Below are 70154 nucleotides of genomic sequence, written 5' to 3' on the forward strand. Positions count from 1 at the left end.
AGGCGCCGCTGGTTTACGGTGCTGATTAGCGTGGGAGTACGGCGAGGAGAACGCACGAGGAGGAGAAGGTCGAGCCGGTGCGATCGACTACTTCCTCTACATCGACGCGCGCTACTTCGCGAGAGTTCCTTCGACTTCTCAGCGTCTTCTTCCGCTGCACAGCGCGTCGAGTGGTAACGATCTATGATCTAATACTTGCATGGTTCCTGGTTTACGCGATACAAAATTTTGATTTATGCTATCGTAGCCTAAGCGTATCCCAACATACTGGCTACTATTCCACATACATCAAAGAATCAGGTATCTACAGACATGTGAAAAATATGAGTAATCCAGATTGCAACAAAACGAATAGTGCATTCAGAATTCACTACAGCCTCGGTTTACTCTCAAGAAAATTCTAGCAAAATGTGCTTTCAGATTTCTCTTTACAGCTAGCATGTCAGCATTCTCATCGTCTTCTACATAGCAGGGTTGCTAGTTTGCTACAAGCGTAGTATAATACTGTGTACTAACAGTGGCTAAATGCTACTATGGCGTGTTTAGATCTAAAGGTGTAAAGTTTTGGCGTGTCACGTCGGGTATTATATAGGGTGTCATATGGTGTGTTCAGCACTAATAAGTAAACTAATTACAAAATCCATTAGTAAACCGCGAGAAAAATTTATTAAGCCTAATTAATCCGTCATTAGCAAATGTTCACTGTAGCACCACATTGTTAAATCATGGAGCAATTAAACTTAAAAGATTCGTCTCACAAATTAGTCGTAATATGTGCAATTAGTTATTTTTTTAGCATATATTTAATACTTCATGCAGGTGTTCAAACGTTCGATATGACATGGTGAAAAATTTTAAAGTGGGATCTAAACAGGGCCTATCTCTTTAATAGTTTCCTACTTTCCTGGCCATCTCGGAGGTAGCGAATCGAAGTTGAAACCCCACTCACTGATGCGGAGAGGTTGGCGACGGCGCCGAGGGCCTCCTCCTCCATCGCCTCAACGTCCATCTCCTCCTCCACATTGTCATCCTCCCAATCCCCCTCCTCATCCCCATCATCATAATACTCCTCCATCTCCCCATCCTCCCCGTCTCCCTCTTCCCCACCAGGCGCGGGGCGCAGGCGGAGGGGAGGATACGAGGAAGGGGCAAAGGTGGCGCCATGGCAGCAGAGAACGGAAGGAGGCGGCGATGGGTCGGGGTCCTGGAGGGGAGGAGAGACATGCAGCAGCGAGGAGGCGGCTTGTAAATTAGCACCACTCTGTTACAATTTAGCAAATATTTTAGAAACTGGAAGGGGTGTTGGAGTGTTAGTTTTCTTTGAGAAAGCTCCTGTATTTGGGATTATTGAGAACTATCCTTCCACAAACTAGTGGATAGAGGGGCACCTACAAAACGGGTGCCTGATTTTTAAAAAAAAAAATCGGGCGTCGTTCTACCAAGTAGATTGAAAATGTTACAATCGTTTAAAAAGCTGAAACACAACCAAATCACTAATGAAACATTTTGCTATAACGTATAAAACAACGGTTTTTGAAGTTGTTTCACCATATATAAAAATAATGTTTCAGCAAATAGCGAAAGGATGTTTCAATTCACTGCAACATTTGATCTATACATAGTGAAACAACACGAGTATACTTGCTGAAACATTGTTGGTGGAACAAAAAATGAAATAGATTCCCTTAATAGAGCGTTTCTGTAATATGTGGGTGATTTGTTGCAACGGCGTGTGTGGTGGGGCGCGTGGTGGGAATGGCGCGGAGGCGCGGCGCCTGATTTTTTCGGTGCCCATCGAGCGCCTGACACGGGGCATTTCCGGGATTTGAGGCACAATGCTCATTTTCATGTAAATCCTTTTCCCCGAGTAGTGATTGGTACATAATTTAATTTTGTGGCAACATATAAATAAATATTGTTTTCTTATAAAGAACAGCACGATAGCCATTTCTTCCTTCTTCATTTTGAAATACACGCTCATGAGAGACCATATTGTTTCTTTTTACATCGTCTCAATGTACAAAATAGAACTGGAAAAAAATGCTACATCTCGTTTCATTGTGTTTTTACCGTCAGTTATTGTATCATTATTGATTATATATTTTGTTTCTCCAATACATACATGAGCTCAATATTTTTTTCCTCGGTGCAGTGAGGTACTCCTACATGTTAAAGAGGAGAACTATGGTGCCACAGTAAGACCCTGTTTGGATACATGCATGGAGTATTAAACGTAGGTAAAAAAAACCAATTACACAGATTGTGTGTAAATTGCGAGACGAATCTTTTAAGCCTAATTGCATCATGATTTGACAATGTGGTGCTACAGTAAACATTTGCTAAAGATAGATTAATTAGGTTTAATAAATTCATCTCGCAGTTTTCTAGTGGAATCTATAATTTGTTTTGTTATTAGACTACGTTTAATACTTATCCGATGTGACAGTCAAACCCAAAAAATTTCCCCAACTAAACAAGGCCTAAATGAAAAGAGTCAAATCGACCAACTATCTAAATTATTGATGTCATGTGAACATGGCTCTGTTTTTCTCTATTTTAGTTTGGTGTTATTGAGGACAAACTATCTAAGCTATTAAAATGTTGGCACAATCAATTGAAATATGACGGATTCTCTTAATCTAGCTACTTGAGATGCGCTCATAGCGCAGTGGCAGGATTGCTGGCATGCACCCCATCCGCCCAGGTTTGATTCTCCTCGAGCACGCTCACCTAAAATATTTGTCACTTTCTTCTTAAAGCCATCGACACCAAGCCCTTACTTGTTCCAACTTCTTAATCTAGCTACCTACAACTTCTTATATGAAATCTCTTAACAAATCCTCTGCACATGTTCTTTATCTACTAGCTAGTCTAATCCAGGTAACTATAGGCAATGTTTTGCATCACCTTAACATCATATGACCTATTGACCTTATCTAGGTTTGAAATGAAAAGTCCATTTATTATGTTTTACTTTGGTGCCATCTTATTGTTATCAGTAAGCTTGATTATTGCTTTAGAAAAATGCTTGTGCGTTGCAACGGGAAGTTTATTTTAATCTTACTATTATTATACAGTTTGGTTAAGGTGAAATTTACTGTAAAATTCGCTTGGATATATATTTTTCTAAAAAATCATGAGTTGCAATTAGGAGTCCGATCATCTCAAGTTAGCATGCGAGTTTTTTTAAAAAGATTTCTTATATGACTCCTTCTGTATTTCCAAAACGAACAAACTTAAAACCCGACTCAAATACATATATGTATTTTCAAAAGCGAACGAACTTAAAAACCGAAAAACCGACTCATACACAGATGACGTACCAAATTACTGAAAAAAAACATCTTCAATTTTTATAATAGTAGAGATAGAGATTTGCATGGTGTTTTTCCTTCAATGCAGCCCATATTTAATTAATTGAATTTGTATCTTTATTGTTATGTGCATTTGTTGTATCACACGTATTATAGTAACTTTAGGACAATAGAAATAAATAAATTTGTAATTTGATACCAATTTTGAATGATGTTCGGTATTGCGGTATTACCGCAAGATATTATTTATTCTTACTGACAATCTTATAACACAAAAATTTGACCAATTTACCGAATGATGTTCAGTATTGCGGTATTGCCACAAGATATTATTTATTCTGACTGACAATCTTATAACACAAAAATTTGACCAATCTACTGAGGAACTTGCAAGCATTTCCTGCTACCGAAAAAGCATTTATGTTAAAAAAAAAACAATGCTGAGGAAGACCTCTATTTCTTGAATGTGTAATACAGGCAGCTGGAAATTGTACCAGACTATGCATATTGCCGTAAACTTGTTTCTATCTTATTATAAACATGTACAATCAATGTGGAATTTGTGGCACAAATTTCTAAGGAGGCAATGTACCTTTGACAGAGTCGCACGAGGATATCTTCATTGCTTAAAAAATTATATAAGATATTCTCTGCATGGGTGAAAAATGAACACTCTAAAATGGTTCTTATGCTAACTGATGTGAATACTTCTTTGTGTGGAATTATAAATAACAACAATATGTATCAAATTGTATCTGTGTATTACCACTACTATCTTATAGTTTCAAAGATTTATAATGCCAGGGCTCATTTGGTTTGGTGCCCTACCAAATCAGTTTTGGCACTACCAATGTGGTAGAGTTGGGGTGTAGAAGTTATATTGATTTAGGTAAATATTGGCATCAATCTAAATATTCAGAAGGTACTATTTAAATACTACTATCTTTTTGCAATACCTTTTATTCCAAAAATATATATGATTATTCTCAAACTAAACATGGAGTTTGTAAAATAGAACATCTCTAACCTCAAAATCCATGCATTTTTAACAAAACTAGTCGCCAACCCATGCATTGCACGTGCTATATTAATATTTTAAAAATCTTAATCATATTCTAGAATATTGGTTATTTATTTTCAAAAATATCTCATAAAGGCAATTAGTGGATTTCATATTAGCGGATTTGCGTGGAGATAGACTTTAAAAGAATCTTTTTATTCAGACAGAACTCTTACATTTTATTTCTATATATATAAAATGTATAAATTATATTTTTAAACGTAGAATTATATTTTTTAATTGACAGATAGATTAATAAAAACCAAGTAATATAATTTTCCTACTGAAAATAATTTTTGAATTTCGATAATAATAATAATATATACAAAATCTTACTCCACACCAATGCTCGCTTTTAGCATCCAATGCCTTCACTGCAAGATACTCTAGAAACTCAAAATGTCAATAATTACACAATTGCTATAGAAATCACACCCAAATTTAATTTCCATTATATATTTTGTTTATTAATAATTCTAAACATTAAAATATCTTGATTTTAATTTTTCTATTATATAATTTTAAACTGTAGAATCGATGATCAATGCAAAGTGCTGGAGTATCAAATGTGTTCTTTATGCTTTTCTATAACCTTGTTCTAGTTTTTTATTTTCTAATTCAATAGATCTCAAAATAGAAAAATCATAGATAATGTGGACTCACAGTTAACAAATACAAAATTGAACTCGCCTTGGAGTCCAAATTTTTTTTATTTAATAAATCTGAAAATTAGAATTGAAAATATGAGATTGTCCCTCCTCGCAGGGGTCTGAAATTTAGTATTTCATTTATTTATTGATGTAAATTTAACAATTACAAAGCTGCGATGTGTCTTGACTGTTCATTTATATATGTCACTCCTAATTTGATGATACCACCTAGATAGATAACTTCGGTTTAATTTGTTCAGTATTCTTCAATTAATGTGAGGATACAGTGAGCAATTAGCATAGGCATCGACTTGCATGCAAACGCCCACAATCATGATATAGAAATCTAATGTGATTACATATATATACGTGGGATAAGAGAATAAATAATAATTTGATCAACAATTAATGAATTGTATTTGTGCAGATGATATTTGACCGGTGTATTGAAAAACTATAAAATAGTAGATCTGCCCTGGAAAAAATGATCGGAGAGATTAGGAAAACATACAGATGGCCAGGTTGACGATGCATGCCTTTTCTTCCGCCGTTTAAAGGTCCAAACGCACTTCCTATCCTCTATTCACAATGAGATTGATTCTCCCGCCGATTCATCATAATATAATTGAGTGGTACTACTTCTCAACTTCCATCCTTTTTTTCTGTTTGCTGGTTGGTGAACATGCATGCGTGACATGCAAACTCAACATGTACAGTAGACCGTGTAGATGCAATTCGAATTGGTGGCTGGAGCGAGCGACTCCCGGCTGCGCTGAAGTTTCCGATCGTGTTAATATAATGGACAACAGCGAGGCAAAAGTCACTCGCGTTCTACTCTTGGCCTTCCGTTACCATATGCTAATATTAATGAAAACTATGGGTCTATTTTAGTTTAAAAGCTTTTACGAAAAATATTTCTTTCTTAAATCCTAAAAAAAATAGCATTTACGAAATTGTATATAGCATGAATAAACACTATCGGCATGATGCCGGTATACATAACACTTGATTGGAGTTTCAATTATAGATGCTCAATTATTTAATAATTTTAATGTTTCCAATTAATATATATCAAGTTGTACTATTCGGTTTGGAGTCTGAATTATGGATTTTGCAAGATTTAAAAAATTTAAAATTCTGAGACAAAATACCGAGGTGTATCCAATTTGGAGTCCAGTTGTAGCTTTTTTATGATTATATTAGTAATTATTAAAGAACATGGAGTTGCACTGGATTTAGAGTTTAGAAATGGTTACACCGTGCTAATTATGCAACTATTGATTCTTAATTGTAGAATTAAAGTTATACTTTTTTAAGTCAAGAGTCGTACACATTTTTATATACTAATTTGAATTCAAAATGTAATTATTAATTAAGTTTTGGAAAAATTAAAAGTAAAAATATCTCAATAAATCTCGGGTTAATATGGTGGGCTTAGAATACTTGCTTGTTCTAAAGTTCATTTAGGTTGCATCAGCCATGAATCAGTCCATCTGTCCATGGTCTAGCTCAGACTACAGAGAGGAAACAATTTGATATATAAAATATGTATAAATTATATCAGCTATTCTAGATGAATCAACGGGGTTGCACTGCCGCCGCCGTTGAGTAGGACCATAGGAATTATCTTAAACTAATTAGTTTAAAATATGTACAAAACCAAAATATCAGTTCCATCTTTTTATGATATATAAAAATGACCATCTTATTCAATAGTATTTTTGTGTTATTTAAAATACATATCCTATTTCAAAATTATTTAGATAAGAACGACCATCTTATTAATATTATTTTGTCAAATTATATTTTAAATACATGTCCGGTTTTTATATGTCTACCCCACAACTAATGAATGATGGATAATATTAGTTTATTTTCTTCAGTGAGGCCGGTATCTATAGCACTACTACGAATCCGTAAATAATATATAGGCTGATGAGGGAAGGAAAGCATTTTGTGATAGGGCGTCTTCTATTCACATTTAATTAATTTATAAGCATTTTCTCTAATACAGCAGACTAATTTAGCTCATCTAATGCAACGACCTAATTGAAACTAATGAGCAAATTAAATCAAGCCGTGCAAGCATGCTGGGAATAGCATAACATATATAAACATAAAGATGTGGAGATAGAAATATTGATCATTTGTATAAAAATCAAAAATATGTAGAAAAGCTCGTTTACCTGTACTGATTAGTACGTACATGTTGTGTATGTATACACATATATGCTGGATTGCCCTCTGGATGGGATGAATCATGATGCAGATGCGCCAGCTAGTTACTTGATCGCTGATTGCATCAGAGTTCCCCGCATAATCAAGGATGAAGAGGATACTTTTCTTTACGGACGATTTTCGCATGATAGGGCTCGCGGCTAGGCGTCCATCTAATATTGGATATTGTTGATAAATCTCGATGATGATATTTGCGCGTCAACGAAGAGAATTTAGGGATGCTGCTTGTATTTGAAACTAACTCACGCTTATTTAGGGACGTACGTACAACATATCTCAAACTAACTCTAGTTATTTACAGTACATTAAATCAATTAATGTATCTACGGTCATAAAGACACGATTTATTTAATCGACGGTCAGATCTTTTTATTTAAGGTGAGAGATCGTAGAAAGTGTCCAATTAGTATAGGTATAGATAGATAGATAGATTACTACTTTCTTTTCCAAATGTTTCCAATCAATTTCTGGCTACTTTCTACTAGGCGGCTAGGAGAAAGCATATACCGATGGAACTACCAAGTACTAAGAGCGAGGCTAATAGTATAGCCCGCTGCTGGCTAATAGCCCATAGCTAAAGCCAACTACTAGTACAATAGATTGTCCATTAGCTGGCTGCATCTCATAATCAAATAATTAATTATAACATACACATATCAATGTATGTGATCAGGAGTGAACTGTATCCTTGTAGCTATTTGTGTTGTGAGATGAACTTTGTTCATCATTTCACAGATCATACCAACCAAGTTATCTGTTGTATAAAAATTACTACATACTTCCTCCGTTTCACAATGTAAGTCATTCTAACATTTCCCATATTCATATTGATTTTAATGAATCTAGACATATATATCTATCTAGATTCATTAACATAAATATGAATGTGGGAAATGCTAGAATGACTTACAATGTGAAACGGAGGGAGTACAAAGCACTAGTGTTTCGTGGGCAAGAAGAGCTCACAATGAAGGAGTATATTTCCTGGCTGGATTTTTGTTGAACGGTGTGGCGTGAGAGTTTTTCACCGGGCAAGTTTTTCGCTAACGCACGGACGACAATTACGCACGGACGATGGAGATGGATTCGCGCACGTTGGGGGGGGGGGGGAAGGGGATCGCGCGCCACACGGGATCGGGCTGAGGATGTGTGGGCCCCACAAACCGCGTTGTTTAGCGCTAGGGTCGACTGCTCGCGAGCGATACGGCGTGGAGAGAAGCGCTAGCGCCCGGCGACAATTTAGTCGCTTGCTTCATTCTCTCTCATCCTTTCTCTCTCATCCACATAGAAAAATGATGATGTGGCACTGTTTTGGAGCCCGCTGAATCAGCCTATTGTACCTACTCTAACGAACATCAGTTTCTTCTTCGGAAAAGAAAGGAAAAATAAAAAACACGGGTCGGTTTTGCTTATCCGGGTCCCCCTTATCCACATCAGCGTCTCCTCCACCAATCGCCATTTGCCGCGCCTTATCCACCTCACCAAAACCCACCCTTCTTCCCCCATTTCCACCTCCACCTCCCACACCACCTCACGTCATCCTCCTCCTCCTCCTCCCATCTATGGCGGCGGCGCTCGCGTCCCCCACCTGCTGCTGCTGCCGCCGCCCCTCGCTGCGTCCTTCCGCGGGTCGCCGCGGCCGTCGCCCCGTCGCCCGCTGCGCGCTCCCCTCCTCCGAGGTGAGCGAAGCTTCTTGCGATTCTTTCCTTTTAGTTGCGCGAGCGGGATGGCTTGGGTGCCTGCATTGGTGGGAGCCGGATGGATGGGTTTGGGGTGGATTTCTGATGCGCGGCCAATGTGGGTTAATCGGTGTGGTTGGTGGGAATCGAATTAGAATTCTCCTACCTGCGTTGTACTATATACGAGTATTGCGGTAGCTCTGTGGTAGAGGGGGGCTTGTTTACTTTACTACCAGGGGTACAAGTATTCAGATGTTACTGCACACAAGATTAATACCCTAATGGCCTGAGACCAATGTACTGTGGTTCTTGCATGTGTGGAGAATATATAACCTTTAGTATTATATTTTCCTCTATGTAAAGGTCTGCATGTGCGTTTTTCTTAATTTTGCAAGTATAAAATTGGGTGAAAACAGTATTATAGACATGATGTGTAGTAAAACTGTTAGATGATGCAGAGTTATATAGATGCAAATTTGGAAAGTGAATTGCCGTGTGTCCAAACTCCAAAGGATTGAAGTGCGAAACAATGAATTTTATTAAGTAAGTACGGTATTTTTCTTTCATAATTGCAGCTAAACCTTTTTCGTTTGCGAAAGATTAGATTTAGTTGGCATACTTTCCTATGCTTGTTCTTGGTTGTAGCAAATACGGAACCATCCAGGCATCCAGTAAGATTGGTAATTCTGTTTCCGTAAGCTATTCTTACTGACTGCTGTTGTCTTGCATGTTTCATGTGTGACGTAAGCTTAGGAAGGTAAAAAAATTGTAGATGGTATGCAGCTTGTGCTATTATACGAATGAAAATATTTTCTCCTTTGCATTTATAATCATGTGTAAAAGTTGGCTATGTTCCTTCCGTTCAAATAGTTGCATTTATTTTCTGTTCTGCCCTTGTAAAACAACAATTTCCTTCATTGTCGGTACGGATAAACTTTCATGCTGTGGTACCTCTAGTCAGATGGTTGGTTCTCTTTTACTTTGTTAATTTATTCTAATTTTTTAATTCGATTATTGCAGAAAAGGAATTCATTTAGCTGGAAAGAATGTGCAATTTCTGTAGCATTATCGGCTGGATTAATCACTGGCGCACCAACGTTAGGATGGTCAGCACATGCTTCTCCTCTTGAACCAGTGATCCCAGATGTTTCAGTTTTGATCTCTGGACCTCCCATTAAAGATCCTGGTGCTTTATTGAGATATGCTTTGCCAATAGATAATAAAGCTGTTCGTGAAGTTCAAAAACCACTAGAGGATATTACTGACAGTCTTAAGATTGCTGGTGTTAGAGCCTTGGATTCAGTTGAAAGAGTAAGTCATCCTTTTGAGCTGCTGATTAGAAATGGTCTACATTTTATCTAGAGGACAATGCATTCAATAACTGAAAGCAGCCACCTTTTATTTCAACTCTCTTGAATTTACTTACTCACTTGAACTACTGGAAATTTATAATTTTTTCTTCAAATTTTAGAATGTAAGACAAGCATCGAGGGCACTGAGTAATGGGAGGAACCTAATTCTTGGCGGTCTTGCTGAATCCAAAAGAGCAAATGGGGAAGAATTATTGGATAAATTGGCTGTTGGACTTGATGAGCTTCAACGGATTGTTGAGGACAGAAACAGGGATGCAGTAGCTCCAAAGCAGAAAGAACTTCTCCAGTATGTTGGAACGTGAGTGAACATAACTCCTCAAAACAATTATATGTAATTGTTTGTCTTTCCATTGCTAATGTATGGAGTACTAGATGTTCTGACCACCTATATTTAGGAGGCTGATAGATACGACAATCCTATTTTCTGACTTGTTTTAAGAGAAAAAACAAACTAGATGTTTTCCCACCTGCCATTCTGGGGATCAAACCCGGGTGGTGCATTTCAGCCCCACACCTTCACTACTGGGGACATTGACAAATTGTTATGGTTTGCTGAACAAAAGTTCTTGCGAAGTGATAACTCTTTAGTGCTACAGAACTGAATTATGTCAGCCACTAAATATAATAATTGTGATCACTCTTACGGAAGGGCTCTTCTCGTACCTTCACCACTGAGGACATTGACAAAATGTTCTGGTTTGCTGAACAAAAGTTCTTGCAAAGTGATAACTCTTTAGTGCTAGAGAATTGAATTATGTTAGCCACTAAATAAAATAACTGTGAGCACTCTTGTGGAAGGGCTCTTCTCATTTATACCTTGTCATTGACTCTGCAGCTGAGATCTTCCTGGGACATTGCATTTCTGCAGTGTAGAAGAAGATATGGTCGATGGATTCCCCTATGAAGTACCAGAAGAATACAGCAGCATGCCTCTTCTCAAAGGAAGGGCTACCGTGGACATGAAGGTTAAGATTAAGGACAATCCTAATTTAGAGGATTGCGTATTTCGGATTGTTCTGGATGGATACAATGCTCCTGTGACTGCTGGGAACTTCTTAGATCTGGTGGAACGGAAGTTCTATGATGGCATGGAAATTCAAAGATGTAAGTTTGCTTGTGTGATACATTCCATAGATATGGTCCAACATTGTTTATATCAATCACCATTTTTAATTGCATTTTGAAAAACATGTAGTAGATAATCTTGATAGTAACTAGCAAGCTCGTTTTACTGACTAAACCATGGCATTACCCATTTTTTCAATGAAAAAGCCTCTCTAGATCTTCTCTGTTATTTAGGATTGAGGAGTCAGAACCTTAATTATCTAGTGAGCTTTTTTTAACTATTATTGGTTCTTTTGCAGCTGATGGTTTTGTTGTTCAAACTGGCGATCCTGAGGGACCAGCTGAGGGATTTATTGATCCCAGTACTGGTAAAGTTCGTACAATACCTCTTGAGTTAATGGTCGATGGTGACAAAGCGCCTGTATATGGTGAAACACTTGAAGTAAGTAGGCAAAGTTCTTTCTTTCTTTCTTTGTTTCTTTCTTTCTTTTTTGTCAGTTTCAGAATCTACTGGAAATTTTGGCAACTTTATATCTATGAGCTTGTTCTTACAGTACACATGATCATGCATTTCAGGAACTTGGCCGCTACAAGGCTCAAACAAAGCTTCCTTTTAATGCATTTGGAACCATGGCAATGGCTAGAGATGTAAGTATCATGATACTGCTTCAGTGTAATGTATCAAGCATCTGCAGATATGGGCATATTCTTCAACATTTTCTAACATAAAACGTTTGAATATCATGGCAGGAATTTGATGACAATTCTGCTTCTAGCCAAATCTTTTGGTTGCTAAAAGAGAGTGAGCTAACACCAAGCAATGCCAATATACTGGATGGGCGGTACGCGGTATTTGGATATGTGACCGAGAACGAGGACTACTTGGCAGACCTCAAGGTTGGGGATGTCATTGAATCGATTCAAGTTGTCTCAGGCTTAGACAACCTCGCCAACCCAAGTTATAAGATTGTAGGATAAAATGTTTATTTTTTTCAGGAGTTCCTTGATAGGCAATTATTTTACCATATTGAAATCGGTGTAAAGTGCTATAATCTCTAACCCTCATCTCATGACCTTCTATATTTTGTGCTTAGAGTTTTGCAATATGCGGGATTCAATATTACTTGAAAGTAAAGATGTTCAGCATTTGTCTCTTGCCATATGACCTAACACTGTATCAACCGTTTTGTCTGAAAACTAGCATGGCGTTTGTGTGTTTAAGGATCTGCTACTATGAGTTTATGACTTGCAAGAGGGGAAAGTAAACATATGTTGCTTATTTTCACACTGCATTCTGACTTATTTTAGGACTTCTCAGAATGTCTCAAACTTTTTCTTCAAACTTCCAACTTTTCCATCACATCAAAACTTTCCTACACATATAAACTTCCAACTTTTCCGTCACATCGTTTCAATTTCAACCAAACTTTCAATTTTAACGTGAACTAAACACACCCTTAATAATTCTGAAGATTTTTTCATTCTATAGCGCTTTTACGAGAGTAGACATGGAGATATAACAGTTTGTAAGGTGTTTTCATACGTGTTGCTCTAAAATAGTGGTGTTTCCTATGCAATAAGTTGGAGTTGACAATATGTAATCCTAATGTTATAGTAAGGCCACTCTTATAGTTGCATTTATTTATTTATGTTTATTTTATAAAGGGAGGGTGCGAACGAAAAATAATTTGTAAATAGAACTTTTATATACATGTTCTTAGCGATTTACAAGCAAAGACTGAAAAATAAACTGCGATAAAAAAAACCTCAAAATCAACTCTAAATTTAAGGTTGAAAATTCAAATTTTGACTTATAAGCATAAGCAAAACGATGAGATTGTGAATTTGCCAGGAGTATCTACAATGTTTTGGTTCTACTTCAAGATAATACCCACGAGGGTTCAGAAACTTACCGTTTGGTTTATGTAGGTGCAAACCAAAATGATCTAAATATGAACTTGGAACACCTACAAATGCTTTAGAAACTTATTTATTAGTAATTTTTATGTGCATGTGTACCTATATTCAGGATAAAACCATGCTTGTAAAAAGGCCTACTGGTACCAAACCACCTCTCTCTCTCTCTCTCCAACCTTTTCTTTCTTGTAGAGCTGTGAGGCATGAGCCATGAGCGCCGCCATCACCATCCACGCCTCTCGCCGCCATGCTCGCCGCCAGCGATGACCTAGGCGACAAGGATGACGACTTCTGGACAGGGACGGCGCCGCCTCTACGACTTTTCCCATCAGCTATAGCTGCTGGAGCAGAAGTCGTCCTTGACTGCGACCGTTCCGCCATCACCTGGGCCCGTGCCTCCTCACGCTGCAATGCAGTGGCGTCGGGGTAGGGAGGGAGGCGACGCGGGAGCTCGCCGCCGCTGGGCGTGAAGGGAAAATTTGTCACAAATCTTAGTCACAATTTAAAACCTGACTCAAATTTATCACATATCTTAGTCAAAAATTCAATCACATTTTTTATAAAAAATACACGAAACTAATCAAGCAAAAATTATGAAAAAATAGTCATGAGCGAGGGCATAAAAGCCATTTTTCTCTGGAATTAACACCGATATATTGCATTAACGGAATAGGTCAGGTCTAATCTTTGTATTTTTTTGAAAGGAGAGCCAAATGAGCAAACTTAAGAAAGTATGCTAAATTGGTAGTTAGAACTTAAAATAGTTGTCCCTTTTTAAAAACAACTTACATATAGAATTTTTTTAAGCAAAAATATACCATTTAGTAGTTTGAAAAATATGCACGTGGAAAACGATAGAGTTGAATTGGGAACTTCAATAAAAGAACTCAACCTAATAAGACCCCTTAAGTAAGATGGATACGCCAATAGCAAAATCTTGGGGTACCACTCAAATCTCCTCTAGCATGAGCTTTATTAGCCGTCTAGGCCGACTCTAACTTGCAGTTTCTTCTAGAATCAAAAGCTCCCATAAACAATTTAGTTTTTTTCATCTAAATTATGAGAAGTTGTAGTTGTATAATTTAGAAAATAAACTAAAAGCCAAAAGCTGAAAAACCCATCTTCTCTATATCCTTCTCATAATTTTAGCTTCAAAAAAAAAAAACTGAAAAAGTGTTTGACGCGCGTTCGCGAGTTAGGCTTTCTCGTGTTTCAGCCGGGCCGTAGTCTATTCTGTCCAATAAAAAAGCCCATAGCAGCAAGCAGCCCAACGTAATTAGTTAGCCCCTCTCTCTGACTCCTTCCTCCTTCCTCCCTTACCCACCGTTCCCCTCGACTTCCCCGTCTCCTCCGTGACCTCGTCGGAGCACCGCCGGCCGATCCCCCCCGCCTCCGCCACGCGAGCAGGCGGCGCCCCCGCGCCCCGCTGCCTCCGCCTCCTCACCCTCGCCGGTGAGCAGAGCAACCCCCCCTCCTCCTCTTTCTCATGCCTCTCTTCTAGATCTGGAAAGCTTCTCTCCTCTCCTTGCCGGTAACCCTAGCGCTAACATTTGGTTTGTTTTTTCCGACGATTTTTTTTTTTGGGGGAGGGGTTTCAGGTGAACGGCGCATGCGCCCCCGACGTTAGGTGTTGCGCCTGGAGACGCGGAGATGGATCCGATGGATATCGTGGGGAAGTCCAAGGAGGACGTCTCCCTCCCCAAATGTGAGCTCCCTTTGACTCTGATTATGCGTTATTATTGTTGTTTTGCGCGTGGTGCTTTTGCTTCGTGCCTGAATTTTTGTTGTGCAATTGTGCTCGTCTGCGACCAGGCCATGGTTAATCCGCGAATTATCTGTTTAGGGCAATTCAATTTAATTTCGTCCTTTTTATTTGTTTTAGAGTCGATACTCCCTTCAGGCAGGCGACTTGTTGAGACTTGAGACAAGAATTTAGGGGTTTTTTTTGGGGTATGTGATGTTATTTACATGCTCTTACAGAGGGAGGGAGGGGGGGGGGGGTGTTCTGCTGTGCTAATCCATTATTAGGGAGATTGAGTTCATTTTTGGTGGATATATTCTGTATGCCTTTATTGATGGTTGTGTGAATTTGTGGTAGTTGTGGACTTGAAGATTGCGCTGATTATTTTAGGAGTTTTCTTGTTTGGTGCATAGTGAGATTGTATGTGATCGGTCCGTGTTTCAGATATTATCGATGATAGCAGACATGGAATACAACGTTAACTTTCATAGAAAAATCTAAATTGTAAGGTTTCTTAGGAGTATGTTGCTTGAAGTTGGCACTACATTTGTCGGGTTCTGGTAATCTGATTTGGTGTTGTAAATATGGTACTACTTTTTGTGTACATTGATTTGATGCTTCAAGTTGACGATTTGTTTCTTTTGTGGTTATAGCACATCCCTTGTGTAGTTGGTTCCATTAGATAGAAAATTAATGCATTTCGATTATAAACCTTGGGATAAATGGGCTTTGATGCTTACTATGAAGTCCAGCAGTGTTTACTACTTTGATGTTTACAGCACAGCACAGCTGTTTTAGCGAATTATAATTGTGATCCATAAATATTTCTCTGGGCCTGATGTAGTTATTTACTCATATAAGCATTTCTAGCTATGAATTTGGACAGCTGTGGATCGATATTCATAGCCAAAAGTTGCTATATTTTGGGGCGGAGGTAGTAGCATTTTTCTGTAATAAATTGTAGCTGATTTAAGTTAACCGTTTTCTGTTACATTTCAGCAACAATGTTTAAGATTATAAAGGAGATGTTGCCCCCTGATGTTCGAGTGGCAAGAGATGCACAAGATCTTCTTGTGGAATGCTGTGTAGGTAAGAGAAGTTCGTACTATTTTTAATCAAGAATATGAGCTGTGTATTTTTAATCTTACAAAGTTGTCCGTTTTAAAAACACAGTGTGGTGGACCATCGTGATGTTATTATCTGTAAAATTTAGTCAATATGTCTGGATTTATTTAAGATTCTAAGTTTTCTATGTTCAATCATTAATGTAATAGAGAATTAAGGGGGTCAACATATGCAAAATCTATTGTGGCCCTAAAAAAAATGGGAGGGTCGATATCTGATTTGTGTATAGTATGTTAATCCCATACCGTATTTTCCTGTCTGGAGCATAAAATCCGTACTCTCACCAAATTTATTCATGTTATAACCCCTCCATGTTGTGAGTTCCTTAAACAGTAAAATAAGTTATTCCACAAACAGTTTGGATAATTTTACTGGATATCTCTTGCAATCTTTGTTATTTCAACCTAAGAGATATTGGTTGTAAAAAATAGCTGAAATTTCTCCCTTTATGGATCTAATCGCAGTATGCATATTTTTCATATATCAGAGTTCATCAACCTCCTATCTTCTGAATCCAATGAAGTTTGCAGCCGAGAGGACAAGAAAACCATTGCTCCTGAGCATGTTCTTAGAGCTCTGCAGGTTTGCCTTTCATTTCCTGAATATTAACATTATTTTTTATCACTTATGATGCTGTCCTCTCTGTTTTATCATGGTTATAGTTTTGTAGTATGTTGTCAATATTTTGTCCTTATGATTATGGACCTTATCTATGTTGTTTCAGTATACTGCAAAATAAAGTTAAAAATAATAGAATGCCTGGAACAGTGTAAAAGGGGAATATATGAATGTTTCTTTTTTGAAAATGAAGGATTTGAGTATCTTAGAGCTATTTTTCTGAGTGCAAATTGGTTATGACTATTGACTATAGTCTGAAACTAAATTGCTGAATTTGTCTTTTGGCAGTTCAGATATCTATATGCCATGGAGTGCTAACACAGCTAAAACTGATCTGCACATGTGCGTTCATTTGTTAACACAATTTTAGGGGCTGAAAGTAGAGTTGGGCTTGGACTACCCAATTGGGTGTGGTCTTGCACTCATACTCCATTTTGGGCTCTGGTGGATTTTTTTTTCAGTTAGATCATGGATATGCAGGCCCAAGGGAAACATTCAATAGTAAAATACTTCTTGGGCAGGAGTTTAGCCTCAACATTTGATGTCCAATGTTAAAACGCACCATGAAGTTCAGAAGTTGTTGACAGCCACATTCACTAGGCGATAACCACATGATGGAATTTTTTATGGCGGATGTTGTTGCCTCATTGCATTGCAATGCTAAGCAGTGGCTTCATAGGACCTCAACGTTCTCCTTGCTCCCTTGCCCTCCTTCATGGCAGTGTCTTTCCCTCCTTCATGGCAGTGTTTTGCTTTCTTCCTGGGAGATGTACTTTTGCTTCTACACGATTCAAACATCAAGTCTTGAAAAGCTTGACTATTTTTTAAAAAAATGAAAAAAACGTATAGAACCAGCTGAGAACCTTGTTTTAACCAAACACTCAGGCTCCAGGTTCCGGAACCCTGCAGTGTAAACCTACTTCTGGCTGGTCTACCTTTGAAATAATTGTTTTCCAACTAGTAGTTGGTACTGACCAATATGTGAAATCCCCAGACTTATATCAGTTTTTTTTTTTTTTCATATTGGCAGGATCTTGGCTTTAGGGAGTACATTGAAGAGGTTCAAGCAGCCTACGAACACCATAAGCATGATACCCTGGTTTGTACTGTGTTTTACCCACAGAGATATGCATAGTATTCTATCATCTATGCAGAATACATTGACACTATTTTTCATTGAGCAGGATTCTCCAAAAGCAAGCAAATTCACTGGTGTGGAGATGACAGAGGAACAAGCTGTAGCTGAGCAACAGAGGATGTTTGCTGAGGCCCGAGCAAGGATGAACAATGGTGCTGCCAAACCGAAGGAGCCAGAACCTGAAGCGCAGCAGCAAACACAACAGCTACCACAGCCTCAGCTGCACCCTCAACCACAGCAACCCCTGCAGCCTCAACTTCAGCTCCATCCACAACCACAACAACAGCCCTCACAGCTGCTTCCTCAGCAACAGCTGCTGCATCCTCAATCGCAGCAAACTCCGCAGCCTCAACTTCAGGTCCACCCTCAACCACAGCAGCCCCCACAGCTGCAACCGCAACCTCAGCTCCACCAGCAACCACAGCTGCCCCCACAATTGCAGCCGCAATCTCAGCTCCCCCCACAACCGCAGCAGCCCCCACAGCTGCAGCCTCAACTTCAGCTCCATCCTCAACCACAACAACAGCCCCCACAGCTGCAGCCGCAACCTCAGCTCCATCAGCAACCGCAGCTGCAGCCGCAGCCGCCGGCAGAGCTGCAATCACAGTCACAACCGCAAACAGAACATGGCTTGGACAGTTCATGATTCAGATTCCATGTTGTGTAGCCTCAGTATAAGGAAAAGTTGGTGTACTTCCGCTGGCATTTACTAGGACTCTGTGTGTCCCTTGATAGCTTTAGGTTTCCATGCTTCATGTACAATGTAAATCCAGTGTGATTTCAGTTACCATGTTGCTAATAATCTGAAGCTCTCTCTAGTCACTGATGTTATTACTGTACCAAACACCCTTTCTCTGACTGTATGACTGTAGTAGTATCATGGCATGTATGATGCCTTGTCAAAAGGGACTCCATTAGCTGTGTAACTTGACTTTTGCCGATGGCGATGGTGATTTCAGTGACTTGTTAATTGCAAGGTGCCATTTGTCTCACTGAATTGACTGTACACCTTTCTTGATATTTCGGTGAGCCCTAAGCTATTCTGGCAATACTATTGCTGCATCTGTTTTTGTGGGCAATACACTGTAGTCTAACACACAAGTTTCAGGAAGACTCTTGTGTTTTAACAGTTTAACGTAAATTCTGAATTAGCCAAGGCAGTGAAGCAGCCCACTACTTCCATAACCTTTGATTATTACTGCGAAATTCAAGTTCAATATCATAGGTAATCACATTTGTCGTGCGAAACCAAGTCTCGCATTACAGAACAACTGCCAAATCTCAATATACGATTTCAGGGTCCGATCCGATCCCAGATCTCATTGGGCCTCAATCCCTCGACGCTGGCCATCCAATCTCCCCTTCCACCTTCCTTGAGCTCGCTGGAATTGGAAGAATCTGGTGCCGTCCCCGCCACCTCCGGTCTCTCCTTCCTCTCCCACGCCACTGCCGCGCTTGGCCGGACCGGGCACTGTGCGTAACCGACGGGACAAGCAGCCCAGCCCATTGTGTCCCCTCCCGTCCGCTGGTTGCCAGCCCCGCGGGCGTCTCCTCCCCCCCCCCCCCCCCCCCCCCCCCCCCCCCCCCGCGCCGCCCCCGGCGCACCTCCACACTGCCGCAAAACTCCGCCGCGCCACTCTCGCCTTGTCGCGCCGAGCAACATCCGGTCCCACCATCCCTAATCGGCACGCACACAGATACACAGTAATCCCCCTCTCTAACCACTCAATGACATGTAGGCCAAAATTGATTAAGAAAACGAGATTAAGATGTGTCGCTGATTTCTCTTTTTTATTAATTTAACAGCTCGATGTAAGGCTGCATTAAAATGGATACAAATACCTAAAAAGAGACAAATATGAGATACTCCTATATGACTAAGATCTGTGTTCAATAGTGTGAGAAGGCAAGAAAAAAATCTCATGTTTTTCGTATGCATGCTACTGAAGCATCTAGGCCCCGGTGTTAATTTAGTAATTAATGAGAAGCACTAATTGTGGACTAACCGTTGTCTTTGAGCTATATATTTCAAGTTAGGTTCACATCATGTGTGCGCATGGATGATTATCGATGGATTAAAATTGACGGCGCAAAGCAAAAGGAAGAGAAAACGGTAAACTAGTGTTTTCATTTTAAATTGATCGAGGCGTTGGGCGATCAAAATTGTGCTAGTTTATTTATAGCTTTGCCATACAATTAAGAGGGGTAATGACCTAGCAAAGAGATGATTTTAATTGCCACATTAGGTCATTTATGTTTAGACTTGTGCTCACATTTTACATTACAATTCTTGCTATACACTGTTTGCACTGAGTTCGGCGTGACAAGGGCCGGTCTGACCGCGGCCTAAGTGCCGGTCTGACCGGCCAGGGCAGCCGGTCTGACCACAGGGTCTCGGCCGGTCTGACCGCCGCCTCAAGGCCGGTCTGATCGGCCGGCCATATGGCCGGGATGGTGTTGTCTCGGTGTGCCGATCCCGAGCCGCCGGAGCCGTATTCGGTCAGACCGAGCTGGTGGCGGTCTGACCGAGCTGAGGCCGGTCTGACCGGCCACCCCATGTCGGTCTGACCGGCCAGGGTAGTGGGGCCCAATGACAGCCCTACAACGGCTAGTTTTGGTTGGTGGGAGTATAAATACTCCCCCTCCAGCAGCAAGGGGACTCTCTCGGCACCCAATTCAATTGCATACACCCCTTGCACCTCTCTCACACCTTTGAGCTTAGTGTTCATCCATTGTAGTGGTTGAGGTTGTTCTAGCCAAGAGTCAAGTGCATTGCTTCCATTTGTAGAGCTAGTGTGACACTTGATTGATCATCTCCACGCCGGGTCATTGCTTGTTACTCTTGGAGGTTGCCGCCTCCTAGACGGCTTGTGGAGAAGTTGCCCGGTGACCTCTCCGAGAAGATTGTGGAGGAGGCCCGGCGCCGGTTGTGAGTGGTTTGGAGTTCACCACCTTCGGAGTGAAGGAAGAACTACCCCGAGTGATCGAGGCTTGGGTAGTCCTCTCCGTGGGCCGGCTCCCGCCTTGCCCACCCCTTGACGAAGGGGGCGTGCGGTGGCTTTGTGGTTGAGCGGTGGAGTTGGGCTCGCCTCAACAAGGAGTAGGAAACCAGCGAGTTTCCGAACCTCGGTGAAAAATCTCTTGTCTCCTTGTCTCATTTGATTGTCGCATTTATATTTGTGCAATTTACATTCCTAGAGACATTCTTGAGATCATATCACCCTAGGATTGCAAAACATTGACGTAGGAGTGTGATTTACTTTTCTAGAGAATTAATTGAGCCTCTATCACCCTAGGTTTACAAAACATAACTTAGTTGCTTAGTTAGACTTAACCCTCACTGAGCCTACCAACTTAGGTTAGTTTTGATTAGGTGTCATTTAGTTTTAAATTGCCTATTCACTCCCCCTCTAGTCGACATCTCGGTCTTACAGCTACCCAAACAGATAAAATAATATGTTTGTTTATAAAAAAATTATTAAAATTTACTCTAGAAATCATATTAATCTGTTTTTCACTTCAAAATAATTAATGCTCATTAATTATACAATAAAGACTTGCCTCATTTTGCATATCATATTATTCTTCTCTTTTCTCCTTCACTCAAACACACCAAGGATAATTATTTTGGAACAAATTTTAAACCCAAATCGGAATGCAAAGTGGGCCCGTAGAGTGTGTATGAAATTAATTTTCTTATCTATGGTTCCTACAGGAAAAAAAAGATAAACAGTGTGTTTTTTGCAAATAAAATTCTTTTATAGGAAAGTTTCTTTTTAAAATTCATATTGATCCATTTTAGGTTTAAATTAATTAATACTCCTCGATAATCATATAGTAATGACTTACTAGGTATCTTATCATTGCCATTCTTCTCTTTACTCGTAGACCCTAAGAAGTTATTTTGGGATAAATTTTAAACCCAAAAGGACGGTTATTTGGGGACAGAGGGAGTAAATTAGAATGTGTAGTGGCTCTTAGGGTGTCTATGTAATTAATTTTCTCATCAAAGATTTCTAGGGTAAAAAAAGGAGAGAAATATTAATTAAGAAAATAAAAGGACTGAAATAGAAGAGGTGGAAAGCTGAAATACAAAATCTACCATGGATACAATAAGGCTACTGTGAATTATGAAACATATGTTCTATATGTAGCTTTATCTTACGTGCCAATTTTTTTATTAGGCCACTCATAAAAGTTGCTTCGATTGGAATATACGAGCTATAAAGAGAGCATGCCAAAAAACATGTTTATTTTTCCGAATAGTTGGCTCTTGCCTTCCCAAAAAATTAATAATTATATAAAAAACTTGCTAAATAGTACTTGTTGTTCCATTATGTATCAAAGCCGTATCTTTTTTGAGATATTATTTTGAGCCGGTTCTTGCCTACTCAAAGAATCATTGATTATATCAAAGAATACTGCACCTGAAACGTTTACATAATTGGCCTATTAAAACATTTTACGGGCTAGCACATTAATATTTTCTACTTGCTAGCTCGTAATGCGGCAAAGCCGTGTCTATTTTGATATGTTATTTTCAGCTTAGAATTTTTTTGCTAGTTTCTATTTATATAAGAGTAATATGTTCGTCGGGAGAAAAAACATATCCACAATTGTTTCCAAATAGAAGTATCACAAATACCAACAATTATCGTCACTTGGTTCATTTTCTATTCCATCTCATATAAATATAAGAAACTAATTCTAAATAACTCTACAATATTTATATATCCCAAACAAAATATATAAATATTCACAAGCTATTGTTAAGTTGGTGCGCCAAAGGCGCCCACATTTTCTAGTAGCTACATGAAAACTGAGAAAGCAGTGTGCCTCCACATACCACATCGATTATTTTATTAAATTAATGAAGAAACCAATCCACACACAAAGACATGATCGAACGCTGCTATATATACGACTCCAGCTGTTGAGATTATAGGTATATAATGATTTAATCTATTCCATAAATAAATCATGACATTACAGATGAAAACTAGCGTGAACGCATCATTAGATCTACACATGTAAACTACACAGTATAATATGAACAGATCAAATATGCGCAACATCTTGAACACGTACCGAGGTGACGGAAAGACCGGCTGCTTGGTCGAAACTTTTCGCAGGCGTCTACGAAGGCACGAAACACGCAAGCGAAGAGGAAGGCGAGCCGTCGCGAACGAACAGGGAGCAGTCGCGCGAAGCACTTCCCAAAAACCTTATTGCCGCCTTCTCCCGGTGCAGGATGTCGAAGGCAGAGGTTCCGAAGACCTGCTCTCCCGATCGCCGGTGCACGCCGGCGAGCGAGATGGAGTAGTCTACGAGCGACGGCGCAGTACAGAGTAGGAGGCAAACCCTAGATTGATTTCGCGTGTGTTGCGTGAAGACGGCGGGTCGGTTTATATAGAGAAGGGTCGCTTGATCAGGGCGCCCGCACGATCTCTACTGCGCGTAACCGAACCGGATAAGTCGCGCGTAACTTATCCGGACTCCACGCCGTTCACCGGATTTTTCGGAACGTTTCCAAAACAAAAACGAATCCGAATTTGCAGCAAAACAAAACTGCAAAAGGAGGCTGCATCTGCGCAAGGGTGAGAAGCCAATTTTTCGGACCATTCGACGCGTACGTCGTGCACGCGCGCCGGCCCGGCGAGGCGAGGCGAGCGAGCGCGCGCGTGTGTTTCCCCTCTTCTCTCCACCACACATGCTTCAAGTGGCTAGGAGGGCATCCTCCCTTTTAAGGAGGTCCCCCTCTCCTAGAATAAGCAAGGTGGTACTAAACTCCACATGCATGCCATCCCATGAGGTAGGCTTTTGTGATTTTCCAAAGAATTAATCTTCGAGTGGGCTAAGGCCCATTCATTAATTCCAACAATCCCCCACCAAATCTCAAAATCCCACTGAGATTTGCCTTTTCCAATGTACTGTTTATATACCAGCGGTTCGATGGAGACCGATTAAGGTTGAACATCCACCTAGAACTCCAAGCTACACTTACTCACAACTTGAACAATGGACTACGCCTTGAATTGCAAGTCTTGTGCAAGCAAGTTTCACTCAAAGTCTTATCTGGTACTAGACCATCTGTAGACAACCCCTCGGGTGGAGCATATAAGTCATACTCCTAGGTCTTTAGTAAGCTTCCTAGAAGATTCACCCAAAATCTTCATAGACTGCGACCAACAGTCAAGCTCACAAAGGTGAGTTCTTTCAAGAATGCTCTGCAGGATAACATCTTCACTAATTAAAGCCAACAGAACTCATTAAGGCATAGCCAACCTGCCTTGCAGCTCACGAGAGTACATGCATCTTCACTTGGAGAGGGTATATATTGGTACTCTCCTCTAGTTTACTAATGATTTGTTCTTCCCAGGATCTAATTCACGGGATCTCCGATCACATAGACTGGGTTACCACCATAGTATAACTCACATAAGTCTCAAACCCATCTCCTACGATGCATTGTCTATCATATTTCGTGATAGTCCCTTCGTGAAGGGATCTGCCAGGTTTCTCGCTGTTTGGATGTAATCCAACGTTATAACTCCGGAGTTTCTTAATTTCCTGACAGACTTCAATCGTCTTTTCACATGTCTAGACGATTTCATATTATCCTTAGAACTATTCACTTTGACAATTACCGTTTGATTGTCACAGTTCATAAGGATAGCCGGCACCAGTTTTTCAACAATAGGCAGATCCATTAATAGATCACGTAGCCATTCTGCCTCAACAGTAGCAGTATCCAGTGCCGTTAGCTCTGCTTCCATGGTTGACCTCGTCAAAATGGTCTGTTTGCAAGACCTCCATGAAACAGCACCACCACCCAGTGTGAAGATATATCCACTAGTGGCTTTGATCTCATCCACATCAGAGATCCAGTTAGAATCACTATAACTCTCCAGTACCGCAGGATACCCAGTATAGTGAAGCCCCAATTCCACAGTACATTTTAGATAGCGCATTACTCGCTCAAGCGCACGCCAGTGATCATCTCCCGGATTAGAGGTAAATCGGCTCAACTTGCTCACAGCAAAGGAGATATCAGGCCTAGTTGCACTAGCCAGGTACATCAACGAGCCAATGATTTGGGAGTATTCCAGTTGATTCCTAGCAATTCTCTTGTTCTTGCGAAGCAACAAGCTAGGATCATAAGGTGTTGGAGAAGGCTTACTATCAATGTAGCCAAAGCGATTCAAAATCTTCTCCACATAATGGGACTGCAAGAGTGTAATCCCATTCTCACCTCTAATTAGCTTAATGTTTAAGATAACATCAGCTACTCCCAAATCCTTCATATCAAAATTTTGAGACAAGAATGATTTAACCTCATTTATCACCTCAAGGTTTGTCCCAAATATCAGTATGTCGTCAACATACAAGCACAAAATAACTCCCTCACCCCCACCATGGCGATAGTACACACATTTATCTGCCTCATTGACTGCAAAGCCTGCAGATGTCAATGTTTTGTCAAATTTCTCGTGCCATTGCTTAGGAGCTTGTTTCAGACCATACAAAGACTTCAACAATTTGCACACTTTGCCTTCTTGACCTTCAACTACAAACCCATCAGGTTGATCCATATAGATCTCCTCATCCAGCTCTCCATTAAGAAAAGCTGTCTTAACATCCATTTGATGAATGAGAAGACCATGTGAGGCTGCTAGGGAAAGTAGCACACGAATTGTGGTCAATCTAGCAACAGGTGAGTAAGTGTCAAAGAAATCTTTGCCTTCTTTCTGAGTATAGCCCTTAGCAACAAGCCGAGCCTTATACTTTTCAATAGTACCGTCAGGCCTAAGCTTCTTCTTGAACACCCACTTGCACCCCACAGGTTTACACCCATAGGGTCGCTCTGTCACCTCCCAAGTCCCGTTAGCAATAATGGAATCCATTTCACTACGGACAGCCTCCTTCCAGTAGTCTGCATCAGGAGATGCATATGCTTCTGAAATTGACTTAGGAGTGTCATCCACGAGGTACACAGTGAAATCATCACCAAAAGACTTAGCCGTCCTTTGTCTCTTACTCCTTCGAGGAGCTTCACTGACATCCTCCTCAGAGACATGTTCAGTTTGTTCTGGTGGTGTGATTGAACTGGGAATTATTTCAGAGGGTTGGTTCGAACCACTATGTGTATCCTTCATTGGGAAAAAGCTCTCAAAGAAGGTAGCATCACGAGACTCCATAATTGTACCAACATGCATGTCCGGTACCTCGGATTTAACTATTAAAAATCTATAGGCAATGCTATGATGAGCATATCCTAGAAAGACACAGTCCACAGTCTTAGGTCCAAGTTTGCGCTTCTTCGTTATTGGTACATTGACTTTCGCCAAGCACCCCCATGTGCGCAAATAAGAAAGTGATGGTTTTCTCCCAATCCATATCTCATATGGTGTTTTGTCCTTATTTCTGTTAGGAACTCTGTTTAACACATGATTTGAGGTCAACAATGCCTCCCCCCACCATGCCTTAGGCAGTCCCACGGTGTCCAACATGGCATTCACCAAGTCAGTCAGTGTGCGGTTCTTCCTTTCAGCAATCCCATTAGACTCGGGAGAATAGGGAGGCATCCTCTCATGTATGATGCCATGTTCCTCACAGAATAAGTCAAACTCGTTCGAGAAAAACTCTCCACCACGATCAGACCTAAGCCTTTTTATCTTTCTGTCAAGTTGATTTTCAACTTCTGCCTTATAAATTTTAAAATAGTCTAGAGCCTCGTCTTTCGTTTTCAACAAGTACACATAGCAAAATCTAGTAGCATCATCAATCAACGTCATGAAATATCGTTTTCCACCCTTCGTCAACACCCCATTCATTTCACAAAGATCTGAATGTAGGAGTTTTAGTGGTGCCAAGTTTCTCTCCTCGGCAGCCTTGTAAGGCTTGCGAGGTTGCTTTGATTGCACACAACTATGGCACTTAGAACCTTTGACAATGGAAAACTTAGGAATTAAACACATGCTGAAAAGCCGAGACATCAAGCCAAAATTAATATGACATAAACATGAGTGCCAAACATTAGCCTCATCATCCACACTGCCACAAATATGGTTCACAGACTTATTGCAGAAATCAGAAAGGGAAAAGCGGAACAGCCCTCCGCACTCATAACCTTTACCAATAAAATATCCATGTTTAGACACGACTACTTTATTAGACTCAAAAACTAACTTAAATCCGTCTCTAGTCAGACGGGAGCCACTAACAAGATTCCTGTCGATAGAAGGGACATGCTGCACGTTCTTCAGCTGCACGATCTTTCCCGAAGTATACTTCAGATCTACCGTGCCAACACCATGAACAGAAGCATGTGACCCATTCTTCATTAGGACGGTGGAACCCCGTGCGACCTGATAAGAAGAAAACAATGAGATGTCAGCACAAACATGTACATTGGCCCCAGTGTCAACCCACCAATTAGTAGACTGATTAACTGAAAAAATAGTAGGTAAATTACCATACCCGCTTCCATCTCCAGTGTTGCCAATAGTCACATTAGCAGACTTAGAAGTCTACCCTGCAGGTGCCTTCATCCCCTTGCGCTGTGGACACTTCCTAGCCAGATGACCAACTTGGCCACACACAAAGCAAGTCCTCTCATCCTGATTAGGATTGTTGTTGTTCTTCTTCTGCTTCTTGAAGTTGGTGGTCTGCTGAGCTTTGTATTTCCCCTTGCTCTTGTTCTGGGCCTTGTGCACAACATTGGCACTAGACTGCCCACCATCGCCCTTAGACGCGGCATCCTTTTCCCGAGTTTTCTCCTCAACATCAAGAGATGCTATCAACCCCTCAACGGAGTATTCCTGTCTCTTGTGTTTTGAGTGCAGTACCGAAACTTCTCTAAGATGGAGGTAATTTCGCAATAATGCACCCGGCCACAAATTTGTCGGGTAAGACACACTTAAGGAGTTCGAGTTCCTTAGCCATGGTTTGTATCTCATGAGCCTCAACATTGGCACTAGACTGCCCACCATCGCCCTTAGACGCGGCATCCTTTTCCCGAGTTTTCTCCTCAACATCAAGAGATGCTATCAACCCCTCAACGGAGTATTCCTGTCTCTTGTGTTTTGAGTGCAGTACCGAAACTTCTCTAAGATGGAGGTAATTTCGCAATAATGCACCCGGCCACAAATTTGTCGGGTAAGACACACTTAAGGAGTTCGAGTTCCTTAGCCATGGTTTGTATCTCATGAGCCTGTTCGACTACAGAACGGTTGTCAGCCATCTTGTAGTCATGAAACTGCTCCATGATATACAGATCATTGCTAGCATCAGTAGCACCGAATTTAGTATTCAGTGCATCCCACAACTCCTTAGCGTCGGTCATATGCATATACACCTCGACTAGACGATCGCCAAGAACGCTAAGAATGCATCCCACAAAGAGAGTAGTGGCTTCCTCGAATTGCTTCTGTTGTTCAGCAGTAAGAACTCCTTCAGGTTTGCCAGTACTCACCCAGAAGCATTTCATAGCTGTCAGCCACAGAGTGACCCTGATATGCCATCTCTTAAAATGCACACCGGTGAATTTATCCGGCCTCATTGCATCGGCAAAACCAGCCATAGTAAAATCACAGTGCCTATAATAAGGTTTTTGGATTGTTGAGATTATAGGCATATAATGATTTAATCTATTCCATAAATAAATCATGACATTACAGATGAAAACTAGCATGAACGCATCATTAGATATACACATGTAAACTACACAGTATAACATGAACAGATCAAATATGCGCAACATATTGAACACGTACCGAGGTGACGGAAAGACCGGCTGCTTGGTCGAAACTTTTCGCAGGCGTCTACGAAGGCACGAAACACGCGAGCGAAGAGGAAGGCGAGCCGTCGCGAACGAACAGGGAGCAGTCGCGCGAAGCGCTTCCCAAAAACCTTATTGCCGCCTTCTCCCGGTGCAGGACGTCGAAGGCAGAGGTTCCGGAGACCTGCTCTCCCGATCGCCGGTGCACGCCGGCGAGCGAGATGGAGTAGTCTACGAGCGACGGCGCAGTACAGAGTAGGAGGCAAACCCTAGATTGATTTCGCGTGTGTTGCGTGAAGACGGCGGGTCGGTTTATATAGAGAAGGGTCGCTTGATCAGGGCGCCCGCACGATCTCTACTGCGCGTAACTGAACCGGATAAGTCGCGCGTAACTTATCCGGACTCCACGCCGTTCACCGGATTTTTCGGAACGTTTCCAAAACAAAAACGAATCCGAATTTGCAGCAAAACAAAACTGCAAAAGGAGGCTATATCTGCGCAAGGGTGAGGAGCCAATTTTTCGGACCATTCGACGCGTACGTCGTGCACGCGCGCCGCCGGCCTGGCCCGGCGAGGCGAGCGAGCGCGCGCGTGTGTTTCCCCTCTTCTCTCCACCACACATGCTTCAAGTGGCTAGGAGGGCATCCTCCCTTTTAAGGAGGTCCCCCTCTCCTAGAATAAGCAAGGTGGTACTAAACTCCACATGCATGCCATCCCATGAGGTGGGCTTTTGTGATTTTCCAAAGAATTAATCTTCGAGTGGGCTAAGGCCCATTCATTAATTCCAACACCAGCGTCCGACTCCGTTACGGCATCACTACGTATGTCAGATTCTATTACAGAGTGAGACTTTTACCGTCTGTGTCTTTCCTTGTGGCCAGAGTCGTACACGGTAGCCGAACAAAAGGGTCGTATGTATATTATTTTCGGACATGATCACACATGTCATACAAAACACTGATACTGGCACAAGCTGACAAAAGCACAGCTACTAATACATCATTAACCACACCCCTCTTCCCCACTTGTTGCTACTAATTACCATCACAAATCTAACTAATCCCGTTGACTTAATCCAACCTTGCAGCTCTTATTACATATAAAAATATAAAATTGCACACATATATACACGTATCAATTTTTAAGTTTTAACGCACCATGGAAGGGAGCCAAATGTAGCATCACCGAAGAGGAATAATAATTTAGTTAACCAGCTTAATTAATACTTCCTCCGTTTCATATTGTAAGGATATTCTAGCATTGTTCACATTCATATATATATATATATATATATATATATATATATATATATATATATATATATATATATATATATATATATGTTGATGAATCTAGATATATATGTGGCTAGATTCATATACCTAGATTCATTAACATATATATATAAATGTTAGCAATGGTAGAAAGTCTTATAATCTGAAACAGAGCTAGTAGTAATAAAAAGTGATGTGACGATATTTCACTTCACTTGCAGGTGGCGACGAGGACTCGGCGAGGCGGCAGCGAGGGGCGACGGCCGTGGAGGGTGGCGAGGTTGTCGAGGATGAGCACGTCGCCCACCTCCCACCGGAACTGGATGCTCTCCTCCTCGATGATCTCGCCGCACCGCGCCACGAACGCCGCCGGGATCTCGCCGCCGTCCGCCATCGTCGCCGAGCTCAGCACCTTCCCGTGCATCCCCACCACCGTGTTGAACCACATCCGCCGCCCCCGCCGCCCCGGGAAGACTCGCGTCAACTTCCTCGGCCCCAGGATCGTCCTCGCCCCGCCGTCCGCCAGCCACTCCACCTCCATCCCCAGCGCCCGAGCCCTGATCACGAAGAGCAAAAAGTCCATTATACGGTGATGAATTAATATTCCTATTTTCCTATAGATTGGTCTGAGAAACTATATTAACTGTGTTCGTTCTTGGAAACAAATCTCGTGTGCACGTAAAACGTTCGTGATTAATTAGGCCAAGTTTTATATAGTAGGGGTAGTTGCCACATCTAATTTTATCCATATATAAGATAAGAGGTGATATATACAATACACCACATCTACACTAGCTCTAGCATATTGACCCAAATAATTTTATTTTATTTGTTTATCCAATCCGCTATTTCTTTCATCTTCTTTTTCTTGGGGTTTTGTGGAGGTTTAGGGGTGGCTCACCTTCTCTTTCCTCATTTATTTCTTCCACCTCATCATTTAATCATATGTGGCATTTTTAGGGGCAGCATATCAACCATTATAATACTCGCCCTTAAATACTCCCTCCGTTTCTGGTTATAAAATGTTTTGACTTTGGTCAAAGTTAAATTGCTTGACTAAGTTTATAAACAAATATAGTAATATTTATATTAAAAAATTAGTTTTATTAAATTAATAATTAAATATATTTTTATAATAAATTCATCTTGGATCAAAAATATTACTATTTTTTTATAAACTTAGTCAAACTCGAAGCAATTTAACTTTTACCAAAATCAAATATCTTATAACCTAAAACGGAGGAAGTATTAGCTATTTTTTTAAAAAAAATAGATTAATATGTAAAACACACTGTTTAACAGCGTGTGTGCGAAAAATAAGGAAGGTGAATTGAGAAAGTTATGGAAAGAATTATGCCAAATTGTATCACATGTATCTCTTTCATAAAGAGCAAATTAAGTCTGTGTTCCAATTACGCATAACAAAACATACACGTGCATCATACCACATGGCACGTTTACGAATGCGCACTCTAACACATAACACATAGAAATACAAAGGCTAGAGCCAAAATCAATGATTAAAATAAATGTATTGAAACTGTGTGGATGTGAGCATTATAAATGGTTGGAATAATGATTAGTTGAACTCTAGTGAACGTCACGTACCTATGACTTCATCACCACATAAACCTTTTTTAATGCAAAATTAAATTTAGTCTAAAAAAAGTAAAAGAAAAATAATAAATTGGAGTATGAAAAAGTACACTCGCGTTTGCATGTGTTTTTTCTTAGTATGTGTGTAGGTTGATTTGACCATATGTTACAATAATTTAACTCGTGTTACCGTTTTAAATGATAACTATTCAAATCAAATGCAACAAATGAGAGCACGTGTCCTAGAGTACGACTTAAAATCCACTTCGGTATTACAGATGCTACTTGCATTGATTTTGTTGGTTCTGATAACAGTGAATTTTGCCGGCTTTGGTGATTAAGTTATGAGAAATGGAGCATTCGTGTTAACAAACATCTACACCAGATGGTGCGTTCATACTTTAGCATCCGTCCGTCCTATGACGTGAACTTTGACATAGATTCTAAACTTTTATAACATCTACATGCAATTTTTTTTTTAATTATTGGCTTTGTTACCATATTGAGATTTGGTGCAATTTTGACCATATTAAATTACAATTTCAACCAACAAAGTGTATATATGTAAATTTATGTAGTTACATTGAGATTGTTGCAACTATGAGAAATGCAATTTCAACCAACAAAACCAACTAGTTAATATATCGCTCGATTTAATTGGTTATAATTTATAAAGCTTAAGGTGACAGGGAAAGACACGCAACACTAGAACTGCAGGTCAATTACCTCTTCTCGGCCTCGGCCTTGTCGGTGGTGGCGAAGGCGTCCTCCCACCCTCGGCCGCGCATGGACTTGGTGTCGTTCTTGCTCAGCGCCGTGAACGTGTACCGGAGGTCCTTCTCGTCGAGCTCCTCCACCATCTCCGGGAACTCCGCCATCACCCTCTCCGTCACCCTGAAGCTTGGCACGAACGGCGTCTCCCCTCCCTCCGGCGGTGCCACCTCGCAGAACAGTATCACCTTCCCCGGGAACTCCTTTATCTGCAATTAATCCACCACACGGACGAACACCTTGTCGTCAATGCGCGACGCGTCGCGGCGGCGCCGTCCGGCTCGGTGGCCGGCACGAATACACGGACGAACATCTTGTCGTCAATGGCGGCGCCGCCCGGCGAGAGAGGTTATAGACCACGGTCCAAGTACTACGTGCGTACCAGGACCATCTCGTGGTGGTAGTAGATGAACTCGTCAAGGGGGCCCTCGTTGGCGGTCCAGACGCGGCCGTGGACGTGGGTGCGAGGCGCCGGGCCGACGTACCGGATGTCCGGCCACCCCAGGGCGCCCACCACGGCGTCGAACTCCGCGGCGTCGCGCACGCCGAACCCGCGCAGCAGCACGGCGCTGCTCGCCACCACCTTCGCCTCCACCCACTCGCGCCTCGCGCGCAGCGCCGCCGCCAGCGCCTCGCCGCCTCGCTCGCCGGCCGGCGTCAGCACCAGCGGCACCTGCTCGCCGTCGATGGTCTTCTGGCCGTCGCACTCCCCCACGCTGAAGAACTCGCCGTCGCCGCCCATGGCGTCGTATCGTACGTCGATCGATCGTTGCAAGAATCAAGATATGCAAGTGCAATGCAATGTGGTGTGGTGGTAGTTGCAGCTTGCAAGTGTTTGTGTGTGTATAAATATGGAGAGGAAGTGGATGCAGACACGGAGAGGTTCAAAAACGATGAAAGAAAGGATAATACATTTATCTCCACAAAGATTCGTGATGGAGAGAACAAGTAAAGCGAAGGAAACTATGCACTAGTAAGTTTCAACCTCATCTACAACTCTAAAAAAACAAATAAAATCATGGTCTCTGCTCAGGTTGGTAGATTCTAAGTATTAGGCTTAACGTGTTTGCTCGTATTTTTTTTTAAAAAACCTTAATAAATAATATATCTCCCTGCTATGTGTGGCTCGCGGCTATATCAGTATCGGTAAAAAAAAAACAATATAGTGCAAGAAAAGAAGTGTTTTAAGCACTTGTAAAAACCTTGAAACTAATTAAATTAATGATTATATACAACATATAACTCTTAAAGTCGTTCACTTCATCCTCTGAACTTGACTAAAACCATGTTATTTTGAAGATAATTAAAATAGAACGGGTTTGCAGCCACATCAGGGGAAAAAGAACTAAAACAAACTACTACTCGCTCCATTCCAAAATATAAGTAATTTTAATGTCAAAATATAATCAGTTCTAACACCACGTGTCTTACAAGCACATATCATTCAATTTTTTTTCACATATTACCCTTAACCTCTCTCATGCCCTAACCATAACTCATTTAATGAGGGAATTATATTCTTTTCTATTCAACCTTAACTTTTTGTTTAAATAATTAGAAATGTTTATATTTTAATACGGATGTAGTATAAGAGTGAAAAGTAAATTACTTGGAGAATATGTTGAGCTTTTTTCGTTCTTGGCAGATTTACAGACTGCCAAAGTAGTCGAAGATTTTGTTTTAAAAGATGAAAAATGAAGACCAAGATTAATTGTTGCTCATCGACCAATATCAAGCTACTAGGTGCCTCCTACAGATGCAACAATGAAGCTGATTTACCCAATGGCGCTGGTTCCGGTTTTAGTTTGAGAGGGCCCATGGTAATTAGGAGGTAAAACCGCCATGGTCTTAGTTTCCACCGCTAAGATGATCTTATTATGCGTGTCCTTGCAATACTGGTTCTAACTAAACTTTGTCATATTTGACCGGCGAAAATAACTCTATTGTCTTGTGTGCAGCTAACTCCTGCGATATGTACACCATATTGGTCATGGTCTTCAAAAAATAAGAAAAAAAAAAGAATTACCACGCTCTCGTCAGTGCTTGCATATTAATTCCCAATACAATGCCCATAAAAAAAACCTAATGAAATGTACTCCATTCGGGTTTTAATATATGACACCTATAATTTTTTAATATATTTTCTATCCGTTTTATTTAATTATTATTATTATTTTGCTGTGACTTGATTTATCATTAAAGATTCTATAAAAATATTTTATATTCTTTTATGTTTGCACGAAATTTTGGTATCGTATAGGGTATGACAGTTGGAGACTCCAAATTCTGGAGCAGATATCCCTATGGAAAGGAGAGAATATTACTTAATTTGAAACCGCACTGACTAGCACTGGTGATTATATATAGGAGTATAACTGAGAAACAAGGCAACCTGACAGATGGATGGAAGCTAGTGCACTTGAGAATTTTGAGGTTGATGACCGTGCTTAATGAGGTGGTTGGACGGCTTGACTACCTAGTTAGTTTTGTTGTTTTAGATTATGCACGCCCAATGATTTCAGTACAAGATGTTGAGAGCTATTGTTCAAAGGATTGTTCTTCATAGTTAATTTACCCAAATTACAACATTAATTTAACAGGAGTTAGGTATACGTGTGTGTAAAATAAATAAAGGGGGACTTTAAATTCTCTGTTTTGCTTTGGGTTTATGGGGTGAAAAAAGAAACAGGTATAAAGTTTTTACAAGCGTATAAATTTTAATGTTACCAAATAAACCCTCGTGTTTCTGTCATTTTAACAGCATAGTTTTGTTAGTCGCTTCTATTTCCTTTTTACCATTGCATAATGTTCAACAAGTTTTTTTTTATTTTATCGGGTCAAAAAACATGTAGTTTGGGCATTTATATGCTTGTTAGTTAATGTTAATGTTTCAATCCAATATAAAAATGCGTACGCCGAGCCTAGCCAATCTAATATAAAAAAGATGTGTCTCTTCTATTCCTTCTATTTCAAAATAAACAAATCTAATATGAGATACTGTATGACATATCCTAATACCAACATCCCGTACTAAATTTATTTATTTTGAGTTAGAGGAATTACATTATATTTCTTGCCAGTCCTTGACATAACAACTATCATATTCATAGCCCTTTTTAGGCTGTGTTCGGAGAAAGGGGTTGGGAACCCCTCCTCCCTGGCACGCAAAACGAGGTTCATTTCATTGCATGATTAATTAAGTATTAACTAATTTTTTTAAAAAAAATTGATTAATATGATTTTTTTAACAACTTTCATATAGAAAGTATTTTATAAATCACACCGTTAGCAGTTTGAAAAGCGTGCGTGTGGAAAACGAGAGAAATGGGTTAGAAAAATGGGGGGAAGAACACACTACTATGTTCCAGAAAAAGGCAAACTCTAGGGGTGTGTTTGGAATGAGAAATGTGGGGAGGGATTGGAATTAGGAAATAAATGAAGGGTTAGGATTAAATGGAAGAGAGAGAATGAATAATTAGGATTTAAAGATATCTTTTGGTGGGTGGGAAATTATTTTCCAATCCCATTAGTCAAACACTGCCTAGCTACGAACTTGGACATGTATGTATCTAGATTCGTAAGTAGAGTGAACTCTTTTTTTTTTTTTTATGGAGGCGTAGGTGTTCAGGCGCTTGCGTAAAATTAGTGTTCCACAACAACTAAGCAGAAAGCGTACACATGAAAGACGCTTCTTCCTTAGGAATACGTATTCACTAGTTCACACTTGGTCAGCTCGAAAGGAAGAAAAAAAAAATTGTTGGCGTCTTTGCTTCTCCTCGTCTCCCTCCTCCTCCTTCCCCTCCGGTGCTCGATCTCGCTGAGTCGCCGCACACCATTTTGGCGATGGCGGCGGCGCCGGCGGCGAGGTTCCCGGTGTTCGGGCTCGTGCGGCTGCTGGGCCTGGCGGCCGCGGCGGCCATCGTCGTCTGGGCCGTCCACTTCCGCGGCGGGATGGCGCTCTCCTCCGAGACGGACAAGCTCCTCATCTTCAACGTAATAATAATGGAGTATTCTCGAGAGATCCCTGCCTCTGTATATATATCTCTAGCCCCCCTGGCCCGCGGATCGCGCGCTGATCTTGGTGGTGTCTCTGTCTGTGTGCGGGAATAATCTGATCTGTTGTTTTCCCAAGGTTTCGATCGAGTTCTTGTGTATTGACCCAGCGAAGATGCAATGCGAGGGCTTTCTTTTGTTGCGTATTTCGGAGGTTTAGGAGAGTTTTTTTTTTTTGGCTGCTGCGTGTAGTGAATTTGGATTGGAGGAAGGGTTTAGCTTTTTTTTGCAAGAAGTTAATTACAAGGGGAGAATTTTGAATTCTGGGAAGCTGACAATCGAGCCTGATGCATTTCGAAGGAGTTTAGCGCTCTCTTCTAGGGATATTTTAGACCTGAGATGATTTGGGTTCGTGTGATGACTTCATGGGTGTGATATCTTAGGCGTCTTTTGTTTTAGTGAGTGCTAAGCTTTGTTTGTTTCGTTTTTCTCACTCCATTTGTTCAAGTTTGTAATTTTGGGCTACATTAATAGGATTACCAAACTGCACCACATCCCTTGTTCGAGATCGTTGTACATTGCCATTGGACTATGTTCCTGAAGTTTGTCGTTAATGGCTCAAAGTTATTCTAATTTTTTAATGAAAAGGGAAAGAAAACCCTTTTCAGAATGAAAATGAGAGAAGATTTGAAGGCTTGGTTGGATAGTAAGTTTGTAACAAGCCTGGAAATCTTTTGAAGTTTTGGCTTCTTAATTGTTGACATTTAAGTGATGAACAAAAAAAAAGCATCGACTGCCGAGGATAATTAATTATTTCAGAGTACTTGAGTCCTGCAGTTAGATCATTTTAGTTCAGGGAGGAAAATGCATATGCACTTGGATAGCCACCTAAATTATTTAATACGCAGCACCACAAGAAGCAACTTTCAGCATTATAGCACATGAGAAAGACAACAAGAAGCAATTCATGCTTTGTTCTGAGAATTGTTTTTGAGTTATCTTTTTCTGGTTTTACGCCAGTAAGCCTGTCTTTCACAAATAGAATCACCATTTGTGGTGCTGTCTAGGAAGACTTTGAGGGAGCTTTTACTCCATACATACTGTAACTCTACTTGTATTCCTATGTGGGCATGATTACTAGGGAAGGGAATTTATATCACTGAACATAATGGTTTTACCGATTGTAGAATAATAACACATGTGGAATTACTAGGGAAGGGAATTTATATTAATTTATGTGGATACCTACGAAAAGAAGGTGAAAGTAGCTAGTACATGGCACTCTCTTTGGTTAGCATTTACACACGTGTGCGTGCACTGCGGTTCACGCACAAAAGAGCAGAGTGGCCCTAGAAAATAAACAGTAAAGTTGTCTGCCAGCTAGTGAACATGATTTTGTCCTGTCTTGGGCAATTGAAAGTTTTTGTGTAATATTCTGTTCCATATTTTGCTAAATAAGGTTGGGAAATGAATTAAGCAGCCAACTATGTAATATTTTTACTTATACATTTAATCAACATATATTATACATTTAATCAACATATAATCTAAAATAATAATTTCCATGTCCTCAAGTGGTTTGAATTTTGAAACTTCGAATGTGCTTTATTTCATGTAAACAACTGATTTGTAGGTTTTGCCGGCTAAAAAATGTGGGTTTGAGTTGTGTTCGCTAGATAGTAATGTTAATTGATGAATTGATTACATAAATCCCATCTTGTTATGATATTAAAACTGCCTTCTGTTATTTCAGGTTCACCCAGTATTGATGCTGATTGGATTGGTAGTCCTGAATGGGGAAGGTAGTGTGTTAACCACTATTGAACTCCAATCAAATTGGATCTTGGAATGGCCTTCATGTTGGCTTGTTGCATATAAATATTTTTATTGCTTCATTAAACAGGATACAGAGTTTACTGTTTTTTCGATTTATGCATACATCTAACTGTAGCATTTTTCAGATATGCAAAATATCATGCCTCTGTATTTTTCAGATAATGACATTGAGACATCCTAGGTAGATTATATACAGTTTCCTTGATACTCGATACATGTCAAAATCAAGTACCAAGGAACCAGGAAGGGGCTGTTCACTTTGACACCATTTTCAACCATATCATTTTTTTGGCAAAGTTACCAAAAAAGTGGCTACATTTAGTTTGTTGCCAAATTTAGTAAATACATAAGAAATCCTGCCAAAATTTGGTAATATTGTCAATATTGCCAAAATTTTGGCATTGCCAAAATTTGGTAAGGTTTATTTTGGCATCAAAGTGAACAACCCCGAAGTAAGATATTTACACCTAATGATACTTGGTCCTGGCTGAATAGTATTTGATTTACCCAAATCAACACCTAGTTCCATATTTTTCTTCAAAAGCTTAGTTGGAGATATAAAACCAAAAAAGAGTTGCTGAATTTACTTTTTCTGTCACTTTCTAGCTATTTCCTATTGAATTGGTTACCAAATTACTCTTTTCAGATTGAAACATTCAAATTGGTAGTTCTTGTCTGTAGCTAGAAAATTTATCGACTTAGCAGAAACCACTCCAGGCCCTTGTTCTGAGGACTAATGTGATTATAATTTATTTGCATTATATTACATATGCACCCAAATCAATACCCTTCTATGTAGGTCGTACAAAAAAAAGTTCATTCATCAAACTCTGGGGAAAAAGGGAATTCATCTTAACTAGTTTGAATTAGCTTCATGATATATGGTCACTTATAAACTAAACTCAATTAGTGCAAACTAACAGAAATCAGTTTGAACTGAGTTATGTATATGAAGGGAAAAACTCTGAATTTTGATATTGATCATACATGCGTATCAAACAGTCTAGAAATGAGTGTCTATGCATCAAGGTGCCTCATGTAATTTACTGGACATAAAAGGCATAGTTTTTATAGTGTGTTATAATAAATGGCAATAAGGTTTTAATGGATCGCTTATGGTTCTGCATGCAGCAATTTTGGCCTACAAGACAGTGCCAGGAACCAAGAAACTGAAGAAGCTAGTACACCTTGCCTTGCAGTTCCTCGCCATGCTCCTGAGTCTGATTGGGCTCTGGACTGTATGGAAGTTCCACGATGAGAGACAGATCGACCACTTATATACGCTTCACTCCTGGTTGGGCCTTGCTTGCATCATCTTCTTCAGCTTGCAGGTAGATATTGAACTATGCTCTTTTCAGTAAACATAAAAAAGGATGTACTATGTAAAGAGGTTTGCTTCCAACATATTCTCATCTTTATCGTTGATATCTCTACAGTGGGCTACTGGATTTTATACATTTTGGTACCCTGGTGGATCCAGGAGTGGAAGAGCCTCCCTGCTCCCCTGGCATGTCTTCTTCGGCCTCTTCCTCTATGTTCTCGCCATCGCCACAAGCGTTTCGGGACTTCTGGAGAAGTCGATCTTCATGCAGAGCGCGAAAATGATCGGGCGTTTCTCGACAGAAGCTATGTTTATGAACTCGTTGGGGATGTTGCTGGTGCTATTGGGGGCTCTTGTCATACTTGCAGTTGTTACTCCTGGAGTTGGCAAGATCGATACATACCGAGGCTCATCAGAGTGAGAGGGAGGCGGCGCGCTGTAGTTCTTGAGATGCAGTTAGTTCTGAACGACATTTCTGGCTCCAACTGAGGAATTTATCTGTACATCCCATTTTCACTGGAATTATTGTTACCTGTTTAGATCTGATGAAGAGAGTTATTTGTCGGTACACTTTTAAGTTGTAGTGGTAGATTGATGATGACATAAATTACGGCGAAATCCATTCTGGAGCACGTGGGCCCCGAGATGTTTGGGTGTTCTTAATGTATGAAGGAATATGGAAAAAGGAAAGCAGTTTTGTATGCTTAACAATAACAATTAATCATCCCATAAAATCGCTATTCTTGTTATACTTTGGAAAGTGTGAGTACGTGCAAATGGTCTTGTGTGCATGATTTGTGATGCCAATGCAACCTAGATCCGGTTTCCTGTACGAATTGCAATGCTAACCCTGGTGATCAATATTGTTCATACCAGATGATACGACACTTGATAAGATAATAATATCCTTGTGTGGTTGCCCAAACACTTGGCCTCGTTCGTTTAATCCCCAGACCAAGGGGATTGAGGGAATTGGAGGATAAAATTCCACACCTATGTTCTCCCCCAATCTCCTTCAATCCATTTTGGGATTAAAAGAACAAGCCCTAAGCATGTTAGTAACCACATCGTTAACCTCAAATAACTTCACAAACATAGTATGCAGCACAAGGGAGAATTAGACAAGCAATTAGGATAAATGCATCTGGATTCTCAGTGCATAGAAGAACAAAATCATTTGCTAATCATCCCGACTCGGAACAGATTTTCTTTGAACTAAACACACATGAACAGAGTGGATAACAACCATAAAACTACCAGCCTAGCACGGACGGACGGGAGTAGTTCATACTTCATGGCGTTGCTACTGTTTTGTTCGGCCACTACTACTACTACCACATGACTGATATTGTTGGTCTAATTACAGAAGAAAAGTTAACAGACTCCAATCTAATGCCATTTGAACACCGCCCATTGTACTGATGATCACTAGCTGCTTAGCATGTCACCTACACAGCACCATGTTGTCACCAAAGCCTGTCAACCTCCAGCACAGAAAGATGGAATCCAAACTCCTGCAAGCCCAGAAAAGATCACCCGTTAGCTCAATCTAACATTTTTGAATAGTATATATTTCCAAAGAGAGCATAACAGGATCACTGATAGAACCATAATCGCTGTATCGGACCATATCCGCGGTAGAGGGGAGTACATAATTATTACCAGAACCAGCATGCATAACATTAACCAGCACATTACAAATATCTCAAATCAGCATTATATGTTCCAAGCAACATAATCAGAACTTGAACATATCTCAGCTTTTTTTGGTCAGGATGAAACCGTTTCGTATATGTTTCAAGCAGGTGGAGCTAGCTCCTTGGACTTTGGACCATCTCCATCTTACAAGAAAATATTACCCTAAGGCTAAGAGTGAATGGACACCCATGCGGATAAAGAGATTAAGCAAATATTGAATGCTGTTTGTTTTGATTTTCAAGGGCTCAATCAGGCTTTGAAGAGTTACATGGTGACTGCTAGTCGTGTGCTTTGTTTATTTCTGGGCAAGGCTATGACCCAAAAACTAAAAATCAAAATGGATTCAACTAGCAGTAATAAACAAGGCAACAAAATGGTTTTAACTGGAAAAACTTTGAAGCACTCTTGAGTCTTAATCAATCCACAACAGGCCTATTTCATGAAAAGCATATGGTATCCCAGAATACCTTGGATCATATAGTTACAACAAAAGAAATATAAAACTAATTCTCTTTTCAGATTATGCTGGAATGGATCCCCATACTTATTCAAACATGGGAGCAAGATCAAGAACTAAACACAAACCAAATAAAGCAGGTCAAATTACATAAATTATATGTGCAGCTCATATCACAGGAAAGCACACGGCACCCTGGCTATTGATGAATTAACGCTCACTCTATTCAGGCTAGAAACTGCATGGCAAAAAGAAAAATAATATTTATTTCCATTAGCAGGTGTTCATGTAATTTTAGCTCTTTTACTTCATGTTGGAACTAATTCTCTATCTGGTAGTATATTTTAGACATGCTCTCCTTTTTGGCACCAAATCATGGTCTAGATACTGAAAATTTTAAAAAAAGATCACCTCAGGCTGTGAAGGGCAAGATGCTACTGTGCAACTCTTTCTTCCTTGACCTCTGGTCCTCTGACTTTGTTATCCTTGTGCTTCTTTGATACATGGACAGCTTGCTCAGATGGGTTGGAATCTGGCTCAGCTGCTGGTCTGACTTTGGGTTCCTCAGCAGCGACTAGAGGGGCAAATAGAGCTTGTGGCACAGAAAGCATGTCGATTTCTCCATCTAGCAGCGGTTTAACAACAGTTAGCACTTGAAATATAAAAAAATGTTGGTGCATTGATTTACTGGAAAAAAACAGCATGCTGGTTACACCAAATTAAACATACCATATAGTTTGAATATGGAAGGGGGTGTGAATTTTATAGGAGCAAAAGGAAGTTTCTTGTTTGTTGGATTACTGTCGATTCCTTTGTTGTACCCAGAAGGTGAGATTGCACTGATGAGCTTTTCCTTCGATCTAACAATTTTCGCCATGGAAGTGTAATTTGTAGCTGGAAGACCAACCGAACTATTAGTTGTTAACTTATACTCTTGCAAGTTTGTTGGTCACACAATAAAAGCAGTTCAAGAAAGATGGTGGTGATCCTTTTTTTCAGTCATGAAGAATGGAACTCATGTTACCTAAAAGTGACTTGACCGCAGCACGAGCTGCCTTCTGCTCTGCGTCCTTCTTGTTTCTTGCAGCTCCACCAGTATAAGTATGCCCAGCAAATGACACAGATGAAACATATGGAGTCACGGACCCTTCTGTCTTGGTTACAGAGTATTCTGGTTGATCTGTTTTTGTCTTAGTAGTATATTCATGAAGAATTGATTTGCTGAACACAACATCCTGAATGGAAGAAAAAGGAATGTGTGTTAGATAGAGGTCTTCATACTTATGAATGTTGAACGTAAATTTCAAAAGGTGAGAGAACAAGACCAAAATGTTAGATTGTACTAATAAGGTACATAGTTAGTCTCTGATTCACTGGCTTCTAAAATGTAAATAGTACAAAAAAAAAGGAGTTGCCAGAGGTATGCAGCCAGGGTCCTTGAATTTAAAAGGTGAACATTAGGTTCCCTCTACATGTGAGTCAAGTCAAAACAAGATCTAAAAATCTATTTTATCGGCAATTAGAGATGGCATAATACTGTCTCAATCTAAATAACAATTAGCCACGTGATTGTCATTATAAACCACAGGACAATGGATAATTGTGGAATTTAAGAAAATTCACATATTATTGGACAGATTTTGTAGGCCTTTATTGATCATTTAGGAACTTCATGTCCAACGTTTAGCTTAAAAAGGATCAAAGTGTCACATAATCATTAACCAATAACTAAGCATGCATGCCTTTGACCTCTATTGACAAATGTATACACGCGTAAATGTTCAGTTCTGAAGTTCAGAGAGCACAGTACATACAAGACAGTTTACTTCAAAATAAATTATGATTTCGTTAACAACATAAAATGCAATGTAACCAGACTTCAAGAAAAGAAGCGGTAATGCTGAATCACAGATAAGCATAGCCAAATCGTGCTTGTATTTTTTACTAACACAATGAAGACCAAAAAAAAAGCGAGATATGTTAACATGATGTTGCATAATTCAGAGCAAATATATAAACATTACTGCTGATTATGTGAAAGATGGTAAAGAACCAAGACAATGAATAGTTCAAATAAGGTACCTGATCAATGAGCTCAAACACATCTGTATCATCAGTCTCAGTCTCTTTCCTTTCAAGCAAGGTATCATAGGCTACTTTAGCAGCATCCTGCTCAGCGTCCTTCACACGTCTATGACAAAAAGTGGATGAAAACTCCTCACCATCCACCATGACAGTGGATTTGAACTTAAGCTGATGGTGTTCACCCTTGCACTTGGTACAGTAGATTGGCAACTGCTTATTTGCCTGCTGAAGATACTCTTGCAATTTGCTTTTGTAATTGCAGTGCGCTGCATAAGTAAAACGGAACAATCACTAGTTTTTTCACCAGCAAAATGCTAAAATGGATAGCGATGCATGTTATAATATGGTCCTAACATAGGAGAGTCTAATATTCAGGTACTGATCTGTTGCGATAATCACAAAAACCAGCTGCTATAACGCCACATTCAACACAAAAAGGGCAAGGTAAGCAATCACACAGTAATCAGAATATCAGAAGTTATACATGTATTCACTGCAATCTTTGCAAACCAAAAGGGAACAATTCTAACAAATAATTGCAACCTGAGAACAAGGAATTTGCTGCATGAACAGCAAACCGCATGGAAGAATAACCCGGAAACTCAACGAAAAATCAGACGCCCTTGGCCACGAAAAATCAACCCAATCCATCCACAAAAATGCACCTAGGATGCACCGCCATTCCACGGACCATGAAGCAACATCGCACACAACAATCATTAGTTTATTACTTTATTTCATCCTTGTCTCACAAGACCCTGGACTCCACAACTATTCACCAGCAAAATGCTAAAATACATAGTGAGCATGTATTATCCTATAGTCCTAACATGGGAGCGTTTGCAATATTCAGGTAGTGATCTGATGCGATAATCACGAAAACCAGCTGCTATAACATCCAAATCCAACACAAAATGTGAGAGATGAGCAATCACACAGTAATCAGAATATCAGAACATATTCCCTATAAAACAAGTCAGTTGCAAATCCTGCAAACCAAAAAGGAACAATCCTGACAAATAACTGCAACCTGAGAACAAGGAATTTGCTGCACGAATAGCAAATCCTAAGGAAGAACGGCACAAAAATTTGCCGCTCCCTAGATACTAATATACGAAATCAACAAAAAACCAGACACCCTTGACCGCGAAAAAATCTACCCAATTCACCCACACAAACGCACCTAGGCCGCGCCGCCATTAGCACTGACCATGATACATCGACACACACAACGCCACGCTCCCCAAAAAACAAAAACAAAAACAAAATCTACGAGCACGTAATCTACCACCGCAACGGTCATCTTCAGATCGGGACATCACCTCACACAAATCCATAACTAGATTCCCTATCTAAACCAACAGATTACGCGATAAAAACGGAGAACGAAATCCAAGGCCCAACCACGCCGCAAACAATCTACCAACACAGATTAATCCTCCGATCGAGTCATCACCTCCACACGAACCCCTAAATTCCCTAACCCAATCCAACACAGATTACACAACGCCACGCTCGAAAAAAAAAAACAGAGAACAAAATCGACGAGCGCGTAATCCAACAACCCCACCGATCATCTCCCGATCGGGACAACACCACCTCACACGAACCCCCAAATCCCCTATCCAACCCAACAGATTCAACCGAGAAAACGAAAAATACGGAAAAAACAAACAACCGAGAGCGATCAGGAGGAGGAGGGGGGGGGGGGGGGCGAGAGAGGGGGGAAGGGATGAGGAATGGGGGGAGAAGAGGACGCACGGGGAGGGGGAGGCAGCGGGGCCGGCGAGTGGTCCGTGCCGGCGGTGGCGGTGTGGGCGACGGCGACGGCGAGGGGTTCGGCGGTGGCGGCCGCCATGCTTGGCCTCTCTCTCTCTGTCTGCGGTGAGGCGGAGACGCGGGGTGGATTTGCGTCGGAGGCGAGGAAGAAGGAAATGCGTTGGGACGGTGGGGTTTACAGAGTTGGGTCTCGTGCTCCTCCCCTTAAATAGACCGATGGGAAACTTCGAGAAATGCGGGGCTTTCTGTTGCGCCGTAAATATCTATCTGTTCATTGGCACACGCCTCGCCCAATCCCAAACACGAACACAGAACAGTGTGCTCTGCTACGTGTTATGCACTTATGTGTGGTGGTTAGGTGAAACCCCCTCTCCCCGAGCTGTTTGATCTGGGTATTTTCCTCTTACGAGCAAGTACGATAACAGGCTATACATAAGCTATAACCATCTATCGAGAAGAAAAAAAAAGATTAAAAAAAACAGGCTACATATTTATAGCCAGCTGCAACATAAACTTTACGTTATGTGTGTATGAGAGGTGGGATCGGGTATTAATGGTGTATTATATTTTTATATGTAACTATTGTATGAATAGGTTATTAGATTAACTATAGATGATTTGTAGCGAGTACTTGGCTATACTATTAAATTTGCTCTAACTCTCTCGGCGGCTGCGATCGTGATGACTGGGTAGTGATGGTACGATGGTGAGGTGGCCGAATTTAGTCACTTGATGATAGGGTGGAGGTGAGATGGGGGATTCGGCGGCGGTGGCCGCCATGCTTAGCCTCTCTCTCCGGTGAGGCGGAGACGAGACAAGGCGAGGCAAGGAGGGTGGAGATGGTGGTCGTTGTTGAGTGGCCAACTAACCCCCGGTTGTAGATCGTCACATCATTGGTGGCCAAGACACACATCAGTAGTGGCATGACGAAGACCGTATTCCAAGATGAGGAAGGCTCAACCGTGATAGGGAGAGTGTCGGGCATGAGTCCATGATTGTGGAAAAGGGAACTGGAAGAGATCTAGCAAAGCGAGGGTTTGCTCACCATTCACCAAATGGGGCTAGGGTGTGACCTATGTGCGGCGGCGAGGAACGGGGATTGGGATCTGGGAAGGAAGAACCCTAGCATTGTGTCGACGGGGGATACCCGTGGACCGGATATATAAGGTATTGGGTTACGCTGGTACGAGGATCTACGTAGTACAACATCAAGCAAATAGGAAACATGGATTATATTGGTTCAGGCCCCTTGATAGGTAATAGCCCTAATCCAGTTGATACGGGATTATATGATGGAAACCATATATTACAAAGGGAATAACGGAACTCGATGATACCGACGAGACCGTAGTCAAGTTGGTCCGACTAGATCACCCGGCGACTTGGCTCCTATAGGCTTTGACTTCGTAGGCTGTGATGGTTGTGTTGGCGATGATATTCGATGCCTTAGGCCCTTCCGGGGGGTCCCTTTTATACCACGGGTCAGTTGATCTCCAAGTAGAACTCGGAGAAATCGGACCCCACGCGATACAGTAACGACCCAGTTCTATCCAAGTAGGACTCCTTCCATCCGTAGACTCTGTTTCTGTTATGTGATGGATTTCCTTAACATGTACCGGAAACATCCGTACACGCGCAGGTATACCGTATCAGTATATAGCATACATCCAAGAGTAGAGGGTATACCTTATCCGTAACCCTGACAGTAGCCCCCGACATCTGCTTAAATGAACTCATGTGACCGATCGCGACTTCTGATGTTGGAATCGTTGTCACTCTCAACTGGTCGATCTCGGTATGAGAACCATAGAGACGTAGAGTTATCGATAACATTGCACGAAGTTCAACGGTCATGAGTGAATTTAAATTGAAGTACGAAAACTGCTGCGTATAACGGACCCAGAAATTTTCGGCGGCCATCTCTCTCCTTTCCTTGGAATTCGCACCATCAGTAGTGCGCTTATTTAAGGGAGTTTTGGGGATCCATTTTGAAGTCCGTTTGCTGCAAAACTTTCCAGCCTTCAAACGTCCCTCGTCTTCTCCGCTTCTGTAGAAAAACCCTAGCTTTCCCATCTTGTCCTGTTCTCCGGCGATCTTCCGGCAGTGATGAACCTCGACAAATCCACCTCCACCAATGCGTCCCTGAAGAAGCTGCAGGACGACGGTGCCCTCCCTGGTCGCGGGACCATGCAGAGGGAAACAGGAGGTACTGACCCTGAACCTGTCCTGGGCCGCATGGTTGCGGTTGAGGATTACATTATTTGCGGTTTTCTTCCTCCGCCTTCCGAGTTTCTTCTTCTTGTCTTGAATTTCTACAGGCTTTCATTGCTTCATCTGAACCCCAATTCTACCGCATTTCTTAGCATTTTCTCCAATCTTTGTGAGGCCTACATTGGGGTAGAGCCATTTCTTGATCTCTTCCGCTTCTACTATGAGTTGCGCTGGATGGAACCTAAAAAGGTATCCGGATGTGTCGGTTTCCAACATCGGGATGGCCTGAAGTCGCGATACATCCCCTTCCAGTGCCCCTCTTCAAATAGAAAATTCGGATCTAGTCTTTGTTGTCCCTGAGGAACAACCAGACAAGATTACGAAATGGACCGCCAAACCCGCCCTAACTCCCTCCCTTCGGTCTTTCATCAATATCATCGATGACCTCCGAGTACGAGGGTTATCGGGGTATGAAGTTGCTGCCGACTCCATCGGTAGGCAGATCCAGCCGCTCCAGGCTCGAGCCCACCCAGCCTTTGACTATTCTGGGCCGGAGGACGCCACCCGGGTTTCTCCTTGGGGTATTTTTCTTGTATTTCGGATTTCATTCTTTATGTGCATGTTCCTCCTGACTTATCGAGTTCTGTTTCTCAATCCTACAGGTTTGAACAGCGAAACCGTGGAGCGCAGTGTCGGTCAAGTGATGATCAGCGGCCCTACGACGGTGAGCAACGTCCCCATCCCCCTTTGCGAGAAGGGGATGGCCGAGCGCGAGGCTGCAATCAACATGAGTGTACTCGATGGCTCCTTTACTTCTGCTTTCCTTGGATCGCATTGTGACTTCATGTATGCAGGCTCTCCCTCTGACGGACGTCATCGGGCCACTCGCGGATCACCAGGCGGCGGCGTCGTTAAAGGAGGGCGTTGCCAAAGAGGCGTCCGACATTGTTGTTGCGTCGTGGCAGCAACGTTCCGAAGAAAGGGAGGAAGTTCTCCTCTGCACTCGGAAACTATCGGAAAGCGCCTACTCTGTCGGTAAGCCTCTCTTGTTTCTTAATCATGTAGTCGGAATACTTTGACCTCATATCGTGCTATCTTGTTCAGGCCTCGGATACGTCTCCCCCGCCCCAGTGAAGGCAAAGGCTGGTGACGCTTGGCGAGAAGTAAGTAGACAATTTAGAAGTCATCCTATTCGCAAACTCTTGCTTGCCTGTCTTCATGAAATTGTGGAAATCCTTCGCCGGGCGGCGCGGGCGAAGGCAGCGCATGACGGGTCCGGCGCGATCTCCAGCGTGTCTCCTGTGGCGGCCTCGACGGATGTCGTGGTCACAACTATGGACCGAGAGGCGACGCCGAGTGGACCCGCTGGCGGTCTTGTGCCCGCTTGGGGCCCGCCCGTTGATGCCCTCACCTGGGGGGAGCTCCAAGCTGAGATGGAGCGCATCCTCCAGGCTGGTGCTCGCAGCGTGGGCCGCAAGATTGAGGAAGCCAGGGCGGCGGCGGCGTCGGCAACCCAACGCGCCGAGCAGCTGGCGCGCGATATGCCGGAGACCCACGAGGACCTCCTCAAGATGAGGGAGTTGGTGGCCGGCAACGAAAGGCAGCAGCAAGGGCTCGAGCACCGGATGTCGGAGCTCAAGAACAACCTGTCGGAGATCCGCGGCTCACTGCGGGTGTCTTACACCGGCCTACACCAACTCGCCGGGGAGTGCGGCGTCACGACCACCATCCCGGCAACCCCCGACGAGTTCTCGCTGACGTCCTCGCTCGCGGAGCTGGCTGCGGCGATGGAGGAGATCCCCTCCAAGCATGCGGCCAGGATCGGCGAGGAGATGTCTAATGGGATCTACACCGGGGCGTGCCACGTCCTTGCGTGTGTGAAGCTTGCGTACCCTGACCTCGACCTCCAGAGGATTCTAGATCAGGGGGCCGCCAATGACACGCGCGAGGGTGTGATGGAAGATGTCGGTGACTTGGGGGAGTCTGTTCTCTCCCTTTTTGAAGAGTAGGATTTTACTTCCCTTGTACTCCTTAATCAATTATGCTTGTAAAACTTTCGTAGTTTCGAACTGCCTTTGTGTATGCAGTTGTCTCCTTTGTTTTCTTTAGCATGTTGATTCCGAGTACTTTGTTGTTGTTGTAGAGATGTCGATATCGAGAATGTCCAACAGTGCGGGCAGCCTGAGTCGCTGGTAGTCGCTCCGACACTTGCGCTCGAGCCGTACGTGCCGCGGGACGATGTCGATCAAAGCCTGTCCATGGAGGCGGGCATGGCGACGACTGTCCATGGCCGACCGAGATCGTTGGATCCAATATTGGAGGACAAAGTTCGAGGTGGCCGAACTCAAGAGGACTATGATGGAAGTCAAAAAAGACCAAGCCGTGGAAGCACTCCGAGGTCGCAAGGTGTGGTTCAACTCATACCTCAGGGGCTGTTGTACAGCCATGGCTGGAGTCTGCAGGGAACTCCGAGTACCTCGCGGGAATCCCGAGGAGTCGGCAGCCGGATACAACTCGTGGTTGAATGGGGCCTGTGCTCAGCTTAAAGGCATCGGCAAGCATATCGACGAGGCCTTGAAGCAGGAGTGTCGTCGATCGAGCCGATATGCCGGAGGGCACGTGCTGGCCTGTATCCGAGATCACCGCCCGCAGCTGCACCTCGAGTTCCTCCACGAAGGGTTTTCACGTTCTCAGAGGAATCCCGCAGAGATAGATAATTTGGCGAAGTCGATGGCGCCTCTTGCAGAGAAAGTCTTTCAGTCTATGGACTAGCGTTGGCCGTCCTGGTAGTCTTTATGTCCTGTAAAAATTATCTCAAGGAGACGTGTAATATTTTTGGAGCAATTATGAATTGTAAGAAGCACTTGTTAAATAGAAAAGGAATCCATCTAACTAAGTTTTCTTACTATGGATATGCTGTGTGTGAGTGTTTTCTCATTTCGTGACTTCGATCAGTCGCCTGAGTCATACACTCTCCCTAGCCCCCAGCCTTGTTGTTGGAGAAACATTCTCGGAGGATAAGGCTCCTAGACCCTTGACCTGCCTCGGTTGAAAAAGCATTGACCCTAGCCCCCAGCCGTGAAGTTGGAAAACTCGGTTTCCGATTACACGGCTTAGTTAATACGCACGGCGAGAACTCTTACATGACCAGATCTTACATGGTCGTTTGTCTCTACATGATCCGACAAGGCCTTATCCGCTCTGGGCGTCCCCAGCCGAAGTTCTCTTAGGTTCCTCAGAGGCCTTGTCAAGACGGCGTAAAGGGACATGAGGATAGGTTTCAACGCTAGGTGTCGTCGTGGTAAGGGATCATCGAGAAGGAACACTTTGATTGTGATCTTTACCTGAAAATAAACTTTATTGAAGCTGTAAGATGTCTTACAAGTATGGATACTATTAATTTATTCATAGAATTTACGTAATTGATCAATGTTCCAAGAATTTGCTAACTCGCGACCATCGTCGTCTGCAATCTTGAATGCACCTGGCCGCAAGACTTGCATGATCGTGTACGGTCCTTCCCACTTGGGTGAGAGCTTGTTACGCCCTGCTTGGCTTTGAACCCATCGGAGGACGTAGTAGCCGATCGAAAGCGTGCGTGCTCTGATGCGCTTCTCGTGGTATCGGCGAAAGGCCTGTTGGTAGCTGGCTGCTCTGACGGCAACTCTTTCTCGATGTTCCTCGAGTAGATTCACATTGTCGTTTCGCTGCTCCTCCTGATCCTCGTCGGAGTACTTCTGTACTCATGTGCTCTGATGTTGTAACTCATTGGGGAGCATGGCTTCTGAGCCGTACACGAGGAAGAAGGGTGTCTCCTTGTTGGACGTTGTCGGTGTAGTACGCATGGCCCATAGTACAGAGGGGAGTTCTTCAACCCACTTCTTGTCATGTGACATCAGTCTGTCGTAAACACGGGTCTTGATTCCTTGTACTACTATGGCGTTTGCCCTCTCGACCTGTCCATTGCTTTGAGGGTGAGAAACCGAGGCGAAGCAGATCTTGACTCCCAATCCAATATAGTAATCCTGGAAGTCGGCACTGATGAACTGGGAGCCGTTGTCCGTTATGATGCAGTGAGGCAATCCATATATGCAGAATATCCCTTTAATGAATTTGACGGTGTTGTCGGCCTTGATTTCCCCCGTGGGTGTTGCTTCGATCCACTTGGTGAACTTGTCGATCGCCACGAATAGGAACCTGTAGCCGCCCTGTCCTCGTGGGAATGGTCCGAGTATGTCGAACCCCCAGCACGAGAACGGCCAAGTAAGAGGGATAGTCTGGAGCGCTTGCGCTGGTAGCTTTGTGTGTTTACTGTGAAATTGGAAGGCTTCACACCGCTGAACCATGTCGCAAGCGACTTTGAGGGCGGTCGGACATAAAAACCCTTGTCGAAAAGCTTTTCCGACCAATGTGCGACCGGCGGCGTGTGACCCACAGATCCCTTTGTGTATGTCGAGGAGGAGATGTTTGCCGTCGTCGGACGAGACGCATTTGAGAAGTAGCCCGTTTAGCGCCTTCTTGTATAGATCGTTGTCGATCATATAGTAGATTTTGGCTTGACGGGTTATCTTCTCGGCTTCTGCATCGTCCTCGGGTAACTCGTCACTACTCAGGAACTTGATGAGTGGGGTCCGCCAGTTGTCTGTTGTCTCAATGTCGGCAACAGCGCGTTCTGCCTCTGTAGCCCCCGAGCTGATGTCGGGGACGACTATACTATCTTCGTCGTTTGCCTCTTTCACTGATGGCTTTGCCAGGATGTCTAGGAAGATGCCGGGTTCGAGTGGCTCTCGTCTGGACGCACGCCGTGCTAGGTCATCAGGTTCGATGTTGTCCTTACGATATACGTGTCGGACCTCGATTCCATCAAACCTCTTTTCCAGCTTCCTGACTTCTGCGAGGTACTTAGATAACTCGGGGCTAGAGCACTTATAGTCTTTGTGCACCTGGTTTGCGACTAGTTTGGAATCCCCTTTCATGATCAATCGCTTGACTCCAAGTGCGGCTGCTGCTCTTATCCCAGCGAGAAGTCCTTCGTACTCGGCTGTGTTGTTGGTCGCCCTGAAGTTGAGGTGAATTGCATGCTTGAACTGATCTCCCGAAGGTGATGTCAAGATGAACCCTACCCCTGCTCCTTGGCTGTTGAGTGTGCCGTCGAACGCCATTGTCCATGTTTCGCTGTCGGTTTGACTGTCCGACCTGTCTTTAAGCATAGTCCAGTCAGCTACGAAATCGGCGAGGACCTGGGACTTGATGGCTGTCCGTGGGACAAAAAGGACATCAAACTGGCTTAGCTCGACTACTCATTTCACAATGGGGCCGATAACATCTTTGTTTCTCATGACTTCACCTAGAGGGAAGGAGGAAACAACTGTGACCCTGTGGGCTTGGAAGTAGTGGCATAGCTTTCTTGATGTCATGATTACTACGTAAAGTAGCTTTTGGATCTATGGGTATCTTGTCTTTGCGTCGTGGAGAGCTTCACTGACGTAATAAACTGGTCTTTGCACCTTCTCTCTCTCGACAACAATGACGATACTCACAGAATATGGCGTGGCGGCGATATAGAGGAATAATTCTTCATTAGGTTGGGGAGCAACGAGTACAGGGGGATTTGATAGGTAGCGCTTGAGTGCGATGAACGCCTCTTCGGCTTCCTGTGTCCATACAAATTTGTCTTGTTTCTTCAGCAGAGCGAAGAAGGGTTGTCCTCGTTCTCCCATCCTAGCAACGAATCTGCTCAATGCCGCCATGCGTCCAGTTAGCTTCTGGACTTCCTTTAGTCTTGTGGGCAACTTCATGTTCTCGACTGTCTTGATCTTCTCGGGATTTGCTTCGATCCCTCTTTTAGAGACGAGGAACCCTAGGAGTTTGCCCGATGGTACTCTGAACGTGCACTTCTCTGGATTGAGCATGAGGCGATATCGTCGGAGGTTGTCGAACATTTCCCGGAGATCATCAATCAATGAGTCGCTTGTCTTGGTCTTGACAACAATGTCATCGACGTATGCCTCGACATAGTTCCCAAGCTGATCGCTAAGTGCCCCTTGGATCGTGCGTTTGAAAGTATTTCCTGCGGTTATCAGTCCAAACGGCATCTTAACATAACAGAATACACCGAACGGCGTGATGAATGATGTCTTCTCCTCGTCCTCTTTCGCCATGCTGATCTGGTGGTAGCCGGAGTAGGCGTCAAGAAAGCTTAACAACTCACAACCAGCTGTTGAATTCACCAATTGGTCTATTCGAGGAAGAGGGAAGTGATCCTTGGGACACGCCTTGTTGAGGTCGGTGAAGTCGACACACATCCTCCACTTCCCGTTGGCCTTGCGCACCATGACTGGGTTGGCTAGCCACTCTGGATGGAGAACCTCTCTGATGAAGCCAGCTTTGAGAAGCTTGTCGAGCTCTTCTCGTATGGCCTGTTTTCGATCTGGTGCAAACCTTCGCAGTTTTTGTTTTACTGGCTTGGCAACGGGTCGCACAATGAGTATGTGCTCAATCACCTCCCTGGGGACCCCGGGCATGTCGGACGGCTGCCAAGCGAACACGTCTGCATTGTCGCGGAGGAAAGTAATGAGCGCGAGTTCCTTTTCTCGTCCAGTGATGCCCCGATCTTGACGGTCTTGTCAGGGTTGGCGCTGGAGAGTGGAACGACCTTGATTGCACCATCTGGCTTCGGCGTCATGTTTGTTTTGCTCACTTTCTTGGGTGGCTCAGCTGAGGTGGGTGGGTTGGGCGTGTGCTCGACCATGTCGAGGCTCCGCTTGTCGCACTGCACCACCAGCTTTGCGTTTCCCTGAATAGTGATTGTTCCCTTCGGCCCGGGCATCTTGAGCACTTGGTACGCGTAGTGAGATGTGGCCATGAACTTCGCGAGTGCAGTTCTCCCGATGATGGCATTGTATGCTGTATCAAATTAAGCGACATCAAAGGTGATCTGCTCTGTTCGGAAGTTGTTTGCTTGGCCGAAAGTCATAGGCATCGTAATCTTGCCCAAAGGCTTGGACGATGACTCCGAGTAATTCCATGGAAGGGTTGATCAGTGGGCGTCAACTCGCTTCGTGGGATCCCCATCGCGTCCAAGGTGCTGGCGAAGAATAGGTTAATGGAGCTGCCGCCATCGATGAGAACCCGTCCGACCTTGATATTCCGAATAGTGGGCTCGACCACAATCGGATATCGTCCTGGGGTGACAGCAGTCTTGGGGTGGTCTTCTTCTGAGAATTCGATCTTCTGCTCAGACCACTTCATCTTGGGCGCAGCCCCCTGCCATGTTGAACAAACTTCACGCTCCACTTTCTTGTACTCTCGCTTTGAGGAGTACGCCGTGGAACCTCCGAAGATGTGTGAGACATGGAGATCGGAGTCTGGGTATGCTGAGTCCGAGTCCTAAGTAGCTGCTTCGGCGGCCTTCTCGACTACACGTACTCACTTGCCCTTCTCCAATGCCAGTTGCTTTGCGAGCGATTTTTTGAAAACGAAACAAGCTTATAGGGAGTGCTTGTCCGACTTGTGTATAGGGCACCATATTTTCTTCATGTCGTCGCCTTGTGGGTCTGGGTGCTTGGGCTTGTCCGCATACTCTGCTACGAGGACTTCCGTTTGAGCTTTCCTTTTCCTACTCTTGCGACTCTTCTTCTTGCTTGACTCGGGTGCGTCCTTGGCTGGTTTCTTCTCTCCCCCCGTCTTTGGCTTGTCGCTCTTGCATCTCAGTGCGTCGTCCGCGTGAGCGCATCGATCGACAATCTCGAATAGCTTTCGAGCAGTTGTGATTCGTCTTGTTGCCAACTCCTGGGTGGTGTAGTGATCTCTGACACCAGTCTTGAAAGCGCGGATCACGAAAGTGTCGGTGATCTCGGGGATCGTATTCCTGCACTCATTAAAACGTCGAACGTAGTCCCTCAATGATTCGCCTGGATTCTGTGTCAACGCGTGCAGGTCGTCTTCGATCGCATGGCGCTTGTAAGTTCCTTGGAAGTTAGCGACGAACTGCTGCCACAGATTTGCCCACGAAGAAATCGAGTATGGTGGGAGGTGGACTAGCATGAACGTGCAGATCCTTTCAACGCCGCCGGCAAATAATTCGCCAATGCATTGTCGTCGGCTCCGGTAGCATAGAGTACTGTGGAATAGACCTGAAGGAACTCCTCAGGGTCGGTGCTCCCATCGTACTTCTTTATTTCTCCCGGTCGAAATCTCTCAGGCCATCGGACATCTCATAGAGCACGACTGAAAGCTCTACACCCGCCGCCGGGGGCGGTGGGTTGTCAGCGATCGTATGTCCTCCGTGGATGTCTGTCTGATGACGAGGATGATGAGTCACTTGGTTCCGGTGTACGATTACGAGGATGACGTCCGGCTTCTCAAGAATCCTGTCGTCGCTCACCGTTGTTGTCCCGGTGCCGATCTCCGTCGTAGTCATCGTTATGGCGGCGTCCTCGACCAGTATCGCCCGACATCCGCTGTTCGCGATCATCGCGTTCGTGGCAGTTGTGGCGGTTATCACGGTCTCGGTTCTCGCTCGGATGTCCTCCTCGCTCTTCGTTTTCCCGACATCGTGAAGAGACGCGATGTCAGGAACGATTTTCGTTGTCTCGCACGCGTCGTGCTTCTCGGCGGCCATTCAAATGGTCACGGAGATCGCTGGTGCCGCGAGGTGGAGGGGTGGCTTGACGAGCTGATGCCCGATGCCCAGGTAATTCGCCATTGGCACCGCTAGTTGGCGGTTGTTCTAGCAGTACTCCGGCGGCGGCCTCCTCGAATGCGTTGCTGAGGTTAGCCACTGATTCCCATAGTCGTTCTGTCCATTGTGCGAGATCATCGTTCAGAACAGGATCATAAGGTGTTTCCCTCAGTATTGCGTTCATGGCCCTGATGTGCTGGGCCGGTGTAACCACTTGATCCTCCGCTTCTACGTTAGGGCGCGTAGACATGCTGATCCCATCGATAGCAAACACATCGCGTGGTGTACTCGTCGACGATGAGCCCTGGTCTTCGAGCAAGTGTAGAACTGACGGCTCGTGAGGATCGATGTCGATTACCCCAACGAATCGGTTTGAGATAACTGTCGCTCCTCGTTCCTTGTCCGCATCTCTAAGAGAGACTCGTGAGTGCTGGACCTTAGGAGATGACGTCCTTATGGCGCTGAGAAGAACCTTGCAGCTTGAGAGGTCGTGATTCCTTGTCTTGTGAATAGGACAATAGACATCACGGGTTGGAGAAGTACGTTGAATTCTACGCTCTTTGCAAGCACGGATCTCAGCTTGTACGTCGAGAAAAACCCAGCAAGCTTGCAAGGTGTGTTTCCTGGTTTTGTGGATAGGACACCAGGACCTTGTCGCCTCGGAAGTTGTCCTTGTCGGCTCGTGATTCTCGTCGGAAGGACAAGATTTGGCCACACTAGGATCTTTCTCGGGCTCGGATGTCATCGTTGTTCCGTTCTCCACTTCTGCAGGAGGATCCTTCGACATGGAGTCGTCCAAGGTTGTAACCACGGCGTTCTCGCTTCCAGTCATTGATGGACCAGTCGAGATCCACCGTGGTGCAAACCGGGAAGACGATTTCGCCAACTTGAGTCCACACCAGCATTGTTGAAGTAGAAACTCCTTGGTTGATGCCGGGGTTGACGCTGTTGTCGACGAAGCTTGATGACATAGTAGTAGAACCTTGAGCACCAAGTCCCCCTACCTGGCGCGCCACTGTCAACAAGGGATACCCGTGGACCGGATATAGAAGGTATTGGAGTACGCTGGTATGAGGATCTACGTAGTACGACATCAAGCAAACAGGAAACAGGGATTATACTGGTTCAGGCCCCTTGATAGGTAATAGCCCTAATCCAGTTGATACGAGATTATATGATGGAAACCACAGATTACAAAGGGAATAACGGAACTCGATGATACCGATGAGACTGTAGTCGAGTTGGTCCTACTAGATCACCCGGCGACTTGGCTCCTACAGGCTTCGACTTCGTAGGCTGTGATGGTTGTGTTGGCGATGATATTCGATGCCTTAGGCCCTCCCGGGGGGTTCCCTTTTATACCGCGGGTCAGTTGATCTCCAAGTAAAACTCGGAGATATCAGACCCCACGCGATACTGTAACGACCCAGTTCTGTCCGAGTAGGACTCCTTCCATCTGTAGACTCTGTTTCTGTTACGTGATGGATTTCCTTAACATGTACCGAAAACATCCGTATACACGCAGGTATACCGTATCAGTATACAACATACATCCAAGGGTAGAGGGTATACCTTATCCGTAACCCTGACACATTGGCATTGGTATTAGTTTATACATCCATCCCACCCAAAACCTTAGTTCAGCCAGGCAAAGATCCCCCAACTGCAAGAGGTAGAGACATATCCGGTGGAGCCCCTAGTTGTCAAACAAACAATGGTTGTGGCACTGGACACCTAAGCAGCAATGCAGCCTAAATTAGTAGTTTGCTTGTTGCTCCCCGCAAAAGAAAAAAAAAAGTAGTTTGCTTGTTGCTATAGGTTATTATTATTTTTTTAGTTTTAAGAAGGAAGCATGTCATTCTATAGAAGTTGGATGTGCATGAATAGGGTGACTGTGCAATGGCAAAGAGGGTTGTACGAACGAAGATGGTGATCCATGTGACAATGCCCATTGCATGTATAGAAGATGTCTTGAGATGGTGTTCAAAACACGTCCTGAAGTGTAAAGTGACCTGTTAAGGAATGGGTTTGATGAAAATTACAAACGATGGATATACCATGGTGAAGATGATTCAGATGAGGATGATGTCGCTGAAGGAAATAACAACGTTGCAGTTCCTAATATGATCAGCAATATAACAAGTGGGTACTGACCCTGAAAGGCTGAAACCAGGATCCATTGATCAAATTTTATTACCTCCCTAGGATTCAGAGAAGTTTACAATACTATCAATTTATCATGTGTACCTTGTTGAAGTTGATTCTATCATCATGAATTCCTGATTTACTAGCAATAGAGTTTTTCTACATGCTTTTCGTTTATATGATAATCAAAATTGTTCAACGCTTCATATTAGGATTTTGTAATGGTTATGTTCTTTTATATTATTTTTATATTAGAGTTACAGTTCTCGGAAAGTGTATTAGAATTCATAGCTGTTGATGGTCATTAAATACCAATTTTGACCGCCAACTATCACAATAAATAAAGGGATAACTAACATTTATTACATGTATATCAGTAATAAATAATGTAGTTGTACTAGATTTGGAGAATTAACTTGGATGCAGGCGAACATGTTAGAAAAATAAGATATCAAAGTAGAAGCAATTTTATCAAGATTACTGGACACTAGCCTTCAATTGTCATAATACGAGAGATTCTATTTTTCCTTTTCCTTCACCTTGAAATTGGTATTAGAGATTTGGTTCCCACCCAACAGGGGGTGCATATATATAGAGGAGATTAAACATCATGCTTGTTGGACTATGTAAAAAAAAACAAGCACATAACTAGGACTAGACATAACTATTGTAAATTTCATCTCATTCGTCCATATAGTTAGGACTAGACATAACTAAAAATATATACCATCGGGAAAAAATTATGGAAAAAAAACAAGCTCGAAAACAATTTTGATACGCATATAGTTAGGACTAGACATAACTAAAGAAAATATACCATCAGAAAAAAAATGATGGAAAAAAAACAAGCTCGAAAATGATTTTGATACGCTAGGTGTGTATAAAATCGGGAAAAAATGATAAAAAAAGCTCGAATATGATTTTAATACGCTAAACAAGCTCGAAAACGATTTTGATACGCATATAGTTAGGAATAGACATAACTAAAGAAAATATACCATCAGGAAAAAAATGATGGAAAAAAAAACAAGCTCGAAAATGATTTTGATACGCTAGGTGTGTGTATAAAATCAGGAAAAAAATGATAAACAAGCTCGAAAATGATTTTGATATGCTAGGTGTGTGTATAAAATCGGAAAAGTGTGTGTATAAAATCAGGAAAAAAATGATAAACAATCTCGAAAATGATTTTGATATGCTAGGTGTGTGTATAAAATCGGGGAAAAAAAAGATGGGGGACATGCTAGACGTACGTGTCGTTCGCCTTTGGCCCGTGGGCGGTGGCAATGATTCAGTTGTTGAATTTGTCTGACATTGCATAGAACATGCGCTCCGCACGTGCAGCCACCGGACTCGGACGAAACCCGTGCAAAGCAACGGGGGTGTGCTCGTCAGCACGCTCCGTTCGGCGGTAGCTTCCCTTTTGAGGAGATACAAAACTGTGTTCGCTATCCGATGTGGTACTAAACAACGTGCACTTTGCGTTTAGAACCCGCTGAGACATACTAACCCTCATAGAAATGCAGAACGTACGCTTTACAGCGAATGCAACAATGGTAACACGTACGTCGTTCCAAAGTCCAGAAACACATCTGATGACAAGCTCAACTTCCCCGAGGACGACGTTTCAAATTAAGTCATGGACGGGTTCTTAGCCAGTGACGTAGAATTCTTATATGGTTGATCCAATTTATATATTTTTAAATGTTATATAACAAAACTAAAAGTATAAATTGATTAAATATGCATCACAATATAGAAATATAAATTGATTAAATGTGTATTATAATATACTAATAAGGGAGTTAATTTTTATTTTTTTTCAAAAATTTCTTTTCACACATGTATATATACATTGAGCTAGGTGGTCCACCATCTAGATCCGTCAATGTTCTTGGGCGGCGACGGGAACGGCTGCTTCTTGGGCTCCTGGCGCATTGGGACGTCGCCGTGATCATTAGGCTCAGGCATCGGATCACATCGCTTGCTGGCATCAACGGTGGCGGTGGCGCCGCCCCTGAGATAGCATTTCTTTGGTATCTCAGAGATTACATAATGACTGTTGTTTTTTTAAGGTGTGGAGTACACTTTTTGTATTATGTGATTTCTGTAGGCTTTTTACCATTTTTCACTGTGAACATACAAATTTTCATTGAAATCATATGTGTATTATTGACAACTTTTACGGTGTTTGCATTCTAAAAAGGGTAAACATCTAATGCTCCACAATGAAAGATTCCACTTAAAAGGTATTTAAGTATTGTTATAGGTATTTAGGTAGGAAGGGTAAAGTAATAAATTTTTTTGGAGATGGGGAAGGGCATAATTGTCTCAATATTAGCTCCAGGTACATAGGTACTGCATCGATACTTTATCTTCTATAATCCTCCCATGTATCATTTACGTGTTTTTTTGTGAGATTTACATTTGGTATCTAACAACATGGTCCAATGCTATTTGGAGGCCTTGGGTGAGTTGGTTTGACCCAACCAAGAAGGAACAATGCCGATCCTAACACTATTCATCTTCTTCCTCCCATCCAAGCTTGGGCAAACAGGAGGAGGAGACTAAGGGCGTCGAGGTTCTGGTGGCTGTATGATGATGGCAATGGCGGTAAGACATGTCTCGCGGCTCAGCGCACCCATGGGAAGTGGAGGCAGGCACAAAAGACAACAAGAGTGCGCGGAATTCGAGCGCTAGGGTTTGATTTAGGGAAAGAAAGAATGGCGGGTAGCGAGCTTCAATTAGTATTTCGGCCACCTAAGAGCATCACATCGCGTCCCTGCCGATAGGGATTCCGTTTTCCCTAACTTGTTGACGAAAGTGGAAAGGGAATGGTTGGAAGCGGTGGAGCTTGATGGCCCAGGAGGAAGCATGACCATGGACAAGAACTTTGTTTCTACCAAACAATACAATCCACTAAATCTTTGGAAGATTTACTTTGTTTCCTATTGAACGATACACAGGAAATACCATATTGTACTAGGTAATTACTCCACTGCCATCATTTACGATAATTTTATTCTGTACCTTGCCCTCTCTTAATGAACGGTACACATTGTCGTACCTCTCAGTACTTCTAAGTAACTCGCAAACACCGTAAAAGCTCTCGTATTTTTATTGTTTTGAGGACCATTTTTGTGATTTATATTGCTTTTGAAACTTCCTGAGCTGTTTCCAATTTGTACTTCTCTTGAAATTTCTTTTTTTTTCTTCTGAATTTCTTACTTGTTTTAAACTTTTTGAATTTTAATAGGGATGCTTCTTGTTAGCTTTTTTGTTGGTTGGTATTGCTACACGCTGTTTTTAGAATTCTTCACATCAAACTGGGGTAGTATATAAACATTGGAAAATCATTCACACACAAAAAATCAACTGGAAGCCCGACTTCTACACAGTAAAAAAAGAAAGACAAAATCCGGCTGACTTTCATTTCTTTTCAATTAATACTACATGTACAAAATAGAATCAAAATTAACAGATTTCATGCATGTAAAACAAATTATCTGCACTATCAGCTTTGTATATATACTCCTGTTTGCTTCATTTCTGACTGCACTATACTACGTATTTTGTTACAAAACCAAAATAGAGTTGAAAAAAAGGAAAAAAAATGTTACATTGGAAGTGGGTAATCGATCAGGTCTGAGTTAGCAAAAATCGATCATCACCTCCTCTGGAAGTTAAGCATCTTGATGGAGAGCGAGAAGGAGACGGCGAAGAGCGTGGCGAACCCCGCAACAGCAACGGCGACGACACCGAGGAAGTCGTGCTTGAAGCCGAAGTACTCCCTAAGGAAGACGTCAATGGGGACGCCGGTGTCGCGGAGCGGCTCCTTCAGGTCGCCGAACTGCGACGCCACCAGCCCGTACAGCGTCCACGACACCGGGCACACCCACGAGTACCACCTCCACCACACCGGCATGCTCTGAACACATCACCAAGAACAACACATCAGTTTCGTATAGATGTCATGCGCGTATCGACCAGGGTTTACCAAACCGTTTGGGGTGGGATTACCGCCACCTCACGGTTTGACGGTTACCGCGGTAATCGTGGTAATCGTGCGGTTATCGTGAGGTATACCATGGTTTCAAAAACTGAGAAGGTTAACGCACGTGATAACTGTGATAACCGTTTAAAAACCCTAGTACCAGCCAGTTCAACCAAAAAGCTTAAATGACATCGGCATTTTCGATGTCGTATACCATACTACCAACCAGTTCACCCCAGAAGCTTAGCATACATCTCTATTTCAGATGCCGTGTGCTAGCCCGTTCGATCCAAAAGCTTAAGGTTAAGTAAGATTTAACGATACATACCGGGCGGGGGATGACGAAGCCGGAGAAGAGGTTCCAGATGCCGTAGAAGAAGGAGGAGACGATGGAGGCGATGTTGTAGCTCGGGGTGAGGCCGACGGCGAGCATGCCGTAGAAGGTGAAGTAGAGCAGCGTGAAGTACATGAAGTAGAGGTACCAGAAGAACTTCTTGGCCTCCCACTCGAAGCCGATCATGGCGTACACGATCACCCCGTACACCGCCGACTGCACCAGCACGTACGGCAGCTCCACCACCACCTGCACCGATCGATCGACAAAAATCTCCGGTCAAATGCTTCCATTGCTGGCTTTCAGCTCAAGCTCCAACCTCCAAGAATGTTCTTTACCTGTCCGAAGGCGTATGGCAATGCAGAGTACATCCCGGCGGCCCTCTCCCGGTAGAACACCGTCCGCTCGACGGCGACGACCGGCTGCACCGACGACGAGTAGGAGATCCCCATGAACAGCACCGCCGCGTACATCGACCCCATGGCATTGAACAGGTCTTGCTGCCTCGATCTGAACCCATGTTCAAACAACACAGTCAGTACAAGAACATGACATTGGGATTCATGATCAGAAGTTGAGACTGATTTTGCGGGTGATGCTACCTTTTGCTGCCGAGGCGCCAGAAAATGGTGCCGAACATGAGGGCGACGATGAGGGAGAAGAAGAAGCGGACGACGGTGTAGGGAGGGTTCCTCCAGTAGGAGAGGTTCTGCTTCCAGAGGCAGGCCATGCACTGGGTGGAGAAGCTCTGGGAGAATTGTGTTGGGAAGAAGAGGTCCTTGGACCCCTGTGGTGGCCTGCTGATGCCCTTGATCAAGCTCTGGTTTCTCCTGCAATGGGCAACAATGCCATATGAATCCAAGCTTTTTGTCAGAACTTCGTGTCTGCAGGTTAATTATGAGACAGGAAGCAAAGAATTAATGGATCATTGGCTTACTGGTAGAGATCTGAGTTCTTGTAGACATCTGTAAAGCTGATCCCCAGTACGTCTTCCTGTGCCAGTGTGGTTACTTCCAGCATCCATGTTGCCGGGTTGTAGCCTGGTTTGATCTTGCTGACCCCTTCGACTCCCTGACAATAACAAGAAAAAAAATCCAGTGAATCACAGTCACACAACACAAGATCAGTGTGTCATAAACGGTGGGAAAGGAAAGAAATGTCAGGTTGAATTAAAAAAAACTTCAGAGAAGAAAGTGAAGTTACCTCAAAGTATTCAATAAGGTCACAAGAATGGTGTCCTAGAGGACCCACGTATATCTCCTCTCCACCTCTTTTCATCAGGAACAGCTACACAAGAGTAAAGAGTATTTTTACAATCCGCGATAACTCTCGAAAACATGAAGAAAAAAAAAATCAGAGTTCTGAACATTCAGTCTACTTGCAGCTTACCTCATCGAAGGCCTCAAAAATGTCAATGCTAGGCTGGTGGATGGTGCAGACAACAGTCCTGCCTGTGTCAACGGTGTTCCTCACCGTCCTCATGACAATTGCTGCCGCCCTTGCATCAAGGCCAGATGTAGGCTCATCCATGAATATTATCGAAGGATTTGCGACGAGCTCAACAGCGATCGTCAGCCTCTTTCTTTGCTCGGTTGACAGGCCATTTACTCCAGGTAGCCCAACAAGCGCATCCCTCAGTGGATTCAGCTCTACCAGCTCCATCACTTGCTCTATAAACATCTGTTCAGAAATGAACAGCAATATGTTCAGAATTTTATCCTGCATTTAGCTCGGCAATTAATTTCTACTATAATTGGTACCTTTCTTGTTTCTGAATCAACATCAGAGGGCAGCCTGAGCCAAGCAGAGTAAGCCAGGGACTCATAAACAGTCACATTTGGCGAGTGGATGTCATTCTGTTCACAGTAACCAGAGACCCGAGCGAAGGTTTCCTGCTTCTTCGGGTAGCCGGAGATCGAGATGTCACCTTCGATGTAGCCTCCCGTCTTCCTGCCGGCCAACACATCCATCAGTGTTGTCTTGCCAGCACCACTGACTCCCATCAGTGCAGTGAGGACCCCAGGCCTGAAGCTGCCACTGACTCCCTTCAGCAGAAGCAGCCTGTCTTGATCCACACCCTGTGCTTTCATTTCCTGCAATGATGCAATATGTTTTTTTTCATGAACTTCAAATGATTGCATGATATTAACTGTTGTATTATCACTAGGTCATGATGTGTTGATATCTGAAACTCTGAAAGCAATCAAAAAAAAATTGCACAAAAAAGAAAGCAACCAAATCTCTTGTATCAACATCTTCCAGTGCACAACATTCTATCAGAAACAAAATACATATGAAACAAAACTATAAAACAAATAGTTTTTTGCAATTGTTCAGACTGAAATTTCTGATTAGGTTCTAATACTGGAGGAATAGTAAAATAGTCAAGGGATGTTACCGGAGGCATGTCGACAGAGTATCTGATGTTGTTGAAGGCAACAGCAAGCGGCGCGAAAGGGAGCACCATTCCTCTCCTGTTCTCGCTTGCCTCACCTGGTGCAGCATTTCTCCTTGTGTTGGTAGTTTGTCCTGCACAATTTGGCCCTTCAGATGGCATTCACCAAATGACATGTTGCCATGTCCATGTTCAAAATGCGACCTTACCTGAAGATGCAGAGTTTCTTGGATCATTGATCGTTTCTCCGGTGATATTGGCGTGCTTTTCCTTCAGTGCTTCCTCTGAAAGAATTTGCTGAGCTTTTCCCGATGCTGCATAATTTGAATATAGTTCAGAATCATGTGCTTCAACAAAATTCTGCTTGAATTCTGTTGTAGAATTTTAGAATTACGTTTAAGGTAGCCTAGAGCGATGGTGAATAGGATGTTGAACACAATGACGTATCCGAAGAGTGCACCGACGCCAATCCAGTACCATTTTGCCTCAGTGAACATCCCCCTGGACTTGAGCACTTCAATTCCTAAAGTTGTATTGGTCCCTTGGACAAGCTGCAAGATTGTTTTGACAATCAGAACGATACGAATTCAGCAAATGAAAATTGTTCTGAGCACAGGAAGAATCTACATACGCGGTTCCACTTGTGTCCAAGGAACTCATTCACTGCGATGGCGTTCATCGCATACTGGAGAGGTGAGATCCAGTAGCCCCAGATCCACCATTTTTTCACATCATCTGCCATGAACAAAGAAAAAATAAGTGTTACTACTCTTCAACCAGAATTTTGGATTTTAACATAATGATTTATTTGTTCAAAGGAATTACGGTGTGATAGGATAAATCCACTGAGCACAAGGAGCACTAGTAGAGCAAATGACGCCAATGTATTCGCGACAACCATGGTCCTGCCCAATGCTGCAATAAATCTGAACAATGCTGCGGCCATCTGGTTCACCAGCAATAGCAGCAGGTACTGCTTGAACAACCTATGAAAAAAGGAAGACAGCAACAACATTCATATGATTGCTTGGTATTACAACTAGTAATTGCAAGAAATGATTTAGGGATCATTGCATACACACTAATACAACTATCATAATGATCGTGTTTTACGTCACTTTTGCTTTTAGGGATGTAAAGTTTTCAGTCAGTATGACATACGAAAACTTCTGTTGATGCATACCTTCCGACATTTGGATCGAATCCGATGACATAGTAACTCAAGAATACTGTGATGGCAACCTCAAAGCAAGATATCGGTATCTTGAGAATCCAGGTTGGTATTGTGTAAGCCCATGAAGGGAAGAAGAGGTAGTCCCTTTGCTTGAAGAACACAGGCAATTTTATGGTGGCCATAGCAAGCTCAGAGAAACCATTGAACATGTGCGCAACCATTGCAAAGAAGAGCGCACCCAGGTAAACAATGCCATCAGTCCTTGTTTCGTGGTGCATGTTTGTGCGCAGGAACAGTGTCATCACAATGATTGTGATTACCAGAAGCTGAAAGTGGAAATCAAGCAATGCCATTAGATTATCAGAAGTCCACTGGAAGCTGTACTTTTGAATCCTCTTTGATGATTATCAGAAATGCTACTCTAAAGTAGCACTCACTGATTGTAAACTTAGCAAAAATGAGAGAGGAGAAATCAGGTAACCATGCATTATATGGCATGCCTCATCATCAAAACATAGAATTTGGCAATCTGCTCATATTCTTAGGCTCAATCTACAAGAACTTGATGAGATGTTTACCTGGAAAGCGCGAAAACGGTAGACAAACATGTTGCGTTTCATGAGCAGCAATTCCCTTGCTATACATGTGCGAAGAAGCTCTAGCTTGCTGGCGCCATAGGTTGAGGTGGTGAGCGATGCAGGGTGGGAAGTGCTCTTGTCGAAAGGGTGAGACAACTCGTCCGATAGAGTTTGGCCGACGTGAAATGACTGGAATGCACGAGCGAACTCCTGAACTGGGATGTAGCGGTAAGGCTGGTGAGTCCTTGCCCAGTACTGCTGCTGATCCTTTCTTGATGTCACCTGGAAAGTTTTGAGCAATCTTGATGTCAGTAAAAGTAGAGGAAAAATGATACATTTTCATGGTATGTTTTCAGTAGCTAGATGAGAAGAACCAAATAGTTGGAAAAAATGGAAATGAACAGCAATGCATACTGGACTCAAATAAATGTGCAGAGAATGAAATTTTGGGAGCACGAAAATGTGAATATGGTATGTAACAAGACAAGAGCCGAGTATATATATGCAAGAACAAAGATGAGTATAAGTAGTCATCCAAATGAGCTAAACAAGCAGATGAATATGCAGCACAAATAGTCAGATGAGCAAAAATATGTGGTTCCAAAACAAGTAAATCTTGGCATAGGTATTCAGCAGAATTACTTCTTGCAAAAAGTCTGCAACGCCTTTCCGATCGGGACATTTGAAGCCCATCGATTCAAAGAACTCAAGCACGTGTTCACGTGGCCCTTGATACACAATGTGCCCATCTGACAGGAGGATTATATCATCAAACAGATTATATGTTTCTGGTGCGGGTTGCAGCAAGGAGATGACAGTTGTGCCACCGAGGATACTGGTGATCTGTCCAAGAGATTTCACTATCTGAAATGTTGTAGAGCTGTCCAACCCAGTGGAGATTTCATCCATGAACATTGCTCTTGCTGGTCCAACAATCATCTCACCTTCAAAACAAATTCAGGAAACCAAGAGTCAGAAAACACTAGAATCTTATGTTATGATAATTGAAGGGAAAACAGCACAAGACTTTGTTATGCTATGATAATGAAATGAGCTAAAGAAATTTCAAAGATTTTAAAGGTTCAACAAAGATTTTTCGTTCTAGTTTGACCGTTTTCAAGGCAATGCTCTGTTCACAAAATTTACAAGGCTTTCATTTCTTTCATAGAAAGTGAACATAAAAAGAAGATCCAACATTATGCAGTCATGACAATCAGATTCTCAAGAATGCTCACAATACCTGTTGTGACACGCTTGCGTTGTCCCCCTGAGATTCCTCTCAGCATTTCATTTCCAACAATGGTGTCAGCGCAAATGTCAAGTCCTAGAATCTGCATCAGAATTAAATTAAACCATTATTGCCTATTTGAGTTGAATGAAAAGCTGATTCTGTAAGACGTACCTTGAGGACGTAATCAGTGATGATATTTGTCTCCTGACCACCCACTGATATTGCCTGAAATTAAATATTGTCAGTAAAGTTATTTAAAAAGTGTTGTATTATTTGATGATATGGAAAATGCCATTACTATGTCTACCATGTATTTCTAGTCCAAATGGACCAAACCCCCATTTTGATAAGTGCTTTTGAAACACAACTCCTAAATTATATGAAAACATACCAAGATATCTACAATTTTGATTAATACTATTCTGATACAACTCTAATATTATATCTGAATATCCTATATTCAGCAAACCACAGGTAACTCAGCGTCACAAAGCATCGACGTAAACTAACCTTCATGTAAACATCAAGATCTGGGTCAGGTTTAATATTCGCCGCCTTTTCCCTTCTAGCTAGTTCAGTAAGCATGTCTATAAAAAGTCCATCAGAAAAATTAGAAAACAATATAATATCATAACAGAAGTAAACCAATTTCCTGAAATGTGATCAATTTTGAGCTTACCATATCTGGTACCAACTCCCTGGCATCTGGCTGAGAATGCCAGGGTTTCGCGCACCGTCATCTCAGGGATGTGGAGATCATGTTGGGATATATAAGCAGCTGATCTTTGGGCCACAAACTCATCCATTCCGTATCCATTGTATGTCACTTTTCCTGAAACCTGGTAGGTTTTATTTCAATTCAGACCAAAGTTAAAGTTTCCTGAAACCCGACTGGTAAAGAGTGTTGAGATTTGCCATGTTGCTGTAAAAAGTAAAATGGTTAACCTTTAGATCAGATCCTAGTTTCCCTGCCAAGGCAAGAAGCAGTGTGGTTTTCCCTGACCCTGGTGGCCCTAAGAGTAATGTCATCCTGAGAACAGCATGAAAATCAACTTGTCAGACAAAACAAGTGCAATAGAAAATGATTTTTGCAGCGCGAATTAACAAAGAGAGAATAAATCCGGTATAAACTAGATATCTTGCTATGCCAATTATGGGCCTATTTGGTTGGATAGCACAATTTGCCAAACGTTTTACGGCATGAAACAATTTGTCCGGCACATAATTTGTTGTCGTCCATTAATAGGTTCAGTCAAGAGTTTGTATCTATGACACGTGGGGCCAAGAACTAGAAACCAAAGCACTAGCCTAATAGAGTCAAACTTCCCTGAAACAAGTGGGTATCCAACCAAAGAAACCTTATTCAACATGACTACTCAAGTGTTAATTTCCATTAGATACCATGCATTTGTACACTAAATAAGATTGTCCAAGTAGGCAAAAATGGATGTCATGTCACCTCCTTGGCTTGATCACTCCATGGACATCGTGGAGGATGTTCAGAGGCCTCTTCTTGTTGGGAACCACATGAAGCAAATTGGCCAGAGACTGCACATCCAAGTGGGGATCAAAGAACAAAAGGTTCAGACTAAAATTTGCCCAGAAATCATCAGAAATGAGAGGGTTTTGGGGGTCCAAATTTTTCACCTCCAAAGAGTTGAGAGTTGTGTTGAGGAACGTCGGGAGGCCTCTGCTGCCGACGTGCGCCAACGCGTCGATGCTCAGGTGTTCGTAGCGCACCTCGATCGTCGGGAAATCGAGCCCAACCCTGAGACGAATCGGCAAAACAAGAAGTTAAAATTTCAGCTCCTTTTCTTTGGAATTGGTCGTGGAAATCGAATGGTTTGTTTCGAATTTGTGTCGAATTGGATATTTGTATGGACAAATTGAGATTATTTTTG

General features: G+C 42.6%; 6 protein-coding genes and 1 pseudogene across 6 annotated transcripts in view; 4 read left to right on the forward strand and 3 right to left on the reverse strand.

Moving 5' to 3' along the window:
• The first annotated feature begins 8761 nt into the window (after nt 1-8761).
• LOC127781149 (peptidyl-prolyl cis-trans isomerase, chloroplastic) lies at nt 8762-12560 on the forward strand. The gene is made up of 7 exons (XM_052308058.1): nt 8762-8941; nt 9962-10252; nt 10413-10612; nt 11183-11418; nt 11679-11821; nt 11956-12027; nt 12130-12560. Exons 1-7 carry the CDS (start codon nt 8825-8827, stop codon nt 12355-12357), a joined length of 1287 nt encoding a protein of 428 aa, XP_052164018.1. The 5' UTR covers nt 8762-8824; the 3' UTR covers nt 12358-12560.
• A 2021-nt stretch (nt 12561-14581) lies between these two features.
• Nucleotides 14582-18894, forward strand: LOC127782918 (protein Dr1 homolog). The gene is made up of 6 exons (XM_052310198.1): nt 14582-14748; nt 14895-15001; nt 16037-16126; nt 16650-16744; nt 17811-17879; nt 17965-18894. Exons 2-6 carry the CDS (start codon nt 14947-14949, stop codon nt 18562-18564), a joined length of 909 nt encoding a protein of 302 aa, XP_052166158.1. The 5' UTR covers nt 14582-14748; nt 14895-14946; the 3' UTR covers nt 18565-18894.
• An 11289-nt stretch (nt 18895-30183) lies between these two features.
• Nucleotides 30184-33081, reverse strand: LOC127781346 (clavaminate synthase-like protein At3g21360). The gene is made up of 3 exons (XM_052308289.1): nt 32722-33081; nt 32295-32548; nt 30184-30529 (listed from the first exon to the last, which is right to left on the reverse strand). The coding sequence occupies exons 1-3, from the start codon at nt 33079-33081 to the stop codon at nt 30184-30186; spliced, it is 960 nt and encodes a 319-aa protein (XP_052164249.1).
• Nucleotides 33082-36080: 2999 nt separating this feature from the next.
• LOC127781941 (transmembrane ascorbate ferrireductase 2) lies at nt 36081-40240 on the forward strand. The gene is made up of 4 exons (XM_052309009.1): nt 36081-36332; nt 38086-38134; nt 39300-39499; nt 39605-40240. The coding sequence occupies exons 1-4, from the start codon at nt 36183-36185 to the stop codon at nt 39908-39910; spliced, it is 705 nt and encodes a 234-aa protein (XP_052164969.1). The 5' UTR covers nt 36081-36182; the 3' UTR covers nt 39911-40240.
• Nucleotides 40241-40591: 351 nt separating this feature from the next.
• Nucleotides 40592-45696, reverse strand: LOC127781939 (double-stranded RNA-binding protein 4). Its single transcript, XM_052309008.1, has 6 exons — nt 45491-45696; nt 43727-43995; nt 42669-42879; nt 42374-42538; nt 42056-42269; nt 40592-41003 (listed from the first exon to the last, which is right to left on the reverse strand). The coding sequence occupies exons 1-5, from the start codon at nt 45585-45587 to the stop codon at nt 42079-42081; spliced, it is 933 nt and encodes a 310-aa protein (XP_052164968.1). The 5' UTR covers nt 45588-45696; the 3' UTR covers nt 40592-41003; nt 42056-42078.
• Nucleotides 45697-47614: 1918 nt separating this feature from the next.
• LOC127783076 (uncharacterized) lies at nt 47615-48886 on the forward strand (annotated as a pseudogene).
• A 13060-nt stretch (nt 48887-61946) lies between these two features.
• Nucleotides 61947-70154, reverse strand: part of LOC127782324 (ABC transporter G family member 44) — an 8973-nt gene continuing 765 nt past the window's right edge. The window contains exons 2-24 of the mRNA XM_052309481.1: nt 69901-70021; nt 69713-69801; nt 69199-69283; nt 68933-69092; nt 68764-68840; nt 68425-68478; nt 68263-68353; nt 67665-67966; nt 67023-67304; nt 66454-66770; nt 66096-66256; nt 65902-66005; nt 65665-65821; nt 65480-65584; nt 65274-65404; nt 64636-64968; nt 64265-64555; nt 64079-64162; nt 63813-63946; nt 63478-63705; nt 63214-63385; nt 62870-63124; nt 61947-62475 (exon numbers count right to left, since the gene is read on the reverse strand). Of these exons, the coding sequence (XP_052165441.1) occupies nt 62215-62475; nt 62870-63124; nt 63214-63385; nt 63478-63705; nt 63813-63946; nt 64079-64162; nt 64265-64555; nt 64636-64968; nt 65274-65404; nt 65480-65584; nt 65665-65821; nt 65902-66005; nt 66096-66256; nt 66454-66770; nt 67023-67304; nt 67665-67966; nt 68263-68353; nt 68425-68478; nt 68764-68840; nt 68933-69092; nt 69199-69283; nt 69713-69801; nt 69901-70021 (3994 nt within the window). The 3' untranslated portion in view covers nt 61947-62214. The remainder of the gene's footprint in view (nt 62476-62869; nt 63125-63213; nt 63386-63477; nt 63706-63812; nt 63947-64078; nt 64163-64264; nt 64556-64635; nt 64969-65273; nt 65405-65479; nt 65585-65664; nt 65822-65901; nt 66006-66095; nt 66257-66453; nt 66771-67022; nt 67305-67664; nt 67967-68262; nt 68354-68424; nt 68479-68763; nt 68841-68932; nt 69093-69198; nt 69284-69712; nt 69802-69900; nt 70022-70154) is intronic.

This window comes from Oryza glaberrima, chromosome 8, assembly GCF_000147395.1.
Source record: "Oryza glaberrima chromosome 8, OglaRS2, whole genome shotgun sequence".
Classification (NCBI taxonomy): Eukaryota; Viridiplantae; Streptophyta; class Magnoliopsida; order Poales; family Poaceae; genus Oryza; species Oryza glaberrima.

Bases quoted from the DNA above. Each gene is read 5' to 3' on its own strand.
- LOC127781149 (XM_052308058.1), top strand. From the start codon at position 8,825: ATGGCGGCGGCGCTCGCGTCCCCCACCTGCTGCTGCTGCCGCCGCCCC. The intron at 8,942-9,961 runs GTGAGCGAAGCT...CGATTATTGCAG, and splicing joins GCGCGCTCCCCTCCTCCGAG to AAAAGGAATTCATTTAGCTG. The intron at 10,613-11,182 runs GTGAGTGAACAT...GCATTTCTGCAG, and splicing joins CTTCTCCAGTATGTTGGAAC to TGTAGAAGAAGATATGGTCG.
- LOC127782918 (XM_052310198.1), top strand. From the start codon at position 14,947: ATGGATCCGATGGATATCGTGGGGAAGTCCAAGGAGGACGTCTCCCTC. The intron at 15,002-16,036 runs GTGAGCTCCCTT...GTTACATTTCAG, and splicing joins GGACGTCTCCCTCCCCAAAT to CAACAATGTTTAAGATTATA. The intron at 16,127-16,649 runs GTAAGAGAAGTT...TTCATATATCAG, and splicing joins TCTTGTGGAATGCTGTGTAG to AGTTCATCAACCTCCTATCT.
- LOC127781939 (XM_052309008.1), bottom strand. From the start codon at position 45,587: ATGGCGGCCGCCACCGCCGAACCCCTCGCCGTCGCCGTCGCCCACACC. The intron at 42,880-43,726 runs GTACCTTATTTG...TCTTCCATTCAG, and splicing joins TGTTTGAGCTCATTGATCAG to GATGTTGTGTTCAGCAAATC. The intron at 42,270-42,373 runs GTATGTTTAATT...AACCGCTGCTAG, and splicing joins TTCCATATTCAAACTATATG to ATGGAGAAATCGACATGCTT.
- LOC127781941 (XM_052309009.1), top strand. From the start codon at position 36,183: ATGGCGGCGGCGCCGGCGGCGAGGTTCCCGGTGTTCGGGCTCGTGCGG. The intron at 38,135-39,299 runs GTAGTGTGTTAA...TTCTGCATGCAG, and splicing joins GGTAGTCCTGAATGGGGAAG to CAATTTTGGCCTACAAGACA. The intron at 39,500-39,604 runs GTAGATATTGAA...ATATCTCTACAG, and splicing joins TCATCTTCTTCAGCTTGCAG to TGGGCTACTGGATTTTATAC.
- LOC127781346 (XM_052308289.1), bottom strand. From the start codon at position 33,081: ATGGGCGGCGACGGCGAGTTCTTCAGCGTGGGGGAGTGCGACGGCCAG. The intron at 32,549-32,721 runs GTACGCACGTAG...GATTAATTGCAG, and splicing joins ACCACCACGAGATGGTCCTG to ATAAAGGAGTTCCCGGGGAA. The intron at 30,530-32,294 runs GTAATTGACCTG...CTTCGTGATCAG, and splicing joins AAGGCCGAGGCCGAGAAGAG to GGCTCGGGCGCTGGGGATGG.